General features: G+C 39.4%; 2 protein-coding genes across 3 annotated transcripts; both read left to right on the forward strand.

Moving 5' to 3' along the window:
• The first annotated feature begins 24,650 nt into the window (after positions 1-24,650).
• Positions 24,651-31,376, forward strand: LOC103453835 (adagio protein 1). The gene is made up of 2 exons (XM_008393415.4): positions 24,651-25,309; positions 28,898-31,376. The coding sequence occupies exons 1-2, from the start codon at positions 25,050-25,052 to the stop codon at positions 30,507-30,509; spliced, it is 1,872 nt and encodes a 623-aa protein (XP_008391637.1). The 5' UTR covers positions 24,651-25,049; the 3' UTR covers positions 30,510-31,376.
• Positions 31,377-36,811: 5,435 nt separating this feature from the next.
• On the forward strand, positions 36,812-41,389 carry LOC103453836 (uncharacterized). Of its 2 annotated transcripts, none has more exons than XM_008393416.4 (4): positions 36,812-38,506; positions 39,207-39,304; positions 40,853-40,922; positions 41,012-41,389. In XM_008393416.4, the coding sequence occupies exons 1-3, from the start codon at positions 38,224-38,226 to the stop codon at positions 40,904-40,906; spliced, it is 435 nt and encodes a 144-aa protein (XP_008391638.2). In that variant the 5' UTR covers positions 36,812-38,223; the 3' UTR covers positions 40,907-40,922; positions 41,012-41,389. The 2 variants fall into 2 exon arrangements, with proteins under 2 accessions (XP_008391638.2, XP_008391639.2); XM_008393417.4 differs by having other exon boundaries at positions 38,042-38,506; positions 41,079-41,389.
• The last annotated feature ends 30,700 nt before the right edge of the window (positions 41,390-72,089 follow it).

Consider the following 72,089-nt stretch of genomic DNA (forward strand, 5'->3'; position numbering starts at 1 on the left):
ATACATAAATTTAGAAATTAAAATCCAAAGAAAAAAAACACCTAGAACGCTCCAACTTGGCAGCAAGCTCATCAACGAATTCTCCTTCCTCCTTGCTGCGGCAGAGAACTTTAGAACAGGTTTTTGGGGTTATTTGTGGTGTAGAATGGATGGGGAATGGTATGGAAAGGTTTAGGGTTGATGGGGGTACGGCTAGGGATGATTTTGGGCAGAATTTTGGGACTTTGGTGATGGAAAGGTGCGGCAGAAATCAAGGGCAGATTTCTGGCGTGAATGATTGTGTATGGGAGATTATATCTGATCTAGGGGTTATAATGAGTATATATAGGCATCCAAAACCCTAGGGTAATCAGATTAGGGTTTCTAGAAGCCCAAATCCACCAGAAATTAGGTTAAAACAATAAGATTTTTAGTGGGAATAAGGCCTAAGGTGCGGCTAGCGTTAGGGTTTAGAGATGGGCCTTCTAGAATGCCTTGCAAGGCAAGGAAATTAGATATTCTAGAGGCCTAGGTGCGGCTAGGGTTAGGGTCCACAAGGAATTAGGGTTTAGGTCATCTAAAAGCCCAAAGCCAAGAATAGAAACTCTCGAAAATGGAAACCTCCAAGAATAGAAACTTCCAACATTAGAAACTTTGGTTTCCAAATCTGAATTCTTTGTTCTTCACTTTCATTTCTTCATTTCTTAAGCTCCTTTGACCTTCAAACTCGTCCATTCCTTGTGCTCCATTAGCATACACTCCATTCCAGCTCAATTTTGCTCTAAAATGCTCCATTTTGCACTTCTTTGCATACTTCGTCTCTAAACCTGAAATTGCACGAAAATGACTTTAAACACTAAAATAACTAAAGAAAAACAACATAAATGCTTAAGAACAAGCCAACTAAGTCGCATAAATATGCTCCTATCACAATGCCAGGTAAGTAATCAGGCAAGGGGTTCCAAGCAGTCAGTTTCTGACTGGAAGTTTAATTCCAAGTGCTGACTGATTGCTCTCTTTCTCTTTGTCTTGCAGGTAAGAACAAGGCCAAAGGAAAAGACAGGGAAAAAGCATGATATGTGATACTCTTGCTTTTAACCCTGATGATATGAGATTCTTTTGCTCTGGTGTGGCTTGTTTACAGAGGTATTATTAGAAGGAAAAGAAATTGAGTATTTCGAGAGGTTCTGCTGAGAGTGCTCTCTCGGATGTGAAGAAACGTTGAGCATTTTTTTTTATTTGCAGGTTTGCCTGGTTGTGGGGGATAAAGGTCGACATATATAGGAGTCTCCCTAACAACAAGTAGTAGTGTTATTCCTTTACCCTTCTTGGTCATAGCAATGTAGTGGGAGCTGCAAGCTTCACGTGTTTTAACTTTGTCAGAACACTTTGAAAAAATGGTATGTGGTATCTGGAAAGCTGATGTTGCAGACAAGCTTTATCCAAGGAAATTTGGCTCTTGAAGTTCGAAGAGCGGTGCCTCTTCGGTTTTCGAACAAGCAATCCTATCGGGGATCTGGCTCTCGAGATTCAGAGAATGGTGCCTCTTCGATTTTTGAGAAAGCAATCCTATTGGGAGTCTGACTCTTGAGATCCGGAGAGCGGTGCCTCTTCAATTTTTGAGAAAGCAATCTTGTTGGGAGTCTGACTCTTGAGATTCGGAAAGCAGTGTCTCTTCAATTTTTGAGAAAGTAATCCTGTTGGGAGTCCGGCTCTCGAGATTCAGAGGCGGTGCCTTTTCGATTTTTAAGCATGTAATCTTGTTGGGAGTCTGGCTCTCGAGATTCGGAGAGCAGTGTCTCTTCGATTTTTGAGCAAGCAATCTTGTTAGGAGTGTTTTCTCGAATATGAGTAAAGGTTAGACATTTTTGCCAGTTTGCCTTGCCACGGAGCACGGAGCACGGAGGTTGACACACATAGGGACTTTCTAGTTATCAAGCAGTGGTGTTGTTCCTTTACCCTTGTAGGTAATAGTAAGGTAGCTGGACCTTCAAAATTTATGTGTCTCAACTTTGTCAGAGATCTTTGGCAAAGTTATCTGTGGTGCCTGATGAACTGATGTTGCGTGTGGAAAGTGGTGCCTTTTCGGAATCCGAAGAGTGGTGCCTCTTCAATTTTTGAACCAACGACCCTGTTGCCCTTTCTTTTATAAGGGCACCAATTGTGTGCAAGAAGTACATTCAGAGAGTTATTGCTTGTAGGAATTTTCCCCTTACTTTAGAGATTTATTGCACCTCATTTCTCTTTCATCATTTCTGAGAATGTTTGGCCCATCCGACTGTCGTTTTGACTTGAACTTTGGTGAAGAGGCAGCCATGCCTTCTCAAGACAACATATGGCACTCATCCTTCTTATCCCCTACTGGTCATCTTACCATTTGGGACTCTGTGATAAAGAATGATATGACCGCTGCGGTGGTGGCCAGGAACCTTTTCACTCCTAAAGATAACAGACTACTTTCCAAACGGTCTGATGAGTTGGCTATTAAGGATTCTCTGGCTCTCAGTGTTTAGTGTGCAAGTTCTGTGTCTAATATGGCCCAACGCTTATTTGCTCGAACCAGCCAAGTTGAATCATTGGTGGCTGAAGTGATAAGTCTCAAACAAGAGATCAAAGGGCTCAAGCATGAGAATAAACAGTTGCACAGACTCGCACATGACTATGCTACAAACATGAAGAGGAAGCTCGACTAGCTGCAGGAATCAGATGGTCAGATTTTACTTGATTATTAGAGGTTTGTGGGTTTGTTCCAAAGGCATTTATTGCATTCGTCTTCTAGGGCTGTACTGTGTATTGAAGCTCCAAATGATCAATTTTCGGTGCCTCCTCCTTCTGGGGTTCTGCCTAGTAAATAGGCTCCGAATAATCACCCTCCGTTGCCTCATCTTTCTGGGGCTCTACCGACTGCTGAGACTTCTCCTAAGCAACCTTTGTGAAGGCTCCCTCTTATTTGTTTATTTTGATTCATGTATATGTACATATTTGTAACTTATCAGAGATATCAATAAACAAGCTTTGCTTCATTTCAACGTATTGTGTTAAATACACCAAGGCCTTCTTCACTAAGTTCTTTGAATGTTTTCTTTTGTTGAAGCTTGTATGTTAAAGCTTTGTGAGTGAAGCACGTATGTTGAGGTAGTGCTCCCTTAATTTCCCGAGTGAGGAAACTTCTCGGTTGGAGACTTGAAAAATCCAAGTCACTAAGTGGTCGTGAGACTTGATGCGAAAATTAACTTAACACACAAATTTAACCCTCTTTTGACAACTGTAGTATAAGTATATGTAGGGATCGTTCTGGACCGGGGATTAGGAGGGCTTGCTAATAACCTCTAAACTGACTCAAAAACATAAAACTAAACCTAAAAATACTTAACAAGACTCACAAGACTCAAAGCAAACTTAAAATACTCAAAACAGCTTAAAACAACTAAATAAACTTAAACTAGACACTAGGAATGACTTTGGACGAAAATTGACTTTTACTTGAATCAAAACATTTAAAAACACAAATTAAAACAGATTCTAACTAATTAGATACTCTAAAGTAAAGGGGGATTGAGTTTTGGACGAAGTTGAAACAAACAAACAAGTATGAAAAACTAGACAGATTGTAATACAAATTTGAGAAATAAGATTTCGACCTTAATTTTTCTCCCAATCTTGTCTTCCACCGCTGAGGCGAGGTGAGCCAAAGCATCTGCATGACTGTTTGCCGCTCGAGGAATTTGGATGATCTGGTAGTGGAAGTGCTTGAGCAACAATTGTGTTTGTGCCAGATATGTTGCCATGGAGTTATCCTTAGCGTCAAAATTGTTGGTGACCTGGTTAACCACAAATTGGGAGTCACTGAAGATATCAATTCGTTCAACCCCAAGGTGTTTGGCCAAACGTAAGCCTGCTAGGAGGGCTTCATATTCAGCCTCATTGTTCGAGGCCTTGAATTTGAAACGAAGAGCATACTCCATAGCCACTTTGTCAGGGGTCGTAAGGACTAGTCTTGCTCCACAACCCTGTTGGTTGGACGAGCCATCAACATATAAACTCCATGCTGGGGCTGTTGGTTATATTTTCTGAGCTTCCGAGTTTAATGAAACAACTTCTTTAGGCATAGAAACAATGTCAACATGATATGTGAAGTCAGCGATGAAGTCTGCCACTGCTTGGCCCTTCTCAACTGGCTTTGGTTGGTAGGAGATGTCAAACTCACCCAATGCTATCGTCCATTTGATCATTTGCCCAGAAGTGTCAGGACTTTGGAGTATCTGTCGAAAAGGATGATTGGTAAGCACGATGATGGAGTGTGCTTGGAAGTCAAGGCGAAGTTTTCGAGCAGACATGACCAATGCTAAAGCAAATTTCTCAATGTTGGAGTATCGTGTCTCTGCATCTTGTAAGGCCTTGCTAGCGTAGTAGACAAGCCGTTCGACATTACCATCATTTCGAATGAGAACGGAACTTACTGCTGAAGCCGATATCGACAGATAGATAATGAGAGTGTCACCAACCTTAGGTTTGGAGAACAGATGGGCTTTACTCATGTAGTCTTTGAGGTTCTTGAATGCCTCAGCACATTCATCAGTCCATGTAATGTACTTCTTACTTCCCTCAAGTGATTTGAAAAAAGGAGCACATCTGTCTGTGGCCTTAGAGATGAACCTAGTTAAGGCTGCCACATTGCCAGTAAGGCTTTGGATGTCTTTTGAAGTTACCGGTTCCTTCATGTCGAGGATTGCATTGATCTTCTCGGGATTAGCCTCAATGCCTCGTTGGCTTATCATGAAGCCTAAGAATTTTCCAGAGCCTACGCCGAAGGCACATTTATTGGGGTTCAACCTCATTTGATACCTCTTCAGAATGGTATAAGTTTCAGATAGGTTGGTGATGTGTTGGTCAACATGTTTGCTCTTGACTAGCATATCATCAACATAAACTTCCATGCTCTTCCCAATCTGTTCGGTGAACATTGAATTGACCAGTCTCTGATAAGTCACTCCTGCATTCTTTAGGCCGAAGGGCATGACTTTATAGCAATATAGTCCCCTGTCAGTAGTGAAGGCTGTGTGTTCTTGGTCCAGAGGGTTCATAAGGATTTGGTTGTATCCTGAGTAAGCATCCATGAAACTCAGGAGTCACACCCTGCCGTAGAGTCTATAAGTTTGTCTATGAGAGGAAGAGGAAAGTTATCCTTCGGGCATCATTTGTTTAGGTCGGTGTAATCGACACATATTCTCCACAAGACCTTTTGGAGCAGGAGACTTTCCTTGGTCGAATTCATTTTAACAAGGACAACATTTGCTACCCATGTTGGATAATTGACTTCACGGACGAAGCCTATGCCTTTGAGTTTTTCAACTTCTGCCTTCATTACCTCATACCATTCAGCGTCATAAGATCTTCGCTTCTGTCTCACTGATTTGGTCTTGGGGTCAATACTTAATCGATGACAGATGATATCGGGAGAGATGCCTGACATGTACTCGTATGACCAGGCGAAGACCTTAGTGTTCTCTTACAAAAAAGAGATCAATGCCAACCGAATGGGTGGTGACAAGGTGGTGCCAATCTTCACCATGCGATCCGGATAATCTTTTGAGATAGAGACATTCTCCAACTCTTCAACGAGTTGTGCTTACTGGGTGAAAGAGTCATCTCGAGGATCGTCGGGTTGACTGTTGCCACTATGAAGATCCAAGTTGGCTTCATCTGGGCTGGTCTTTATGACTCGTCATGTATAGAAAGGGTTTCCTTGGGCACTGGCAGGTGTTGTTGCTTGACCGAAGTGTTGTAACATGATCGTGCACTAAGTTGATCTCCTCTGATGTAACCATTGCCATAAGGGGTTGAAAATTTCATCAACAACATATGTGTGGATACCATGGCCTTGAGATCATTGATACCTGTGCATCCCAAGATGACATTGTATGCCGTTGGGCAATCAACCACCAGGAAGTTAGTGGTAATGGTAGCTGTGTAAGGGCCTGTACCAATGGTGAAAGGTAAGTGTATGCTCCCCAAAGATTGCACAATATCACCGGAGAAGCTTATCAAAGGGGAAATCAAGTGATCGAGCAAGTGTTCAGCTACATTAAGTGCCCTGAAAGCTTTAGCAAACATGATATTGATCGAAACCCATGTGTCTACCAGGATTCATCGTACTTCAAAGTTGGCTATGTGAGCTTCCACGATCAATGAGTCGTTGTGAGGGTAGATGATACCTCTTTCTTCTTCAGGGTAGAAACATATTGGATCCCAGTTAGGCTTTTGATACTTACCTCTCCTGATGTCTTGCACGTGAAACACTTGGTGGCCAGACCTTAAAACTCGTTCACTATTTTTCATGACCCTGTTGGAAGATTTAGATATGGGTGTGCCACCACTTATGGAATATATCATATTCACTTGTCATTGATTACGGTTACCCTTTGGAGGGTGAAGGAGGAATTGATCAATTTTTCCTTCACGTGCCAAAGCTTCAATATGATAACAAAGGGTGATACACTTCTGGCCGTTATGGCCGTTATGATCGTGGTAATAGCAAAACGTGCCCGTGTTCTTCATGGGCTTGTAATCCGGGTGCCTCGGCTTTGGCTTCGGTATCAAGTGTGCTATGCTGGGGTGAATGGCCATGCATGTGGTGTTCAAAGGTAAGTATGCCTCATACCTCGGGGTAGGGGCTGTCTTGACACGTGTTTGACCCACTGTGTTGACTGCCTAGGGTCGAGGATTATCATGGCGATACCCTTGGTTATCGCGGTAATGTCCCTTACTCTTTTTACTAAAATGAGACTGGTGAGGATGAAAATCTTTCCTTTTACCATAAGATTGATATGTCTGTTGACTTGGCAAAGTATTAAGTAAGGCAGGGGGAGGCACCGCTACTGTTTGGAAGGTCAAGGTCTTCTCATTTGGTTGGATCTGGCTTCCACTCCCTACTTGCTGATAAGAGGTGGCTGTGGGGGGTTTCCCTTGATATGTCCTTACCTCGACAGAGGCATGGTTGTAAGCCTGTGCCATCACCTCAGAGTAAGTTTTCCAAGTGTTGGTATTGATCATGTACTTAAAGAAACAGTCACGTAGGCCTACCGTGAAGGCTTTGAGAGCAGTCTTGTCGTCTGCCTCAGCACAACAGGAATACTCTTGGCTAAAGCGGCCAGCATACATACATAATGACTCGTATGGCTTCTGGCGAATAGTGTACAAGTCATCTGCAGAGTGCAAGCGATCGGTCTAGAAAATGTGTTGAGAAACAAACAGTTTCCTCAATTCCTCAAATGAGTCTACCGTCTCAGGTGGAAGACGATAATACCAATTTAGAGCTCCGCCAGAGAGGGTAGAGGGGAAAAGAAGACATCGCTCTTCGTCGATGTGCATCCGGTATGCCATGGTGGACTAAAAAAGGTTAAGGTGTTCAATCGGGTCCTCCTTTCTAGTATAGAGTTGTAAGCCAAGCTTCTGCTTTGTCTTTGCTTAGAGGGGGTGTCGAAGATCCTCCTTATAAGAGGGTCAGGCCTAGGTTGGTTCCAATCAGGTATCTCAGCTTGTCGTTCGGCCTTTAACTTGTTTACTTCCTTAAGAATTTGTAGGACAAGAGGGTCCTGAGTGGAGTCATATACCACTGGAGCTTTCTTTCGTAAATCTCCATCTCCTCTTGGAAGTATGAAGGTTTGATAAAGAGCATGTGATTTTTCCCTGGACTCCCCGTACTGACTTCCAAGGTATGTCTGTCGGAACATCTCTGAGTCCCCTATACCTTTGTGTTTATCTAGAACTTGTTGCCCCTTCCCCAAATTGGTAGCCGGCTTGGGACATGGGAGGGGATCGAGTCTTTGAGAGACCCTTGGGCCATTGATCTTCGAGCTTCCATGGATGGGATTGTCTCGACGTTGCTTTAGAAAATCTCGACCGTCGTGAAAGACGGCTTTCGATCCTTCCACTCCTTTGGTAAAGTGTCTTCCTCTATTTCTGCTACTTTGGGTCGAAGCAGCTGGGTTGAGAGAAGTCTCATGTTGATCAATGTTTTAATGATTAGCTCACTCCTCATCAGGGATACCCATGTCGAAGGCAAGTGACCCTCCGTGTTGGGGGCACCCAGATGATGGTTGATGTCAACAAGGGTAACGAGCTCGCATGTTTGAGTATGCCTAGTTTCATGGAGCGTCTCAAAGAGCTTCTCATACTGCTCTTGGAGGACCTCATTCTTCATTGCTATTTTGTTGTTCTGAGCTTCTAGCTCATCGACTTTAGCTTGAAGAACAACCTTATTTCCTTCATTTTTTCGTTGCTTCGCAGCAGGTGCGAGGGGGGTGTCATTCTGTGTGTTGTGGCTTCTTCACTCCCCATGTTAGAGAGGGATGCCTGGTCAAAAGAAAGTGTACGAATGGTGGAAACCAGTTTGACAAAGCTGAAGAGAGTGGGAATAAGTGTCGTTCCCACAGACGATGCCAAATGTTGATGCACAAAATCGGCGAGGACTTTGGTACAATAGAAATTTTTAAGTTTGTGACCTTCGCTAGATTGCTCCGGTCACTAGTGTGGATAAGTATGTAAATGGATAGAGACAGGGAAGCAAACACAAGATGTACGTGGTTCACCCAAATTGGCTACGTCCACGTAGTAGAGGAGTTCTCATTAATTGTGATGGGGTTTACACAAGTATATAGGTTTAAGCTCTTCTTTTGTGAGTACTAGTGAATGATTTAGTACAAATGACATTAGGAAATATTGTGATAGAATGATCTCTATTTATAGAAGAGAGTTTCTAGTTTCATTCTGACATTGACACGTGTCGTATTATGATTGGCTTCTGATGTTGACACGTGTCACGCTATGATTGGCTTCTGATGTCGACATGTGTCGCGCTGTGATTGGCCACCTGGTTGGAGGGAAACTCTTCTGGGTCCTTGACGGTATAACGTTGACCGGTGCTTAGTAGTTTCGGGATTGATCAAGTATGGTACAAACATATATATATATATATATCTGAAATCATAACAATTCAATTCATGCTTCACATAATCATATTCATATGTATGCCATGCCAAAATATAACAAAGTAAACAATCTAGGTAAGAATGATTTTATAGAAATATGATATGTTAATCGGAACCCCTGTGGTAGTCTGTATGGCTGAATTCATAGCTCAAAAGTCAATCTAGCCGGAGTCACTGCACTAGCTGGAGTCACTGCACTAACCTATACGGAAATATACTGCACAAAAGTCGGAACCACTAAAAAGGGTCTGTACGACAAGATTAGGTGAAATATAATTATGCTCAATTCTATTCTCTCATAATAGCTGGGTGATAAATCGCTAGTCACCTACGAGTTGGAACCATGAATAAGGTCTGTACGACAAGACTGTGCACTTAAGTTGGATCCAATATGAGCATATAAAGCAGGAGGTAACGTAAATAAACAGGCTTGTACTTCATATCTCTGGCTAAATCATAATCATCCTAGGTGCAGTTTTATGAGCTCAACATTATTTAGTCACATATCATATCATCTATGATTCATATAACCAAATATAATTTACCTGAACTTACCTGTACCTCCACAACACCATATTTATATATATGTAACCATGAAATGCATATTCAGAATATAAAAGCATTTGACATATTATTTCAAAGCATACTTTCCTTAAAAATGCATTTTTGGGAAATATATCAAATATATAAGTATATACTGAAAACAAAAGCCTACTCACTGGTATGTCGATGGGTTGTAACCCCCGAGTCTCCCGTGGATACGCTCGTCCTCGAAATAAGTCTCACCTATATGCGAATTAACTATAAAAACGTTATTTTAAAGCATATAGGCAAAACTAGCTAATAACTTATCATACATTGCTCAATTTGGGTATATGAATATTGTTTGTACCATACTTGACCAATCCCGAAACTACTGAGCACCGATCAATATTATACCGTCAAGGACCCAGAAGAGTTTCCCTCCAACCAGGAGGCCAATCACAGCGCGACACGTGTCGACATCAGAAGCCAATCATAGTGCAACACGTGTCAACATCAGAAGTCGATCACAACACGACACATGTCAATGTCAGAACGAAACTAGAAACTCTCTTCTATAAATAGATATCATTCTCTCACAATATTTCCTAATGTCATTTGTACTACATCATTCACTAGTACTCACTAAAGGAGAGCTTGAACCTATGTACTTGTGTAACCCTTCACAATTAATGAGAACTCCTTTACTCCGTGGACGTAGCCAATCTGGGTGAACCACGTACATCTTGTGTTTGCTTCCCTATTCCTATCCATTTACTTACTTATCGACACTAGTGACCGGAGCAATCTAGTGAAGGTCACAAACTTAACACTTTCTGTTGTACCAAAGTCCTTACTGATTTTGTGTATCAACATTTGGCGCCATTTATGGGAACGACACTTATTCCCACTCTTTTCAGCTTTGTCAAGCTGGTTTCCACCATTCGTACACTCTCTTTTGACCGAGCATCCCTTTCCAACATGGGGAGCAAAGGAAGCCACAACACACAGAATGACACCCATCTTGCACCTAGTGCGAAGCAATGAAATAAGGAAGGAAAGAGGGTTGCTCTTCAAGCTAAAGTCGATGAGCTAGAAGTTTAGAACAACAAGATAGCAATGAAGAATTAGGTCATCCAAGAGCAGTATGAGAAGCTTTTTGAGACGTTCCACGAATCTAGGCGTACTCAAACATGCGAGCTCATTACCCCTGTGGACATCAATCATCACCTGGATGCCCCCCAACACGGAGGGTCACCTTCATTCGACATGGGTATCCCTGAAGAGGAACGAGCTAATCATCAAAACATTGATCAACATGAGAATTCTCTCAACCCAGCTACTTCGACCCGAAGCAGGAGAAGTGGAGGAAGACACCTCCTTGCAGAAGGGTTGGAAGGATCGAAAGCCGTTTATCGTGACTGCTGAGACTTCCTAAAGCAACGTCGAGAGAATCCCTTCCACATATGCTTGAAGATTAATGACCCAAGGGTTTCTGAACGACTCGGTCCCTTCCCACGACCCAGGCCAGCTGCTAATCTAGGGAAGTAACGACAGGTCCCAGAAGAACATGAAGGTACATGGGACTCTGATGTATTCCGACAGACTCACCCTAGAAGTTAGTACGGCGAATCCAAGCAAAAATCACACGCCCTTACTTAAACTTTCCTACTTCCAAGAGGCGATGGAGGCTTAAGAAAGAGAATCCCAGTGGTACATGACTCCACTCAGGACCCCCTTGTCCTACAGCTCATTGAGAAAGTAAACAAGTTGAAGGCCGAATGTCAGGCCGAGATACCTGACTGGAACCAACCCAGGCCTGGCCCTCTCACAAGAAAGATCTTCGACACCTCCTTCAAGCAAAGACAAAACAAAAGCTTGGTTTACAACTCTATATTGGAAGGGAGGACCTAATTGAACACCTTAACCTCTTTGAGTCCACCATGGCATATCGGATGCACACCGATGAAGAGCGATGTCTTCTCTTCCCCTCCACCCTCTCTGGCAAAGCTCTAAACTGGTATTACCGTCTTCCACCTTAGACATTAGACTCATTTGAGGAACTAAGGAAATTGTTTGTCTCTCAACACATCTTCTAGACCGATCGCTTGCATTCTGCAGATGACTTGTACACTATTCGTCAGAAGTTAGACGAGTTATTACGTATGTATGCTGGCCGCTTCAGCCATGAGTATTCCTGTTGTGCCGAGGTAGACGACAAGACTGCCCTCAAAGCCTTCACGGCAGGCCTACGTGACTGTTTCTTCAAGTACATAATCAATGCCAACACTTGGAAGACTTACTCTGAAGTGATGGCACAAGCTTACAACCATGCCTCCGTCGAAGTAATGACATATCAAGGGAAACCCCTCACAACCACCCCTTATCAGCAAGTAGGGAGTGGAAGCCAGATCCAACCAAATGAGAAGACATCGACCTTCTAAACGGTAGCTGTGCCTCCTCCTGCCTTACTTAATGCTTTGCCAAGTCAAGAAACATATCAATCTCAGGGCAAAATGAAAGATTTCCATCCTTACCAGTCTCATTTTAGTAAAAGGAGTAAGGGACATTACCGCGATAACCAAAGGTATCGCCATGATAATCCCCAACCCCAGGCAGTCAACACAGTGGGTCAAGCACGTGTCAGGACAGCCCCTACCCTGAGGTATGAGGCATACACACCCTTGAACGCCACATGCGTGGCCATTTACCCCAGCATAGCATACTTGATATCGAAGCCAAAGCCGAGGCACCCAAATTACAAGCCTACGAAGAACACATGCACGTTTTGCTGCTACCATGAGCATAACAGCCATGACGGCGAGAAGTGTATCACCCTTCGTGATCATGTTGAAGCTTTGGCACGTGAAGGAAAAATTGATCAATTCTCCCTTCACCCTCTAAGGGGTAACCGTAACCAACGCCAGGTGAATGTGATATATTCCATAAGTGGTGGCACACCCATATCTAAATCTTCCAACAGGGCCATGAAAAATAATGAACGAGCTTTAAGGTCTGGCCACCAAGTGTTTCACGTGGAAGACATCAGAGGAGGTAAGTATCAAAAGCCTAACTGGGATTCAATATGTATCTACCCTGAGGAAGAAAGAGGTATCATCTACCCTCACAACGATCCATTGATCGTGGAAGCTCACATAGCCAACTTTGAAGTACGACGAATCCTGGTAGACACGGGGGCTTCGGTCAAGATCATGTTAGCTGAAGCTTTCAGGGCACTTAATGTAGCTGAACACTTGCTCGATCGCTCGATTTCCCCTCTGATAAGCTTCTCCGGTGATATCGTGCAACCTTTGGGTAGCATACACTTACCTTTCACCATTGGTACAGGCCTTTGCACAGCTACCATTACCACTAATTTCCTGGTGGTTGATTGCCCAACGGCATACAATGTCATCTTGGGACGCACAGGCATCAATGATCTCAAGGCCATGGTATCCACACATATGTTGTTGATGAAATTTCCAACCCCTTATGGCAAGGGTTACATCAAAGGAGATCAATTTAGTGCACGATCATGTTACAACACTTCGGTCAAGCAACAACACATGCGTGTGCCCAAGGAAACCTTTTCTATACATGACCAAGTCATAAAGACCAGCCCAGACAAAGCCAACTTGGATCTTCATGGTGGCAACAGTCAACCCGACGATCCTCGAGATGACTCTTTCACCCAGCAAGCACAACCCGTTGAAGAGTTGGAGAAGGTCTCTATCTCAAAAGTTTATCCGGATCGCATGGTGAAGATTGGCACCACCTTGTCACCACCCATTCGGTTGGCATTGATCTCTTTTTTGCAAGAGAACACTGAGGTCTTCGCTTGGTCATACGAGGACATGCTAGGCATCTCTCTTGATATCATCTGTCATCGTTTAAGTATTGACCCCAAGACCAAGCCAGTGAGGCAGAAGTGAAGATCTTATAACACTGAACGGTACGAGGCAATGAAGGCAGAAGTTGAAAAACTCAAAGGCATAGGCTTTGTCCGTGAAGTCAATTATCCAACGTGGGTAGCAAATGTTGTCCTTGTTAAGAAGAATCTGACCAAAGAAAGTCTCATGCTCTAAAAGGTCATATGGAGAATGTGTGTCGATTACACCGATCTAAACAAAGGATGCCTGAATGATAGCTTTCTTCTTCCTTTCATAGACAGACTTATAGACTCTACGGCACGGTGTGAACTTCTGAGCTTCATAGATGCTTACTCAGGATACAACCAAATCCTCATGAACCCTCCGGACCAAGAATACACAGCCTTCACTACTGACAGGGGACTATATTGCTATAAAGTTATGCCCTTCGACCTAAAGAATGCAGTAGCAACTTATCAGAGACTAGTCAATTCAATGTTCGCCGAACAAATTGGGAAGAGCATGGAAGTTTACGATGATGATATGCTAGTCAAAAGAAAACATGCTGACCAATATATCACCAACCTATCTGAAACTTTCACCATTCTGAAAAGGTATCGAATGAGGTTGAACCCCAACAAATGTGACTTTGGCATAGGCTATGGCAAATTCTTAGGCTTCATGATAAGCCAACGAGGCATTGAGGCTAATCCCGAGAAGATCCAAGCAATCCTCGACACGAAGGAACCGGTAACTTCAAAAGACATCCAGAGCCTTACTGGCAAGGTGGCAGCTTTAACTAGGTTCATCTCTAAGGCCACAGACAGATGTGCTATTTTCTTCAAGGCACTTAAAAGAAGTAAGAAGTACATTACATGGACTGATGAATATGCTGAGGCATTCATGAACCTTAACGACTACATGAGTAAAGCCCATTTGCTCTCCAAACCTGAGGTTGGTGACACTCTCATTATCTATTTGTCGGTATCGACTTCAGCAGTAAGTTCTGTTCTCATTCAAAATGATGGTAATGTCGAACGACCTGTCTACTACGCTAGCAAGGCCTTACAAGATGCGGAGACACGATACTCTAACATTGAGAAATTGGCTCTAGCATTGGTCATGTCTGCTCGAAAACTTCGCCCTTACTTCCAAGCACACTTCATCATCGTGCTTACCAATCATCCTCTTCGACAGATACTCCAAAGTCTTGACACTTCTGGGCAAATGATCAAATAGGCGATAGCATTGGGTGAGTTTGACATCTCCTACCAACCAAAGCCAGCTGAGAAGGGCCAAGCAGTGGCAGACTTCATCGCCGAATTCACATATCCTGTTGACATTGTTTATACACCTAAAAAAATGGTTTCATTACCCTCGGGAGCTCAGAAAATAGACCCAACAGCCTCAGCATGGAGTCTATATGTTGATGGCTCGTCCAACCAACAGGGTTGTGGAGCAGGACTAGTCCTTACGACCTCTGACAAAGTGGCGATGGAGTATGCTCTTCGTTTCAAATTCAAGGCATCGAACAATGAGGCCGAATATGAAGCCCTCTTAGCAGGCTTATGTTTGTCCAAACACCTTGGGGTTAAACGAATTGATATTTTCAGTAACTCTCAATTGGTGGTTAACTAGGTCACCAATAACTTTGACGCTAAGGATAGCTCCATGGCTGCATATCTGGCACAAACACAATTGTTGCTTAAGCACTTCCACTACCAGATCACCCAAATTCCTCGAGCAGCAAACAGTCATGTAGATGCTTTGGCTCGCTTCGCCTCAGCGGTGGAATACAAGACTGGGAGAAAAATTCAGGTCGAATTGTTGGCAGCACCAAGCACCATGGTTGCGGAAGTGTGCAACTTACAATAGGGGGATAATTGAATTACCCCGATTTATAAATTCCTTACTCATGGCACCCTTCCAAATGACAAAGTCCAAGCTAAGAAGATTCGATACAAGGCTACTCGTTACTTGATCATTGATGACCAACTCTACAAGCGAGGTTTTAACCTACCATACCTAAGATGCCTTACGCCCGCAGAGGCGGAAACTGTCCTTCGGGAAATACATGAAGAAGTCTGCGGAGATCATGCTGGATCTTGATCCCTAGCACACAAGGCTTTTTGCCAAGGATATTACTGGTCGACACTCCACCAAGATGCCATCAGAATATCCCGCTTATGTGATAAGTGTCAACGCTACGCAACTATTCCTCACTCCCCTTCCGAGCCGCTCACTTCTATGATCAACCCTTAGCCCTTCGCCCAATGGGGACTTGATTTGATCGGCCCAATGCTTGCAGGGAAGGGCAAGGTTTGCTATGTAATTGTTGCAGTTGACTACTTCACAAAGTGGGCCGAAGTAGAACCTTTGGCAACCATTACTGAGGCAAAAATAGAAGACTTTGTATGGAAGAACATCATTTGCAGATTCGATATTCCCAATGCGATAGTCACTGACAACGGGCGACAGTTCGACAACAACAAGTTCAGGATGTTATGCTCTAAGTTCAACCTCAACTTATGTTTTGCCTCCCCAGCTCATCCCCAATCTAATGGACAAGTTGAAGCCATCAACAAAATAATCAAGCGAACTTTGAAAACTAGCTTGGACAAGGCTAAAGGTTGTTGGCCAGAATTTGTACCCCAAGTTCTTTGGTTATACCGCACTTCGTATCGGACATCAACAGGAGAAACCCCATTCTCACTTGCTTTTGGTACAGAGGCAGTTGTCCCAGTTGAGCTTGAGCAAGCAATGTTCAGAGTCCAGAACTATATGCAAAGGGAAAATGACAAACAACTTACCCTCAACTTAGGTCTAGTCGAGGAACACAGAAACCAGACTTACTTGAGGAATGTCGCCTACAAGCAGCGCATCTCCAACTACTATGACTCAGGAGTCAAACCTCGTTCTTTCAAAGTGGGGGATTGGGTATTGAAGAAAAGATTACTCTGCAATAGAGTCTCGAGTGAAGGAACAGTTAGTTCAAATTGGGATGGACCGTTTGAAGTTAGTTCACATTGTACAAGTGTTAAGCTTCAGCCGTTCGGCATTCTATGTAACGAAGACTATTACGCATGAATTCAATAAAGAGGTGATTTAGACAACTCGGTCCTAATCCTCTTACATTCCTAGCAATGAAACATTTGGGTTTAAAGCTTCAACATAAATGCTTCCAACATGAAACAAATTCTAAGTATATGTCAACAAGACTATATAAATAAACGAACAACTTCACAGTATATTCGTTTAATCATACATTTCAACACATTCGTACATAAGCCAACTGTGCTTTGAAAGGGTTCAACATACTTTGTGTCATTCGACACTTGCTACAATGTGCCTAGACACCTTGCCCTTATTCTCACCAACCAGGTGATGAAATGTGAAGAAGGAACTCATTTTCATGCCACTAACCAGGTGATGAAATGTACAACCTATACTTTCCTTCATGCCACCAACCAGGTGAAGAAGGAACTCATCTTCATGCCACCAACCAGGTGATGAAATGTACAACCCGTACTCTCCTTCATGCCACCAACTAGGTGATGAAATGTACAACTTGTACTATAATATCATTTGGCAACTTGCCACTCATACCACAAACCAGGTGATGAAATGTACAGCCTATACTCTAATATCATTTGGCAACTTGCCATTCATGCCACCAACCAGGTGATGAAATGTACAACCCGTACTCTCCTTCATGCCACCAATCAGGTGATGAAATGTATAACCCGTACTCTAATATCATTTGGCAACTTGCCATTCATGCCACCAACCAGGTGAAGAAAGAACTCATCTTCATGACACCAACCAGGTGATGAAATGTACAACCCGTACTCTAATATCATTTGACAACTTGCCACTCATGCCACGAACCAGGTGATGAAATGTACAACATGTACTCTCCCTCATGCCACCAACCAGGTGATGAAATGTATAACTCGTACTCTAATATCATTTGGCAACTTGCCATTCATGCCACCAACCAGGGGAAGAAGGAACTCATCCTCGTGCCACCAACCAAGTGATGAAATGTGATGAAAGGTGATGAAGGAACTCACCTTCGTACCGCCAACCAAGTGATGAAAGCAACTCACCATTCATTCCACCTACTAGAAGATGAGTGGTACAACTTGTACATGTGAACTCCTAGCATTCACAAATAATAAAAAATCCTCAAGCTTGACAACTCAACTAGGGGAGCACTTATGCCCAACAAGAGTTATAGTAACCAACAAAGCCTTATTGCAAGCCAACAACAACTTCAGTGCATGGCATACGAAGATCAAGCTATTCAGCCCTCTTGCATCTGCTTCAAACATTTCCCCACTGTAACAATGTAAACACTACAACTCGTATAAAGCTTCACACACTCTTGATCAAGACAGTGTGAAGCAAAATCAATTTATGGTGCCAACAAGAGCTTCATTAATGGAGGGCAACCACAATTCTCAAAAGCTTCACACTCTTGATCAAGACAGTGTGAAGCAAAACCAATTTATGGTGCCAATAAGAGCTTCATCAAAAGAGGCCAACCACAATTCTCAAAAGCTTCACACACTCTTGATCAAGACAGTGTGAAGCAAAATCAATTTATGGTGCCAACAAAAGCTTCGTCAATAGAGGGCAACCACAATTCTCAAAAGCTTCACACACTCTTGATCAAGACAGTGTGAAGCAAAATCAATTTATGGTGCCAACAAGAGCTTCATCAATGGAGGGCAACCATAATTCTCAAAAGCTTCACACACTCTTGATCAAGATAGTGTGAAGCAAAACCAATTTATGGTGCCAACAAGAGCTTCATCAATGAAGGGCAACCACAATTCTCAAAAGCTTCACACTCTTGATCAAGACAGTGTGAAGCAAAACCAATTTATGGTGCCAACAAAAGCTTCATCAATGGAGGGCAACCACAATTCTCAAAAGCTTCACACACTCTTGATCAAGACAGTGTGAAGTAAAACCAATTTATGGTGCCAACAAAAGCTTCATCAATGGAGGGTAACCACAATTCTCAAAAGCTTTACACACTCTTGATCAAGACAGTGTGAAGCAAAACCAATTTATGGTGCCAACAAAAGCTTCATCAAAGGAGTTCAACCACAAATTCTCAAAAGTTTCACACTATCTTGATCAAGATAGTGTGAAGCAAAATCAATTCATGGTACCCAACAAAATCTTCAACTCCAAAGCTTTACTTACAAAGCTTCAACACAAAAGCTTCACCCACAAAAGCTTCATCAATGGAGGACAACTACAAATTCTCAAAAGCTTCACACTATCTTGATCAAGATAGTGTGAAGCAAAATCAATTCATGGTACCCAACAAAAGCTTCAACTCCAAAGCTTCACTTACAAAGCTTCAACTCCAAAGCTTGACCTATAAAAGCTTGACCCACAAAAGCTTCACCTACAAAAGCTTGACCCACAAAACTTCACCCACAAAAGCTTCACCTACAAAACTTCAACACAAAAGCTTCACCTACAAAAGCTTCACACTATCTTGATCAAGATAGTGTGAAGCAAAATCAATTCATGGTGCCCAACAAAGCTTGACCTACAAAAGCTTCACCCACAAAAGCTTGACCCATAAAAGCTTGACCCACAAAAGCTTCACCTACAAAAGCTTGACCCACTAAAGCTTCACCTACAAAAGCTTCACCTACAACACTTCAACACAAAAGCTTCACCTACAAAAGCTTCACACTATCTTGATCAAGATAGTGTGAACCAAAATCAATTCATAGTGCCCAACAAAGCTTCAACCTCAAAGCTTCACCTACAAAGCTTTAACACCAAAGCTTTAAAAAAAAATATATATATATATATATATAAATTTTTTTTCCGAAATTCAAAAATTCGAAAATTCGAAAAAAAAAAATTCGAAAAAAAAAAATTGCCTAGGCCTCCTCTTCTTTGGGCCTAACAACTTTCATAACAAATATATATGAAGAAGGAGTTTTGGGCTACCACTTAGAAATGAAATGCCTCATTTGTCAACTCCCTTGACCGGAGACTTGGGGGACTCGTACGATATGTTACTGCACCTTGATACTCGGAAGTCTCACGACCACTCAGTGACTTGGATTATTCAAGTCTCCAAATGAGAAGTTTTCCTCACTCGGGAAATTAAGGGAGCACTACCTCAACCTATATACTTCACTCACAAAGCTTCAACATACAAGCTTTAACAAAAGGAAAAATTCAAAAAACTTAGTGAAGAAGGCCTTGGTGTATTTAACACAATACGTTGAAATGAAGCAAAGCTTGTTTATTGATATCTCCGATAAGTTACAAATATGTACATATACATGAATCAAAATAAACAAACAAGAGGGAACCTTCACAAAGGTTGCTCAAGAGAAGTCTCAGCAGTCGACAGAGCCCCAGAAAGAGGAGGCACCAGAGGGTGATTATTCGGAGCCTCAGTACTAGGCAAAACCCCAGAAGGAGGAGGCACCGAAGGTTGATCATTTGGAGCTTCATTACGCGGTACAGCCCCAGAAGACGAAAGCAATAAATGCCTTCGGAACAAACCCACAAACCTCTGATGATCAAGTAAAATATGACCATCAGATTCCTGCAGCTGGTCGAGCTTCCTCTTCATGTTTGTAGCATAGTCATGTGCGAGCCTATGCAACTGTTTATTCTCATGCTTGAGCCCTCTGATCTCCTGTTTGAGACTTATCACTTCAGCCGCTAATGATTCAACTTGGCGGGTTCGAGCAAATAAGCGTTGGGCCATATTAGACACAGAACCTGCACACTGAATATTAAGAGCTAGAAAATCCTTAACTGCCAACTTATCAGACCGTTTGGAAAGTAGTCTGTTATCTTTGGGAGTGAGAATGTTCCTGGCCACCACCGCAGCGGTCATATCATTCTTCATCACAGAGTCCCCAACGGTAAGAGGACCAGTAGGGGATAAGAATGATGGGTGCCATATGTTGTCTTGAGAAGGCATGGCTGCCTCTTCACCAAAGTTCAAGTCAAAACGACGATCGAATGGGCCAGACATTCTCAGAAATGATGAAGGAGAAATGAGGTGCAATAAATCTCTTAAGTAAGGGGAAAATTCCTACAAGCAATAACTCTCTGAATGTACTACTTGCACACAATTGGTGCCCTTATAAAAGAAAAGGCAACATGGCCGTTGGTTCAAAAATCGAAGAGGCACCACTCTCCGGATTTCGAAGAAGCACCATTTTCCACACGCAACATTAGCTCCTCAAGTACCACAGATAACTTTGCCAAGGATCTCTGACAAAGTTTAGACACATAAATTTTGAAGACCCAGCTACCCTACTAATACCCACAAGGGTAAAAGAACAGCACCACTGCTTGATAACTAGAAAGTCCCAACGTGTGTCAACCTCCGTGCTCCGTGGCAAGGCAAACTGGTAAAAATGCCTAACCTTTACTCACATTCGAGAAAACACTCCCAACATGATTGATTTCTCAAAAATCGAAGAGGCACCGTTCTCTGAATCTCGAGAGCCAGACTCCCAACATGATTAGTTTCTCAAAAATCGAAAAGACACTGCTCTCCGAATCTCAAGAGTCAGACTCCCAACATGATTGCTTTCTCAAAAATCGAAGAGGCACCGTTCTCTAAATCTCGAGAGCCAGATCCCCGACAGGATTGCTTGTTCGAAAATCGAAGAGGCACCGCTCTCCGAACTTCGAGAGCCAAATTTCCTTGGATAAAGCTTGTCTGCAATCTTCACACGCAACATCAGCTTTCCAGATACCACATACCACTTTTTCAAAGCGTTATGACAAAGTTAAAACATGTGAGGCTTGCAGCTTCCACTACATTGCTATGACCAAGAAGAGTAAATGAATAGCATTATTACTTGCTCAAAATTCGAAGAGGCACCGCCCTCCAAATCTTGAGAGCCAAACTCCCAACAAGATTACTTTCTCAAAAATCGAAGAGGCACTGCTCTCTGAATCTCAAGAGCCAGACTCCCAACAGGATTGCTTTCTCAAAAATCGAAGAGGCACCGTTCTCCGAATCTCGAGAGCCAGATCCCCGACCGGATTGCTTGTTTGAAAACCGAAGAGGCATTGCTCTCTGAACTTCGAGAGCCAGATTTCCTTGGATAAAGCTTGTCTGCAATCTTCACACGCAACATCAGCTTTCTAGATACCACATACCACTTTTTCAAAGTGCTCTGACAAAGTTAAAACACATGAAGCTTGCAGCTCCCACTACATTGCTACGACCAAGAAGGGTAAAGGAATAGCATTACTACTTGTTGTTAGGGAGACTCCTATATATGTCGACATCCATCCTCCACGGACAGGCAGACCTGTAAAAATGCTCAACCATTCCTCATATCTGAGAGGGCACTCCTAACGAAGCCTCTCGAAATACTCAGCTTTCTTCCCCCCCCCAATAATACCTATGCAAACTAGCCACACCAGAGCAAGAGTATCTCATATCATCAGGGTCAAAAGCAAGAGTATCCCATATCATGCTTTTTCCCTATCTTTTCCTTTGCCCTTGTTCTTACCTGCAAGACAAGGAGAAAGAGAACAATCAGTCAGCACTTGGAATCAAGCTTCTAGTCAGGAACTGACTGCCTGGAACCCCTTGCCTGACTACTTACCTGGCATTGCTCTCGAGTACTCATCTTCAACATCTTATGCTTCCAGAAAAGATACCACATCTGCTTGAGGAACAGATAGGGCAAGTGAGAAGGATACAAGAAAGCATGTAGAGACAAGCGCAACAGAACACATGCCGATTCATCCACTACTTTGTCAACAGCAAAGTATCCCATATCATCAAGATCGAACGCACTCTTAATTTGATGACTTGTTTTGACCCTCAAATTCTTGAGTCGGCCTTATACTCTGGAAGAAACCAGAAAACCCTCAAGCCCAGTTCAAGAATAAGCCTGTGGAAAGTTACTTCTTCAAGAGCAAAAGTATCTCATATCATCTCTTCTCCATTTGCTTCTCCTTATCCTTGTTGCTGTTTACGACACAAAGAGAATGAGAACAATCAACCGGAAGCCGAAGTCGAACCTCCGATCCAGGTTGCTTGCTTGGAAGTCTGATTGCTTACCTTGTCTGTGACCTCTTTCGGTAAATCTCCTAGCTCGGCGACTTGGGGGACTCCTACTATAGGGTTTTGTATCGCACTTGACCAAGCCCGAAACTACAAGTAAGCTTCAAGTGAAATTGATACATTACCTTATGCATCTTCATCGGCTAAAGGTACCACCCCTGGATGGAGGAAAATTACTTCCAGAGAAGATGGCACATCTACGTATGAGACAGATAAGGCAAGTGAAAATGATGCCACACTTCGGTACTTAGAAGTTTCGTGATTACTCAATGGCTTAGATCTTGCAAGTCCCCAACTGAGGAGCTTCCCTCACTCGGGAGCTTAGGGGAGCACTGTTTGTACCATACTTGACCAATCCCGAAACTACTGAGCACCGGTCAACATTATACCATCAAGGACCCAGAAGAGTTTCCCTCAAACCAGGAAGCCAATCACAGCGCGACACGTGTCGACATTAGCGCGACATGTGTCAACATTAGAAGCCAATCACAACACGACACGTGTCAACATCAGAACCCAATCACAACACGACACGTGTCAATGTCAGAATGAAACTAGAAATTCTCTTATATAAATAAAGATCATTCTCTCACAATATTTCCTAATGTCATTTGTACTACATCACTCACTAGTACTCATTAAAGGAGAGCTTGAACCTATGTACTTGTGTAACCCTTCACAATTAATGAGAACTCCTCTACTCTGTGGACGTAGCCAATCTGGGTGAACCACGTACATTTTGTGTTTGCTTCCTTGTCCCTATCTAATTACTTACTTATCCACACTAGTGACCAAAGCAATCTAGCGAATGTCACAAACTTAACACTTTATGTTGTACCAAAGTCCTTACTGATTTTGTACATCAACAAATATACCACAGTGATCTACATAACCTCACGAACATCGTGATATTTTTAGATAAATTTTTCTGTGGCTCACGCGCCCTCACGCGCTAGGGAGGGCACGGCCTCACGCGCATCACCTTCAACCTCCAGACGCCAAAACTGTGTCACCGGCGTCGGATTCTGGGCAAACCTACAACTGCCTATTTCTCACTCGTTTCTTAACCATTTTTCATGAAATTTGTACCAAAATGAAGCTAGGGACATCTACAATCACATTATAGTAGTTTTAAGACCTAAAAACTGCTACATTTTCCTAGGGAAAGCTCGATAGATCGGCTTACCTAGGATAACTTCGATCTCGGCCCTCCGACGTCCATTTCCTTCCAACGAAGTACCCCGAGACTCGTGAGGACCTCCTTAAGCTTTTTATAGGCTTGAAATTTCCAAAAACACAAGATTTAACGTTTGCCTGAACAGTACCCCAAATCGGGGTTACAGTTTCGACATGAAAACAAAGTTGTCCTTACCTGAAAATGGTCTAGATGTGTTCCTGAGCTTGCAAGGAACACGATGGTACCTTCAATGTCCTCAATCTACAAAGTTTGAATGGGTTTTAGTGTTTGTCCGTACACAATGCCGAGAGGGAGAGGGAGAAAGTATGAGAGATAGAGAGGTAGCACGGGAGAGAAGAGATAGAAAAGGGTATGGATGTGTGTGTGGTCCAAAAATACACACCAAACACATTTGTATAATCCTTTTGTTCTAATTGGATCCAATTAGTTAGGAATAGAACTAATTGACCCAATTCCTTAACCCAAACACAGACACTTCCAACGCTCAAGGGTAAATCCGTCTTTTTACAATCACGATAATTAATTCTCGGGACGGGTTATGATACATGTATACAATTATTAAATTTAATTAATTATATATATTTACGGTTCGGTTCGGTTCTACTAACATGAAAGCCACCGGAACCGTTATGAATGGTTCTTTCGGTTCTTGTACCTGCGTTGATTTTTTTTGTCAACATAGTTTTTTAAGGTTTACTTTGTCGCAGTTCGATTTGGTTATGCGGTTCCACAATTTTTATGCCCACCCCTACCAAAGCCATCATGATCCATGGTAATTTTATTTTACTTAGAAGTCAGCTTAAGCCATATCTGAACTTAATCCTTTCACAATCCACTTCCATGAGAACTCGATCTAATCAACAATTTCTTGGGCTGAAAGCCCATATTGGCTTAAATGATCATTACTGGTCTGCTCGACCCAAACTGTTATTTAAGGCCCAAACAACCTCTTATAAGGGTTTACAACTTACAAACATCAACAATGTTTGCACCTGTTGAATGGTACCTATTAGTTGTCTGCTTAACCACGCGTGCGAGTATTAAGACGCTGGTCTGCTCGTTTCTTCTGATTCGTATCAAACGGCGCCCACTGGTGGAAAGCCCGACCCGGCTCCTTAGATTTTTCCCCAGCGAACTCCAGCCGGTCCACAGAGTTTCCATTTTTACTCCACATATTTATACTATGTATAATATTTTGGGTGCGAAAATACGATCAAAGCAGTTAAAAAGTTTAGCCGACCACCCGTTGGGCTTTTAGCTAAATTCCCCAAACACTTCCAACCACTAGTATCTCTCAACCTTTACACACACCTCCCACCTCCCACCTCCTCCGTTCGCCTTCGATCAAGGAGGACGGCGACGATTCAAATTCTTCCGGGCGATTGAAAGCAGTATTAATGGAGTGGGATAGCAATTCGGATCTGAGCACCGAGGAGGAGGAGGACGAGGAAGGGAGCTTGATTTTCCCCGACGACGATGACGTTTCGGGCCCCGGACCTGGTCCGCTTCCGTTCCCAGTCGAGAATTTGCTCCAAACGGCCCCGTGTGGTTTCGTTGTCACGGACGCTCTTGACCCTGACCACCCTATCATCTACGTGAACACTGTGTTTGAACTGGTCTCGGGGTACCGTGCCGAGGAGGTTCTTGGTCGCAATTGGTCAGTTTCCTTTCGTCGGATTTTGATATTAGGGTTTTGAATTGGGGGTTTTAGGGTTGCGTGTTTGGTTTTCGGTGGGGGATTGAATTGGGTTTTTTTGGAAATGTTTAATTTTGGTTGCGGAAACCGTGGGGAAATTGTATTTTGCTTTGTTAGAGGTGCTGCGTAATGAGTGTTTTGGATTGAATTGTTTTTCTCTGTGGTGATTGTGGTTGGTATTGGGCTGCTGGGGTTTGTGAGCTGTCTAGGGTTTTGTTTGGGCTCGGGAATTGGATGAAAATTAAGCAAATTGGAGCTGCAAATGGTTGTTTTGTTGATTCTTTGTGGTCTTGAACGCTCAGGCATGTTGTGTCGAGTGTTACTTCTTGTAGGAGCAATACAAATTTCTCATTCTGTAGTTGTCAAAGCAAATTAGGATACAATTACTATGAAATTTGATGCGAAAGGTTTCTATAGGTTTGGGTGTTGCCTTGTCATCCTATCGCTCTATTCTTGTCAAAGTTTTAATTTTAATTTTTTTTAAGAAGTGAAAATTTTGAGGAAGAAAATAATGGAAAATGGGATGGACAAGTGGTCCTTCTAGGTATCCCAATTAGAAAACACTACATAAAAGGAATAAAACAAGCCACACTCGATATCGAACTCCACTGTAGTTGATGAATCACACTAATTAGAACATCTCTAGAGTGTTCAAGGGGGCCAAAACTCTATGGATGTCCCAAATGAAAACTCTAATTGCCTTCTGTATCTTCAAAATTTTGTTTTAGACCTTGAATTTATGTATTTTAAAATTTATTTTAACACAAAGTCTTCTCCACATCTAATCTGGGGTATAAGCTTGGTGAATTTGATAGTTGCTACTATAATGCTTGAAATCCATTAGTAGGTTCATTAACACGAGTTGTATCATAGCTTTGTTTAGCTAAAATCTATAATACTATTGAAATCAATGCTTTTATTTTCTTTCTATTAGTCATAATATTAAAGATTACATTGTAGGTAATTTTTTGGGTGCTTTACGTAATAGTTGAAATATTTTATGTAAGGGGTTCATGTTTTTTATGGTTTTGTCTCCTGGTTGTAGCATCATGAGTAAATGTCATAAAATGAATACATCTGATTGCAAGCATCAAGTTATTTTTTTAAGATTCATATGCTAGATGGTACCTAATATGGTCCATCTATTTTTCTATCATTGTCCTATCTAGTTGAGTAGCTAAATGCCTAAGGTCGCACAAAAGTGTTTAGATTTTTCGTGATTAGAAGCAAATAAAGAAGAAAGAGCATGAGTCTCTTATGAAATTATAGATACCATAATTGGTCACTTTAAAGTAGGATAAAGCTTAAATGTTCGCCGCCTTCTTGTATAATATTATGATGTCCCCTCCAATTGGCGAGATGTTTGTGCTCAATATTCTCCCTCTAATTAATTGTCATTTGATAAACCTGTTTGAGCGTAGAGATGGTGTCAGTAGGAAGGATTACTTAAACTCTACACCAAAGTTTAAGTTTTGAAGTAAAGTTTCCCTCAGGGTTTTAACAAAGTAGATATACTAGAAACAGTTGTTTTACAAAAAAACAATTTGCATAACCATGTGATCTTTTTTGATTGGTTTTATTCATTTTACATACCTTAGAATAGTGCAATCTTATACATATCATAAGGTGTTAGTCACTGAAGCTGAGCTGTTTATGCCCAGCTTCTTAGTAGTCAACACTTATATTTTGTGACTTACACGAGCCAATACTATGATGCAATCGTTTAGAGCAACACTCTTTAGTTTTTCTTATACTTTACAGACAATTATTTGAATCTTCATTCTGAAATTTGCTAATGTTTCTGTTTGTGAGATTCTTGGTGTTTGTGGCTTAACTGAGTTATGAAGATATTGAACAAGCTCAAGAAATGATCTAATCCAGTCTTAGAATTTTTGATCATCAGATTTAAGTGTAACGAAGCTACCAGGATCATAATCAAGAATGGGTTGGTGTGTATTGGACCCTTACAAGTATAAAAAACCTGATGTAAAAGGGATGGTATTTTTGGGTCCCATTTTACACTACGGTCCAATGATGCAAAGTGTCTAATTTGGATTTCCATTTAAGAATTATCCATGCAAAAAATCAGCAAAATAATTTAAATGGGAAACTTATAAAGAGATCTAAAAATTACTCAATTTGGATGATTGAGCCGCATTGCTGGGTGGTCCTTCCAATGCAATCCCTTTTGGTTCTTATCGAAAGGGATCCCTCTTAGGAAGGGAACTATATGTATGTATATGTATGTATGTATGTATGTACACGTGTGTGTGTATTTTGTAATAAAGGAAAATTGTGTACTAGGGTTATTGTTTGGTTATTTGTAACATTTGTTGAGGATGGTGTTTCAAGTTTTATTGCTAAATGCGTGTTTATTTTTCCTATTTTGGTCTCTTTACTAGGATCTAACGGAAGACTTGGCACAAAAACGAGCGCAGGGGCATTGTAGGATTCATACTTCTGACCCCACTTAGTGGGATACGGCTTTGTTGTTGTTGTAATTAGTAGTACTAGACATGTATAATTGTTTATCTACTAGCTATTTTATAAGGTTGTCCATCTACAGTGAACCAAACTTGGATATGTGAAAAGAACAACCAAAATCAAGAAACCAACTACTAGAACATTCAATAGATTCTGAGTTGAATATTTTGACATTATGGGCACTGTATCAATGACCTGAGTTGAATCAATGCGCATATGTCATGTGACATTATGGCCATATGACAGGCACTGGATGCAACTAGCATTCAGTTGAATCTGAGTTGAATCATTGAAATTATGGTCACTGTATCAATGACCTTACCTAGCTTTTGCCCTTAGCTTAGGATAAGTAATATTGATTGGCCATGTGTCATGACAACAATAACATTATTTGCCCTTGTGATTCCTAGTCTTGATCCATCATGGGCCTTAAGAATCAGATGGAGTGTGTGCTCCAAAGTTTCAACCATGGGAGAAAAGATTGATTTCATTATCTGAGTAGCTACCTTGAGGGGAAGCAAAAGATTGAAGTTTCATAACTTTTAGTACTTTTGACAGCTTTAAACTTTTGTTATTATTTATATATCTCATAAAATTGTTCCTTTTCAATATATAGTATTGGAAAATTGAGATTAAGTTAACAATGACAGTAATTGAGTCAAAATTACAATAGCAAAGCTGCTACATGCAAATTATTACAAAGTTTAAGGGGACTGCTATAAGATTTCCTGATTTGTTGGGGAGGTCAGTATAAACTTTGCTACATCTTTGACATTTGGTTTTATTGTGATTAAAATTGACCTTATTCAAGGCAAAGCATTAATAAAAATTCGATATTTTACTGCTATATAATACAGTGTGTGTGTATATATATATATATTATTATTATTATTATTTTTAATTTTTTTTAATGTTGGGACGTTGGAGACAAATCAAATAGTTTTTGTGTTTCTTTTTATTTGAGGGCTCTCTTTTGTTGGAATTGGATGTTAGCATAAAGAAATAATGCATCTTTCTTTCTGTTCCCTTCTCTGTTTTGTTCTGATGTTGGTGCTTTTTTCACAGCCGGTTTTTGCAATATAGAGGGCCATTTGCAAAAAGAAGGCATCCACTAGTTGACTCTGCAGTAGTTGCAGAAATTAAAAGATGTCTGGAGGAGGGTATTGAATTCCAAGGCGAGTTATTAAACTTTAGGAAGGATGGATCTCCAATGATGAATAGATTGCGCCTGACACCGATATATGGGGATGATGATATCATAACCCACGTCATCGGGATTCAGTTCTTCACAGAGGCAGAAATTGATCTAGGTCCAGTGCCTGGCACTTCAATCAAGGAGTCTGTGAAATCTTCTGATCGGTTTCGTTCTTGTCTTTCTGCTTTCCGTCCTTCTGTCCTCCTGGGGGAGCGAAATATATGTCGTGGGGTTTGTGGGATGTTGCAATTGAGTGATGAGGTACTTGCTCTCAAGATTCTATCAAAATTGGCACCTAGAGACATTGCATCTATTGGTTCAGTCTGTAGGCGGCTGTATGAGCTTTCGAAGAATGAAGACCTTTGGAGAATGGTCTGCCAAAATGCATGGGGTAGTGAAACAACTCGGGTTTTAGAGGCTGTGCCTGGTGCAAAGAGGCTTGGTTGGGGTAGGTTGGCACGGGAACTGACTACTCTTGAAGCAGCGACATGGAGAAAGGTGACCGTTGGAGGTTCTGTTGAACCCTCGCGCTGTAATTTTAGTGCTTGTGCAGTTGGAAATCGTGTTGTCCTTTTTGGTGGTGAAGGGGTTAATATGCAACCGATGAATGACACCTTCGTATTGGATCTAAACGCCAGTAACCCAGAGTGGCAGCATGTCCAAGTCAGCTCTCCTCCTCCTGGTCGTTGGGGCCATACACTATCTTGTGTGAATGGGTCCCATTTGGTGGTATTTGGAGGCTGTGGAAGGCAGGGCTTGCTGAATGATGTTTTTGTACTGGATTTGGATGCAAAGCCTCCAACTTGGCGTGAAATATCTGGGTTGGCTCCTCCGCTACCAAGATCATGGCACAGTTCCTGCACTCTTGATGGCACCAAGTTGATAGTTTCAGGTGGTTGTGCAGATTCTGGAGTACTCCTGAGTGATACTTTCTTGCTTGATCTCTCAATGGAGAAACCTGTCTGGAGAGAGATACCAGTAGCATGGAAGCCCCCTTCAAGATTGGGCCACACCCTGTCCGTATATGGTGGTAGAAAAATTTTGATGTTTGGGGGCCTGGCCAAAAGTGGTCCACTTCGTTTTCGTTCCAGCGATGTGTTCACAATGGATCTGAGTGAGGATGAACCGTGTTGGAGGTGTGTTACGGGGAGTGGAATGCCAGGTTCTGGAAATCCAGGGGGTATGGCTCCTCCTCCTAGACTTGATCACGTAGCTGTGAGCCTTCCAGGTGGGAGAATACTGATCTTTGGTGGTTCTGTTGCTGGTCTTCACTCTGCATCACAACTTTATCTCTTGGATCCAACAGATGAAAAACCTACATGGAGGATATTGAATGTACCTGGGCAGCCCCCAAGATTCGCCTGGGGACATAGTACTTGTGTTGTAGGAGGGACAAGGGCAATTGTCCTTGGTGGTCAAACTGGAGAAGAGTGGATGTTAAGTGAACTCCATGAGCTTTCGTTGGCAAACTCTGTAATCTGATTGAGTGTGTATATGGGAACATGCTGTAACCACATTAGCCTTCAAGTGCAAGATTGGGGATCATTCTGATTCTGAATCAGCTAGGCAGAGATTGCTGCTTCAGTCACTAATAGCTCTTGACAAAAGTTACTTTAGTCGGGACATGTTTTGGGTGTTAGTGATAGTGCACATTTCTTATATGGAATTCTCCTGGCTCGAGATGAAGTTTCAATAATTTCACGAGCGACTTGAACCATGTTTGTTTTTTGTGAGGTTTGTTTGAGACTGCCCTTCAGTATGGACAATGAATAATTCTTCCTTTGGCAGGTTAGGAGTACATAGTGGATAGGTAGGTTTTATATATGTAGGCTTAGTCTTATAATGCCTATGTGTTTTAATTTTACGTTCTGTAATTTGAGCAAAACGTGAAAATGATGCTATGTTTATAGTAACGTATTGCTGGTCCTCTCCTCTATATGTAATGAATCCTTGTTCAGCTATCCTTCTTTCGTTTAAAACTTGTCATCCAGCTTAAAAGATATACAAGATAAGATTGTGTGGCAGATTTTCTGTAGAAGCCAGCATTCAACTCTGCAGAGCAAGGATGTGCCATTTTTGGGTGCAGATCAAGTTTTGTGATCAAGATTCAAGAATTTTCAGTCTCAAAGGAATGTGGCTTCTTCGGTTTGCTGCCCTGAATCTGCTCTTTAGTTCTCTTTGATTCCGTGTAGTCTTTCATTTTCCTCCTTACCTTTGGCCAGATATCTTTGTTATGTAAATTTGACTGCGGCTGTGTAACTGTTGCTCTCGTTTGTACACACTTGCTCAGTTTGTGTAATGGTAAAGGATTGATTGGAAGGAATAGGAATATGGCATCTGTTTGTTTCATTGAGTTGGCATATCACTACTTGTGTTTTGTGAGCTAAAAAGGGAAGAGAATATAGAAGAGGACAAGGACGATTTGATTCCTTTAGAATAATCTTCTTTCATTTGATTGCTTTTTCCCCTTGGGCCTTTATGTTTCGCATATTTTACCATCAAAGTTACTCGTGTATGTTTGATGATCATTGATGGTATGGAAGGAAAACTATAATCTTGGCTTCTTCATGAAGCAGTAGATCCATCCGAGTACTGGGAAATTATAACGCTGCAAAATGTAACTGATCCTATGATAAGTTATACGAAAGTCGTTGATGTTTGGGGTACAACATCCAATATCCAGGGACTTGGAACTAATCTTTAGGTTTAGGGTGTGATTTCTAAAGGACTACCTATGTACTAGATGGTCTTTGGTTCTTGAACGTGCTGACCCTAAAAATTACCAAGCCTACGTGACGTGCATGCCGAATAACTAAGAGCTAACTACATCCTTTTGGTGAATGCGGCATGCCAGCTCGCATTCGAGCTTGGTCGGCAAGTAAGGTAAATGTGGTGGTAGTGTCGAATGCGTTGCTAACTCCTGTATTCGAGCGATTAATGCCAAGGAAGGAAAACGTCTTGGCCTTGGGTTCTAGAACTTAAAGACAAGGTTGCTAGTCACTGCAAAGTTCAATAAAGGTTTGGCTTTCAATGTCTTGAACACTACGTAACCTGGTAGCATCTCACTTCGCCAACAAGGCTAATGAGAACACCTCTTTCAGTGAGAGAGTCAAAGACTCCTAGCTGTTAGAGACTTGGATGGATAACCAGCCGAACATGTAGTAGTGTTGTTAGTCCAAAATGAAGATACTTGTCTAATGCCTAATTCTATAGCTCCAGTGTTATTAATCCAAATTGAAGATGTTGTCGGCTGTCAACACAGTGCCATTGATGGAGCGGTTGGAATAAATAGTAATCTCTCAGAGTGTGAGAAAGATTCACGTAAAACGAGGTTTTGTGCAGAGCATTCGCGTGTTGAGTTGGAGGTCCTCTTCTCCACTTCTATTTTTAGGGGTGAGTTTCTTGATGGCCAAGCATGCCACAGTAGACTCCTGATAGAACTATACTTCTTCGGTGCTTTTCAGAATATCCACGACATTATCCTTTCACTAATCCGCACATGGTTTTGGTCACTTTGATCTGGACTAGGATTATGAACCTAGTCCTTTTATGTGTTTAATTAACTTCTTATTTGACCAATCGCAAGTCTCAATTCTTAGAATAATTTGAATCTTATCAAATCTTATTGTGATTCTTGGTAATTTCAATTTAATCAGGACTCGGCCGAGTCATTACTCAATCTGACCCCTTAAGAATCCTAGTTCTATTACGACTCAACCGAATTCTTTTATGGGATGAATATCATCTAACCAAAGGAATCATTACTGGGCCGAGAATCAACCCAAACCATCCACCTTCGGCCCAGATCTAGTAGTTTAGGCCCAAACAGAATGATGACATCAAAGTTATGGCTAAGGCTATGTTTGGATGAGAGATTTTCAAGCTCCTTAGAAGTTGTCCTTTGCAAATACCTCTTTATATGCCCTTGTAATGCTCCATGGTGCACATTTTTCCTATCCAACATTTTCATCTTCCTTATATATGGCTTCCAATCCCATAATTTTGAAATGTCTCACTTAAACATAGCCCAATGAATCTTTCATTGACATCGAACTGTTTCTAAAGAACGACTCGATTTTACATAACTGGTTTGAAGGAAATAATCCAAAACTCAATTTCAAGAGGCATAACTGGTTGAAGTTTGGAGCAGTGTATTGAGAGGGACTTGGATTTGGAAGTGAAGAGCTGTTGTCTTTCATTTCCAATAAACTCTCGTGCTTCCAAAGAACACGTTAAACTAAATTTTAATTCCTTGGAGATTGATTTTGACTATTTCAAACTCAACATAATAACGACAATTGCATTAATGTTTACTTTCAGGGGAGCAATTCATCTATGGAGATTTTCGTCAAGGAGTGTTTGACAATATGCTATTCCAGATATAAGTGCACCACGCTGTTCCTTCATTTTTTTTTTTTTTTTTTCTCAACCAGTCTTTTATCCCATTAGGTTTTTCCTAGCGAGATTTTAGTGAGACATTATTGATTGCGTCCAACCCCTTATCAAGAATTCACAAATGGTTGTACTATATTTCATTTTCTTTAGTTTTATCTCATTAGGTTTTCAAGTAAGATTTTTATGGTGCAACTACCATTGATCGGTGGACATTCATGTGGAAGCGTTGTAAATATTGTCAGTTATGTAGCTGTCCACTTTGGCATGTAAGTAGGGGAACTTGCTCTGTGTCCAACTCCAAGTAAACCCTAAGCCTATAAATAGGCATTATAAAGAGAATAATACACACTCTCATTCCTCCTACTTTCTAGAGAGAGCATAGCTTGGTAAACTACATTGTAGTGCCTCTCTAACAGAGGTATAGTACACCAATACAAGTAGATCTCATATTTATTAGAGATGTGATACAATGTGGTATGCCGTAACATTTTCCTTCATATTTTAGTTTAAAAAACGAAATAGTATCAAATGTAAAATACTCGGAATATTACATTTTTAAACCACATTCGGTATATCTAATGTGGTAAATTATGTGTAAATTTCATGTCAATAAATAAATTGACCACATTAAATATTTAAGAGTGATAAAATCAATACAAAGTTACCATATTGACAATAGATCAACAATATTTATGTTAATTATAAATAGGTTAATCATGTATTGTGATACTTAAATGCATTTAAAATAACAAAAATTACAGAATCCGCTATTACAGCTGGCACCTACTTCAACTGACACCTCTTTTCTCATATTTTTCATATTTTGGAATAGTTCAATACGGATCAGACATTGCAACACAGTGTCTGTTTTCATTCTTCGAGCAACTATTTATTTTTATGTTTAGATTCAGACACTGAAATGCAGTGTCCGTTTCCCTGTTTTGTTTTTCTTTTTTACATTTTGATTCAAAAACTACAATGCAGTGTCTGTTACCTGGTTCTGTTTTTTCTTTTTTCTTTTTTACATTTTGATTCAGACCCTGCAATATAGTGTCCGTTTCCTAGTTCTGTTTTTTTTTTTTTTTTTTTTGCTCTTTTGCATTTTGATTCAAACACTGTAATGCAATGTTTGTTTCTTGTTCTGTTTTTACATTTCTATTTAGACGCTGCGTCTATTTCTTGGTTCTCTTCTTCTTCCCGTCATCATTTCCACATTTCATAGAGTCTCTCTCGACCCATAAAATTACTTCTTAAAAAAAAACTATAAACTTCATATCATAGAATAGAAGGAAATAGAACCTATCAAATTAATCAAAATGCAAAAAGATTTCAAACCCAAAAGAAGAAAATATCAAAACCCATAAAATTCAACCCTAAATTCATCCCTGCAGATCCTCATCATGGCTTTACCCGTTTTGGGCTAAACGAAAAGGCTTTGCTGGTGAAAGATGGCAGCAAATAGGCATGTGTATTGAAATTAGAGCTTTTTGGGTCTGGTTTTGAGTCTTTTTTCTCCTGCGGGTGGTGGTAGTGTGGCATTGTCGATGAGTTCTGCTAAGAACAGGTTGCTGGATTGGGAGTGGGAGAAGGCTGAGAGAGATCGATGTGGTGTCCTTGCAGGGGAAGAAGGAGCGCATGTGGACGACTTGACTGCATATTTCGTAGATCAAGTTGGCGATTGGTTGTGGGGTGGAAGAAAAAGGTTGGGTAGCATGTAATTGCAATTTTTTTTTTTTAAATGAGAGAGAAGGAGAGACGGGTAAAATTCTAACTATTGATAATACCTTAAAGCCCATGTAGCATTTATCATTGACCTATACCTAATTAATAAAAATATATCATTGATTAAGTCCACAACAAAAATATGTCACTCATTATGGTTAAATAGTCAAATTTTTATTGATCTTTGGCTAAATTACCTTATTTTTTATACGTGTTATTTGTCACATGCAAGGGCTAAACTCATATATATTAAGAACTCCGAGGTACTCTGATTAATGTCAAACATTTGTATAACAAACATTCAACTATAAAAGAGTGCTCAAACACACAAAAAGAAAAGAGAGAGCACTTACTTAAGCTTGAATATGTACACTTGAACTTTACTAATATACAAGAGTTTACATAGAAAGTGTTTACAAGAGAGATATTTTCCGTGTTCATGTTGTTTTCGTGGCATACCCGATATCTTAATGGGTCGTGTCGTGTAACACCAATTAAAGTAAACGAGTAATATGACCCGACACAAAATCGACCCATTAATATTATTAGGTAATATGACCCGATCCGTTACCTGTTAAAGAAAATATGTTTTAAATCAATAAATAATGAAAATGAAAAACATAATTGGACCCAAAAAATGGAAAACATAATACTAAATTAGTATATGCATACCACATTGTCACATAAATATTACTTCAAAACATAGAAAAAACATTTGTCTTTCAAGTATTACAAAATACCAAATATTCAAGGATATGCAAAATACCAAATTTTATTTATTTTGAACTCCCTTAAAAATACTATTCGTGAGAGTTTATGTGGTTTTATAAACTAAAACGATGATGTGCCAATCCTCAAAGCGTAGAGTATGCGCGATCACGAGTATTTGCATATTTTTTTCTCACATTTTTTGCACTTGTAAATTAATTATTATAATTATTTAATGTGTTTGGTATTTTTAAATTACTTGATATTTTTATATTTAATGTGTTTTATAATTTTTTAGTCTCACTCTTTGCCTATAGCATACTATAAAAATAAATAAATTAATTAATTAAAATTTTAAATTTTAGATTTATATAGAATAAAAATACAATAATACATATTTAATATTTAATATACAATATATACATATACACTATGACTATTGTATTTCTTAGTAAGTTTTTTTAGTAGTTTAAAAAAAATTAAAATCATCAAAATAACTTTTTTTCTTAATGTGTCGAAACGTGTTATTTGCGTGTTACCCTTGTGTAAACATGTTAAGCACTTGTTATTAACGGGTTCTTATCATGTAACTTGATAACGATCCGATTAGTTATCATGTTGACCCGAAATTGCCAGGTCTAATTGAGTTTGTCTTCAAGACAAAAATGCTTTAGTGAAAAAGACTTAAAATTATCCACACATGCCACTTTTAGTAGTGGTAGTATTGTTTTTGCAAAAAAGAAACTGTTGCGGTAGAATTTACTTTTTCTTTTGTTAGGTGTTGAGTTGGAAAAGTTGGAACATCTTAACCAATAACCATTGTCCAGAAGCTTTTGGAAGCTTTCTTAGGAATAGTTTTGGTATGTGGAAAAGTTGTTGTCCCTCAGTGAAATGTAGCCCAAAAGTTGTCTCTAAGCAATTTTGCATAAATCCTAAGCATATAATTTTTTTCTCTCTTTGTGTGAGAGTCTTTCTCTACATGTGAGAGGTCTTCTCACTTTCTGTGAGTTAGTGCTTCCAATTCCGATGAATCGATCAGCCACCGGGGCTAGCAGTGGTTAGGGTTGATGGCAACCTCTTTTCTTTTTCTTCTTCTTGTCTGCTATTCTTTGTTATTCCAACCCGTTTCGATCTCTCCTTTCTTATCCTCCCAATAATCTTTCCACTCTATACATTTACTCAACCCATTTTCTTTCTCTCCCGTTTGGCTTCGTCCGATCTTCATTCCGCAATCGTTTGGATCTGTAACCTTTTCGTACTATTGTGTTTCATGGCTTTCAAGGAATATGTGTAGAGCTTCGGCTCGGGTGGTCACACCACCACCCTTCGTTTGTGTGTCGGTTTTGGCACTGTTGCCTGTGGGAGTTTCTTTCCCACTGGCTTCTTTCTCTTGGTGGCTGCAGACTCGATCAGTGGGGTATTGTTTATGGATGATGCAATTTGTTTCTGGTTTCATCCTGTGGGCATGGCTAGGATTGATCTTCGGCATTTGTAAGGGGCCTGGTTTGTGGTCGGCGAAGTGTGCTTCTGCGGAAAAAGTTTACGTCATTTAGGTTCATGTGTGTATTTTTCTATTTTGGGCTCAACTTTCGAGTTGGGCTCTTCTTTTGTTGGTGTCTTGGAGGTTTGTTATGTGGTTTCTGTAAATTTAGGCATCCAGTTGTGTATTGGTAATAAAATTTACCTTATGGCCAAAAAAAAAAAACCTAAGATTATAAATAAACATTGTAATTAGAAGAATATAGTCTCATTTTTCCTCCTACTGTCCATACCATTTTTGGTAGACTATATTATACTACATTATAAACATGAAGATTTATGAATTTGAAACTAAATTTTTTGAATAAAAACTCACACTCATCATTTGAGTAGCCAAATATTATTCTTCCGCAACTATGATACTAGCTACCACCAACTAGCAACTAGAAAAAAGATTTGGATCCTCTTCGAGGCAATTGGTCGGGATCTTCTTGATCGGTGTCTGTGGGTCATTGAATTTTTATCCAACGGCTACAATTATTATAACTTTTAGAGAGTCCCTTGTTTGTAATCGTTGAATAAAATCTAACGGTCCACATACACCGGTCAGGAAGATCCTGACCAATTGCCCCGGAGAAGATCCAAATCTCTAGAAAAATTACTATTATTAAAGAATAAAAAATAAAAAATAAAAAAATAAACAAACTCACAAAGACAGAGATCTGATCAGTTGGGTTTGCGTGTAGTCGACAGGACTACTTCTTCTATCCACCTACTCACAAGTTTCACTCTCTCTCTCTCACTTAAAGCAACTCCACTCCCCTCCTCACCCAAAACCCACAAAGATCCCTCACTTTCTCTCTCATTTTCCTCCAAACCAAACACAACCCAGATGGCCATCAACAGGGACTCCACTCCCCCTCCAATGATCGGCAAGATTGGGCCCTACACTGTGTTCATGACTCCGCCCTCCACCCCTAAGCCGCCTGAACCGGTCTTTGAATCTCCCCGGAAGGTGGCCGCGCCGGTCTTTGAGTCCCCCAAGAAGGTGGCCCCGCCTCCGGTTCAGCCGCCGCCTCAGCAATTGGTGAAGCCCATTGCCGTATCATCGGATTCCTCGGCCGATGGGTCGGTGTTGGGTATTTTTAAGAATGCTGTCACCAAAGTGCAGAAGGGTAAATGCATGTTTTTGTTTACTTATGATTTTGACATGAAATTAATGAAAAGAAAGAAAGCCCAGATGAAATTTTGTTGTGAATTGTTGAGTAAATGGTGTAAATAATTTTTATTTGTTAGGAAGATTAAATTACCATTAGATTTGATGTTTTAATATTTTTTTTTTCAATTTATTTTTTTATGCTTGATGGAATGTAAGCAGAGTTGATTGGTGATTTTGTAACCCCTGCTTGGTTTTCGGAGAGAATAGATAGTAGATTACACGGTGTTATGGTTTCTGTGCTTTCCTCGTTTGGTGGGGTGAATGAGATAGGTTGTGATCAATTAAAATGAAGTTGAGTCCAGTCCGTTGTATGTTGTGCCAAAATGTGAGATAGACTGGACAAAACATGATGGGTTGTGAATTCGCAATAAAGTGGGTTATCTAACCTATCCTTATACATGGGTTACAAGTTCATGCCAGTCCAATCCTATCTCGAGGCGCAATCTCATCTAGCCCACCAAAGGGGCCCTTAAGGTTTTGGGGTGCAGAAACTTGAAAGCGAATACTCGGCAATCTGAATTTTCATTTTTTAGTTTCACCAGTCCTACACTTGTTAAATGTTTGAGGCGGAGGTTTGGTGAATAGTGAATACTTTTGTTGATATTTTCATTGCAAGTGAACCACAACTAAGGGATGCCTCTTTGGTTATGTTGCAGCTCATTCAAGTTTGGACGACCATTTGGCACGTTGGTTTGGGTTAAATCAGTCAAAATATCAATGGGCACTAGATGATTATTACCAGAGCAAGGGGGTGGTAAGCATTTGAATGCTTGCATACATGTTACTTGTTTGCTTTCGTTGCATTTTTATGTTGTAATGTTTAGTAGCTTAAGCTTGATGTCTTGATAAATGAGCATTGGATAAATTCAAGTGTGCAGGTGTTGATTGATACAGATATAAGCAATTGAATAAAATCATCGGTTTAGTTTCCTTGTCAGTGTCTCATCATGCGCCGTCATACAATCAGTACTAATGCATTTGTAATTTGTATTGATTAAGATCTTGTGCGAAGTCCTGTTTTGTATATAAAAATGTCTTCCTAAGACCAGTATTATGAAAGTCAAGGGTTTTTAATCCTTGGCCAGTGAATGCTCTTGTTTTGTTTTTTAAAACGTTTTTTTTGTTTTCAGTTAGAAAGTTGCATTATAACAGGCCCTGAACAGAAAGAGAGATCGATGTCTCTTTAAAGTTTACAGTATGTGTGTTGACCTACTCCAACTTACAACTCCTTTTGAAATATGGATCAAACTTCAGCAATAGTCACTATATTTGATATCACATCGTAGTGCAAGGGTGAAGGAATATTGGTAGAATGTTGAAAGAAAGGACATAAAATTGGTATCTAAACACTTGTTTTGATGTTAAAATAGTTCTCAAGTAGAATGGCCGAGTACACAACTTAAACCCAACCTTATCCAATAAATGATTCAAATTTATGATATAGAAAATCAAAGATCCATTGTAATGTAGTATTACTTCCCCATACTTCTGGTGTGTTAAGGTAAACTTGATACTTAATTGTAATATATTTTACAAGAACAACCCCTGCGTCACCATTTGTTTTGTGATGTAAAATTTAAGTAGGGTTACTTGTAAGAACATGTTTGAGAAGTAAAACAAGTATTGAGTTGTGTACCCAATAAGGATAAACTTGTGTGGAATAAGATATACAGCCTTATAGCAGCTGGTCCTTGAGACTGTGCTTATAAACTTGTGTTACATTAGTATTATTATTATTAATTTATTATTTATTATTATTACCATCTCATCCCTGCATCTTTTTCTCAACTTATTCTGATATAAGCCCTGAGCACCATTCTTGGCATCTAGTACAAAATACATCAGACTGTTGTCCATCGCACAATAACCCCACATTTGGTTTTCACATACCTGGCCCCGTTAACTATTGATATATGCTCCCACCTTGTATTGCCATTATTTACCTATGAAGTGAGATGGGAACCACAACAGATACTTCTCCATGATTGAATCCCTAGCCTCCGTATAACCCCTTGAACGCAGCTTGTCAATGTAAGGGAGACTAGCCTACCAACCATAACCCCTTTAACCCTTAACTTGTTTGAAATAAGCATGTCTAAGCCAACTATTCACGTATCTCCAAGGATTCTGTGTGTGTGTTTTACATTTTTGGATGATGTTTTGCTAACTTGAGTGTAATGATAACATTTAGCTTACTTGATTACAAATGAGCTTTGTTACTACTTTAACTTGCCTTTATTACTGTCTAACCGTTGTTGCTGTTTTCTGTAACCAATAACTTGATGCTTTTACTTGATTACAGGAAAAGGACGGTGCAAAACCAAAAGAGATATCTAGCAAAATGCAGACTGTGTAACATGGTTTCTGGACAGGTAAGGATAACATGATGTTTAAATACCAATTTACGTCAGGTTTCAGAAACGTTTTTTAGCTTTTCCACTGAATTTACATTGGTTTGCAGAATTAATTGCAAGAGAGAGCCTTGTGCAGAAATCTTTTGTGTATACTATAATTATATGCATATGTAGGGAGTAGAAGAAGTGCATCTGAATCTGTAGAATCCAACCAACATCTGGGTTTCTGGTTAATTCAGTTCTCCGCCTGCTGCAACTGCTGAATTTGGTTGTCTAACAGTTTATAAGCCATCCAAGTCTATAGTTTTCAACCAAAGTTTTGTTCATGTACTCCTTTAAGCTGCCAGCTGATTGTATTTGTTGTTGTCGTACGTGTGGGTTCTGTACTTTTGGCTTATTGGTGTAGTTGTATTTTTCGTGAAAGCCGTAATTTGTGGCTTATGATTGTAGGAGATGCTTTTTCGGCATGTATTTGTTGTTCCTCATCGTTGATTCACTGCTGAATTTCGGTCACATAATAACTGGGTCAATCCCGGGACATCGCGCTTTAATCAACTAAATCAGTTGAATCTAGGTTTCGCCAACTCAAGATCATAACCATGCACTGTGTCTGTGTTTTAATCTTTTAGGAGGGCGGGGGGTTTTGTTCTAAGCCATTCTTTGAACCCATTAAATCAGAGTAGCGGAGTTGCATTTTGCGTGTGAGACAAGATTGTCTAATTTACTAATAACATGAGCTACATATGGATGAGGTAACTCACAGCATGAGAAAATGGTGAAGGTGATAAAAATATTCCAATGTATCACTTTCCAAGAACTCGGGACCTATTCCAACATCGGAAAGAGGAATATCACTAGATTAATGGATAAAGGTAGTTTTTCAATTGCAGTACTTGTTATTTCTATTTCCCTTAAGATATCAACTTTAGTGAGCACACTGACGTTCTAGGATTCCTATAGCCGGTCTTACTTAGATGGGATAATGCATTGTTATTGCTGTATATCAACCTTAGGTTGAACAATCATGGCTCGTTAACTAAGTCATTTTACAACATCCATCTTGGTGCGTGACAGTCTTCATATGACGTTCAGACAATTCGTGTGCTTCCTGAAACTTCTATCACGCAATTTATCTTCTAGAATCTGAGGAAGTTGGTACTAATTGATGAAGAACATAGTTGGTACTAATTGTGGAGGTCACCATCTTTGTTGTAGTATACAAGAAAAGAAGAAAGAAAAGTAGAAGGTCCGTTAGTCTGGAATTTCACAACTTCCTAAATGATATGGAAAGAGAGAAACCCATCAGGTCTAGTGTTCAACAACTGCAGACTGCAACAGATAATTTGACCAACTTGTTAGGTACGGGAGGTTTTGGTGCAGTTTATAAAGGGATATTTGGTAATGGAGTCCTTGTCACTGTAAAGGTTCTAAATCGGAGCTCAGTCAAGAGAATTGAGGAACAACTCAAGGCGGATTTGGTTATAACAATTGGAAGAATTCATGGTTTCAATCTGGTCCCGCTTTATGGTTACTGCTTTCTTTGAGAGAAACCTTAGAGCACTGAGTTATGAGTATAGGGAAAATGGCTGGCTTGACAAGCTCTCATTCAATAGCAACGAGGCTCTAACACAAATTTGACTTTACAGCTTTGGGATGCTATTGTCTGAGATCATAGGTAGGAGAAAGAATCTTAACATCAATCTTTCGGATGTTGAAATTTAAATTTGTACACTGATTTAGTTTTAATACAAGTGTCCTTTTTGTATTGGAGAGTGGGTTAGAATAAGTCTTAGATGAGCCATGTGTCTTTGACTCAGGCTAGGATAGTAAAAGGCTGAGATTGATTTCAACTTCTAATGGTTATTTTGTACTAGCACATATGCTTTGCGTGTGAATGAATGAATATAGCAACTCAGAGTCACATTCTCTGAGTTAGATTTCCTTGCATTTTTCAGCTCCCTCTTTGATCCAAATTCTCTATTGCTTCCATAGTTTCTGTGTTTTGTTTATACCTCTGCATTCCAAAAGCTAATATGGCCTCAGAGCCAGGTTGGGTCTAATTTATGGGCGTTAGAGTTTGTAAAATTCGGCGAGTTGAATCGGAGCTGTTTCTTGCTTCGACGAGCTTCGATATCTCAAGATTCAAGTTTAACATGGCTGGGTCTGGCGGAGGAGAGCTACAAGCTCCGATTTTCAATGGTGATAGCTTCAACTTTTGGAAAATTAGAATGAAGACCATTTTCCGATCCCACAAGTTGTGGATTCTAGTTGACAAGGGCTTCGCTACTCCAGCGAAGAAGGAGGAAGTGTTCGTATTTTGATTATGGGTAAATGGGTTCAATGAAATGAATGTAGGAAATCAGAAAATTGCAGAAGATGAAGATCAGAGAATCCTGAATGTATCAGAGCTTGAAAATTCTTCATTGGATTCCATCTCACATTGAAAATGTGGAGAGAATATGTTACTGTTAGGAGCCAACTCACTCTTTATCCTCATTACAAAATCATCTCAACCATGCAATCTTAAGTCATCATATAAGATGCTTACACCTGTCATGAGCTATGACTCAATAATATCTAGTCTAATATGCCATATGGAATATGATCCAATGGCTCACATTAAATCATACAACTTGCATTAAAAAACAAACACAACAAATACATTTACACATCAACACTCCCTTCTAAATGTTTTGTTGATTTCACTCTAAGTGCAGCTCTCAATTATTCAAATCGATCTTTAGTTAGAACCTTGGTGAAAATGTCTGCTAACCGCTCTTCTGTTTTGCAGTATTTCAATTCAATTGTGCCATCTTGAATTGCATCACTTACAAAATGATATCTTCTGTTTATATGTCTGGTTTTCTAGTGAAAAATTGAATTCTTGGACATTACTATAGTAGATGTATTGTCACATAATAAAGGTGTAGCTTCCATTTGTTCCTCTCCAAAATCAGCTAGCACAAACCTTAACCAGATTGCTTGTGCTGTGGTTTCTGCAGCACTCACATATTCAGCTTCTACAGTGGATAAAGCCACACTGCATTGCTTGATAGAAGCCCAAGAGAACATCCTTGAGCCAAAACTGAATGCATAGCCTGATGTAATTTTCATATCATCTTCACTCCCTGCCCAATCACTGCCACAACAACCTATTGACATAACTGCTTTACACTTCACAAAATTAATCCCAAAATCCAGTGTTCCCTGCACATATCTTAGAACTCTTTTAGCTGTCCCCATGTGTTTTCTGGTAGGTTTATGCATAAATCTTGCTAGCAAACAAGATGCATACATCAAATTTGGTCTAATAACTGTTAGATAAAATAGACTACCAACAATCTTCCTATATAGACTTTCATCAGCATCCTCACTGTCGTCAGCCTTAGACAATTTTTCATTGATTGCTAGTGGTGTTCCCACAGCCTTATAGTCTTTTAGACCAAACTTCTCAAGCAATGACTTGGCATATTTCTTCTAGTGAATAAATATGCTCTTCTCAATTTGAATTATACCCAAACCGATGTAGCAATCCCATGTCTGACAACTCATATTGTTTCATCATTTCATTTTGAATTCTTGAATCATTGTATCAGAACTCCCTATGTAGATGATACAGAGATACAATAAGAATACATGCATCACTGGATTTGATATATAGGGTGGCTTCACTTGGGCTTTTCTCAAATCTAGACTTGTTGAAATAGGTATCTATCTCATCATACCAAGATCTGGGAGTTTGCTTCAGACTATATAAGGCCTTTTTTCAGTATGTAGACCTTGTCTTTTTGTCCCTTCACTTCAAATCCCAATGGTTGATCAACATACACCTCCTCATGTAGTGTACCATTCAGAAATGCAGACTTAATGACACACCCTGACCCATAATGCCTACTTAGGCTCCGAAATCGAACTGTGCTGGCTGACACCAGGAGGGTGACGAAGCCATAAAGTGTAGTGATGTGGAAAATGTGAGTAAATTTAAACCTAAAAGTGCCTAAGTATAAGAGTGCGTTAGTGAGCGGGAATGAACTCATTTCACACGTGATATCAGAGTATAAGTAAAGTACAATAGAGTAGATTGAGAATTATACCATTGGACGTAGTTTTTGATATCAGCGCTTTCCGAAAATCTTCGTTGACACTAACACTGCCACTAAATCCTGGAGGGGCGAAAAATAAGGGTGAGTGGGACTAAAAATAAACTTTTATAAAATTCTTTTTGAAAACATTATAACCCCTTGCTGTAAAACAAGTATAGTTTCCAAAATATACATACTACATATAGTATGAAAGTACTTACCGTAGCCTACAATATCTCAAGAATTCAATACGTCACAAAATTCATAAATATGCATATAACTTCTAGTAATCACATCTCACAGAAATGAACATATCTCATCTAGTGCTCATCGACATATGTTGACATATGAGTTCATGCAGATGTATTCTGACATGAACATGACTGGGTGTAATAATGATTTACGCTCTAGTACTACAATCACATGAAGATTAACGCTATGCGCATCACATACGAGTCCTAATTGCCTATAGCAATCTAGGATAAGATTGGCACCTACAATGGATCCAAAATAAGCGTACGGTGCGATGTGCACATACACGTGAATCCTGGCCTTGACCCAGGTGAGTACTGACATCAGTGTAGCACACAATGAGCAAATAACGTACATACGATCATGCAACAATAAATTGATAATTCACATCGACAAAATACTATTCAATAAATATTAATCATGGCCAATCGCATAAAAGTATGCATACCTGTGCATCCTGTAGGATTTAGGATAATTTCGTAAATTCTATCATTTCGCTCATTCTTATAAACATTAGTCTAACCTAGGCATACGTAGGAAATTCTTTTTCAAATATATAAATGGAAACTAATTAAATATATAATATTTAAAAGCAAATACCCACTCACTGATACTTGTGAGATCATAGCGGTTCGAATTAGGAAAACCAGAGTCTTCGATAGTAATTGCACCTAAGCATAATAGTGGGACCCATTAGTAAAACTTAACTAAAACGATCAAATTTGAGAAAATGAAGTGCAGATTCGGAATTAGTGCGTCGAAATACGCTAAGAATGGTCCTGGGCAAATTTTGTAAAAAGTCAACGAAAAGTCAACGGTCAACCCTAAAAAATCAACCGAGCCGCCCCAGCGGTCAACTCCGTTAAAACTTTGGAATTTTACTAAATAGATGTAAAAAACAAACTCGGGGCGTTGAAATTAGCCAAGAAGGGTTTCCAAGAAAATTTCGAAAAAGTCAACTAATGGTCAATAGTTAACTTTAATGGAATATTCTAACTCTCAGATGGAATATTCTGTTAAAGTTAACTTAAAGGTTAGCGGAATATTGAAGGGAATATTCCATTTTAAATCTTAAATGGATCTAGATCAGTCTCGTAGATCCGAGTTATGGGTTTGGGCCTTTGTTTTAAACGAATCGGGTTGACCCGGTCCCAGTTGTGGGCCCGGTCGTCGATTTTTGGAAAAATATGGCCGGAAAACTTCCACGGCTTCAAAACTCAACCAAAATTCACCATTTAAAAAGAAAAATGAAGCTAGGAGGGTAAGGATTCGAGTTATACCATTTTGGTCCTCAGTCATGGCCAGAAAAAGTCCTCTAACACATCGGTCTGCCGAAAAGTCTAAGGAATTTTCCCCCATGCCATTTATGAACCAAAACCTCCACCAAAGGCCTTAGAAAAGATAGAAACATAAATCAAAACACGATCCAAGACGTTTTGGGTGGTTTTTGGAACTTACCATCGTCGGAACTCGATATCTTGCCAGAGACAAAAAATATATACAATGATGGTGTCACTGTGCAGAGAGAGAAGGAAGGAGAAAAAGGTTTATGCCGGTTAGAGATCGCGGTTGAGGGAGTCTGGGGGTTTCGGTGCTTGCAGAAAATGTGATGGTATAGTGATGGTGGTGCTCTGGTCTCATTTCTGGTGGTTGTAGAGGTGGGACGAGAGGGATGAGAGAGCGAGAGAGATGAGAGCGGAAGTAGGGTGAGGTGGCAGCAATTGAATGGTGGTTTAGGAGAAATGGGAACACGGAAGAATGGGCGTGGGCCCCGTTGACATAAAAAAAATCTCAACAGAAATTAATAAAATAATGAGGGACAATTCATAAAAAAATAGTGAATTTACTAAATTACCTTTCACCTTCGTACATCCATGAAATATTCGTCGTAACTCCGAATTCGATTCTGTTTACGTCTACACGCTAGTATTGTTGAGAGCTTCAAGAATATGGTAAAATAGTAGCTTGTATGCATTAATTGACAGTCAACGAAAGTCAACAATCCCGCCTTTAGGGGTATTTTTATTGATTCACTCTTTTAAATTTATAAAATCATAAAATTAGGGATGGGTTGTTACACTTAAACATCCAATTGAAACAATTTCCATTCCTTTTGGGCTGCCAATGCAATTAAAGTCCTAATGGTATTAAGCCTTGCCACTGGTGCAAAGGTCTCATTAAAATCAACCCCAGGCTTTTGAGAATAGCCTTTTTGCCACTAATCTTGCTTTGTTCTTCTGCATAGAGCCATCAAGGTTTAGTTTTGTCTTATAAACCCATTTGAAACCAATAACTGGTTTATCAAATGGTCTATTAACCAACTCCCAAGTATCATTATTTTCTATCATCTCAATCTTCGTGGATATAACTTTTCTCCAATCTTCATCTCCTGATGCCTCTTCAAAGCATTCAGGTTCCACAACACAAAAATTACAACTTTTATATATATCATTCAAGCGTTTAAACCTGAGAGGAGTATGATAAAACTTTTGTGGACCTGTGTACACCATTTGTTCTTCTTGACTTGGAGAAGAAGCAACAACTTGATCATGTTGATTCTGCAATGATTATGTGCACTCCACATCTCCATTATTCTCTTCAATCTCAACAGTACTTCCTTCCTCTCCATGTGTTCCTTTAGTGAATGCAACAGTCATGACCTTCTTAGTACAATATTTCCAAGCCTAGCTAGCATTTTCATTTAAAATTAGATCTCTAGAGATAACCATTTTCTTGGTTTCTAGATTGTACAGTTTGTAACCTTTCTCATAGGTTCCATAACCAAGAAATACACACTTGGAACTTGTTGCATCAAATTTCTGTCTCATCTGAATTGGAACTTGAGCATAGCATAGGGATCCAAACAATCTTAGGTGTTTAACTCCATGTTTTCTTCCACTATAGGCTTCAATGGAGTCTTTTTATTCAAAGCCTTAGTAGGACATCTATTGAGGATATAAACTGCAGTGTTAACTGCCACTACCCAGAATTCAAGTGGAACGCCCTTCTCCAACATCATTTTTACAATGGTCCTATTTCTCCTTTCTGCAACATCATTCTGTTAAGGGGAATATGCCACTATAAGTTGTCTTTCCAGACCAAGATCTTCACAAAACTGAGAAAACTCAAGAGAAGTGTATTCACTCACCTCCTATAGATTCATAAAACTTTGTGAATTTCTCAGAAAGTAGACCCATCTCATTCTGGTACAATCATCTATAAAAATAATGAAATACTTGTTTCCAGCTTTTGTAGATGTTTGCATAGGTCCACAAATGTCAGTGTGAACTAACTTCTGTGGTAGAGCAACCATTCAATTTGTTTCCTAGGGAAATGCATCTCTACAGTGTTTGCTAAGTGCACATCCTTTATATACTGTAGCACTCACTTTCAACTCAGGCAATCCAATCACCATTTCTTGTTCTTGTAGTTGCATCAGAGCACTTATGTTCAAATGCCCCAATCTTCTATGCCATATCTCAGCAGCTTGCCCAACACTAGCTCTCATGGTTATTTGAATTCCTAGTTGCAATTTCAGAGGAAAACTTCTATTTCCTTTCATAGGGATCTTAACAATTAAGTTAGAACATGTGAAACCATCATAAATGCTGACTTCTATTCCCCCAAATACAAGGTAGTACCCAAGCTCCATCATTTGTCCTACACTCAACATATTTTCCTTCAAACCAGGTACTAACATTACTTCTTTTATGCACCTTTTGCCTTGCTTAGTTTCAACCACTAGATGACCTTTTCCAACTACATCAACTAGTTTTCTTGTGCCCATTTCAACTTTGGCAATGACACTTCTTTCAAAATTCACCAAGAGATATTCTCTCCCTATCATGTGGTTACTACAACCACTGTTAACATACCAAATATCTTCACACTTCTTCATAATAGCTGCCTTACATGCATAGAACATTGTTGGAGTGTTCTCCACTTGGCCTGCATAGTTTACATGCTAAGTGGCTTTCTTAGACCTGCAATCTTTGGCAATGTGACCTAGCTTATCACAGTTGTGACATTTGGGCTTTCCCTTGAACCAACATTCGCCAAAGTGCAATTTGTCACAATAGTTGCAAGGATTCTTAGCACCATCAGAAGTTCCAACAGGTTTCCCTTACTGGTAGACATATTTGTTATCCCATTTCTTGCTCTTTGTCTTTCAATTCTTCGTTGGTTTGAAGTTTTGATTGGCATTGTAATTGTTGTTCTTGGGAGCTATACTCAAACTAGCAAATGCCTTCTCACTGCTATTTTCATAATGTTTCTCAATTCGTTGTTCATACCTTTTTAGATTAGCCACAACATCTTGAACATCAACAGTCCCTAAATCTTTAGTATTCTTAATTACAGACACAATACTATCGTAAGATTTAGGAAGACCAATCAATAACTTCTGCACAATTATTAGGTTTCCAAGATCCTCACCATAACTCTTTATTTGTTTAACAAGCTCAAGTAATCGAACAAGATACAAAAAAAATGTCTCATGCTCAGCCATTCAAGTATATTCAAAATCACGCCTTAAACCTTGAAGTTTCACAGATTTTACCTATTTATCTCCCACAAACTCTTGCTTCAATACATCCCAGGCTTCTTTTGCCGTCTTTAGTGTGGTGATCCTTGGGAAGATTTGATCAGACACAACCCCTTAAATGATGCCGAGAGCCTTAGCGTCCTTGCAGTGAGCTCTTTCTCATTCTTCACTGGAGAACTGAAATCCTTTTCAACCATATCCCAAAGCTCATGGGATTTGAATATGGTCTTCATTCTTATCTGCCAGAAATCAAAGTTTTCTCCATTGAAAACTAGTGCTCGAAGATTAGCATCACTCGATCCAGCCATGTTAGACTTGTTATCGAGTAACCCAGAAACTTTCAGGATTTTCTTCTATTGCAGCGAGGCTTGATTTTTCTTTGAGTTTCTTCGCTACCAAAACGTCACAGATTCATGCCTAAATTACGAAGGAACCTGGCTTTGAGGCCATGTTAGTATTTTGATTATGGGAAATGGGTTCAATGAAATGAATGTATGAAATCAAAAAATTGTAGAAGATGAAGATTAGAGAATCATGAATGTATTAGAGCTTGAAAATTCTTCATTGGATTCTATCACTGAAAGTGTGGAGAGAATATGTTACCGTTAGAGGAGGAGCCAACTTACTTTCTCCTCATTACAAAATCATCTGAACCATTTAATCTTAAGTCATCATATAAGATGCTTACACATGTCATGAGCTATGACTCAATAGTATCTAGTCTAAGATTCCATATGGAATATGATCCAATGACTCACATTAAATCCTACAACTTTCATTAAAAAACAAACACAGCAAATGCATTTACAGATTAGCAGGAAGAGCTCATAGAAATTGAGTGTAAGCTCTTGCAAGAGAATCTGATGAAGGATGCCAGAGCACTTGGCATCATCTAAGGTGTTGTTTCAGATTAAATATTCCTGAGAAATTCTACTCAGGAAACTGCAAATGCGGCTTGAGATATTCTGAAGCAAGAATTTGTTGGTAATAAACAAGTAAGATCTGTGCCACTTCTAAGTCTTAGACGAGATTTTTGAATATTCTAGGATGAATGATGATGATTTACTGTCTGTGTATTTGGCTAAACTGTTTGATTTGATTAACCAAATGAGAAGCTATGGTGAAGATTTAAGTAACCTACAGATTGTTTAGAAGTTATTGATTAGTTTACCTAAAACCTATGATGGTATTGTCTTTGTGATTGAAAACACAAGGAACCTACAGACTATAGATGCACAAGATGTTGCAATTTTGAAGGGATATGAACAAAGATTGAGTAGACATAATGAGGGTAGTGCATAGAACGCATTTGCTAGCTTAGAGATATCGAAACCAACTAATAAGTCTGTAGGGCAATCTAGCAATATTAAGTTTCAAAAGAGTTCGAAATTCAAAGGGAAACAATGCCTAACAAGACCACAACATTGTGAAGGAATGGCAATGTGGCAGTAGATTTAAGGTTCCTTACAAAATATGTGATAAATCGCATTACGGAGATGTTAGAATAAAGGGAAGTCTAAGTGTCGTAAGTGTAGTAAATTTGGTGACATTGCTAAGGATAGTAATGTCAACAAATCTTTGTAACAAGTGTATGCTACTCAATTCAAAGAGACTGGAAATTTGTTCTATGCTAGTCACTCCAACAGTATGAAGAAAATCAGTGATGTACGGTACATTGATAGTGGGTGTAGCAACCATATGACCTCATGAGAAGATCTACTTGTGGATATCAGCCGAAATGTCAAGGCAAAAGTACAAGTTGGTACATGAATATTGGTTGATGTAGTTGGAAATTGTACACTTGTGATTGATAGCATGAGGGGCAAAAGATACACAAGAGAGGTAATGTTGGTGCCAAGACTTGCAGAAAATCTCTTAAGTGTTGGACAAAGGATTGAACATGGTTTCTTCTTGCTATTCGGAGAATATATGGTTGATATATTTTATGGTAGATCTCTGAATAACTTGGTGGTGAGTGTCAAGCAAAGAGGAAATAATGTTTCCCTCATGTATTCAAGTATGGAAACCACATTGCATTGAGTGCTAATATGGCACATAATTAAAGGTTTCGTTACTTGAATTACAAAAGCTTAAATTAGCTACAGGAACAAGTAACGATGTTAGGACTGCCTGAAATTCAGGTGGTTGAAAAATGTATGCCAAGGTTGTACTATGGGCAAACATCATAGGGATGCATTTCCAAAGAATCAAGCATGGAGAGCAAATGAGCCACTAGAGTTGGTTCACTCATATTTGTGTGGCCCTATGCAAACTCTAACTCTAAGTGGAAATAAATATGTCCTCACATTCATTGATGGCTATTCAAGAAGGTGTAGGATATATTTCTTGAGAAACAAGTCAAGGGTTTTCTTTATTTTCAAGAAATTCAAGGCAATGGTGGAGCTTCAAAATGGTTATTCACTAAAGAAATTGAGAACAAATAGAGTATGAGAGTGCACTTCAAAGAAATTCAGAGTTTTATGAATCTATAGGTATGGATAGGTAACTCACTATGGCTTACACTCCACAACAAAATGGAGTTGCAGAGAGAAAGAACAAAACAGTGGTTGAAATGGCAAAGTGTACGTTGAATGAAAAGGAACTTCCATATAGCCTTTGGGGAGAAGCAGTTCATACTACAGTCTACTTATTGAATAGATGTCCGACAAGGCCTATAGATAATGCCACACCATTTGAGATGTTTAGTGGGAGAATGCTAGGAGTAAAACACCTCAAAGTGTTTGGTTTAGTGTGCTATTCACACATACCAAGAAACTTAAGAAACAAGCTAGAGGAAACAAGTGTTAAGGCCATTTTTATTGGCTATGGTACATGTGAAAAGGGCTACAAAATCTTTAATCCTGCTACACAGAAGGTGATAGTTTCTAGAGATGTGATCTCTGATGAAAATGGAAAATGGGACTAGGAGAAAAACAAAGTGAAAGAAATATGTGTGCCATTCATTTCCAATGTTTTTTTGGACTTTAGTGAGAATGATGAAGTCATTGAATCTGGGCAACAAAATCAAGCAACTACTAAGACCTTTCCATCTTAGTTCAGTCCTAGTGAAGCTTCAAGTTCATTGACCATTGCTTATAGTCCTTAGACTAGTCATTTACATTCAGAAGTATATGATTCGATCCAATTGAGTAGAGAAACTAGAGTGAAGTATATGAGCACTGCAATATCTATATTATTAAGCTTGAGAGCTATGATGATGCCTCTTTGGATGAATCCTAGTAGAAAGTGATAGAAAATGAGATCTCCATGATTGAGAAGAACAATACTTGGGAGCCTGTGGATAGACTAACAGATAAACATGTGATTGGAGTTAAATGGGTTTGCAAAACTAAGTTGAATCTTGATGGTTTTGTGCAAAAGAATAAGACAAGGCTTGTGGCAAAAGGTTATGCACAGAAACTAGAAGTTGACTACAATAAAACATGTGCTCCAATTGCAAGACTCGACACAATTCGAACACTCATTGCTCTTGCTGCATAGAAGAAGTGGAAGTTATTTAAGCTTGACATAAAATCTACCTTTTTGAATGGTGTGCTGGAAGAAGAAGTGTTTGTAGATTTACCTAAGGGTTTTGTTGTTCAATGACAAGCGTATAAGGTCTATAAGCTTCTCAAAGCTTTGTATAGGTTTAAGCAAGCCCTAATGGCATGGTATGGAGAGATAGATTCCTACTTTGCTCAGTGTGGGTTTCATAAAGTACCAGTGAAGTAACACTTTATACAAAGAGTAAGGAGAATTGAGAAATATTGATTGTTTCCATTTATATGGATGACATTGTGGTTACTGATAGTTATGAGCTATTGTAGAATTTAAAAGCTGATATGATGGGCAAGTATGAAATGATAGACCTTGGACTTTTGCACCATTTTCTTGGCATAAGGATTATGCAAATTGAGACAAGCATCTTCATTCATTAGAAGAAGTATTTTTCATCTCTGCTCAAGAAATTTGGTTTGCAAGACTACAAAGCAGTGAGCATACCACTTGTCCCCAGTGACAAACTAAAAAAGGAAGATGGAAGTGGTTCAACTGATGAGGCTGAGCATAGAAAGATTGTTGGTAGTCTTTTATATCTCACTGCAACAAGACCTAACATCATGTATGCAACAAGCTTATTGGCAAGGTCCATGCATTATCCATCTAACTAGCATTTTGGAACTGCCAAAAGAATTCTAAGGTATATCCAAGGAACATTGGATTTTGGTTTGGAGTATGTGAAAGGAAAATGAGTTGTGTTGGTTGGCTTCTGTGATGGTGATTGGAGTGGATCTGAGAATGGTATAAGGAGCACCTCAGGCTATGCTTTCACATTTGGAAGTGGGGTATTTTCTTGGGCCTCTGTGAAGTAACATTGTGTAGCTTTATTGATGCGTAAAATAAGTTAACACACAAAATTAAACCCTCTTTTTATCAAATGTAGTAAAGTATGTAAGTAGGGATCGTTCTAGGCCGGGGATTAGGAGGGATTGCTAAACACTTGAAAACTGACTTAAAAACATAAAAACAAAATTTAAAACACTAAACTAGACTCAAAGAATGCAAAACTATACTTTAAAATACTTAAACAAACATAAAACTCAAAACAGCAACCTAATGACTCAAAACTGCCTAAAAACCACTTTCTGGGCAGTTTTGAGAACCTAACAAGAACTTGGACGAAGTTGGATGAAAACTTGAATCAAAACACTTAGAAACACAAATCAAAACACTTTCTAACTAATCTAAGACTTCAAAATAAAGGGGGATTTGTTTTGGACGAAAATTGAAAACAAAACAGAAACTTTAAAACAAAACAGATTGTAAAACGTTTTTGGATGAAAAGGATGGATAAAAGGCTAGTTAGGAGGTTCTTCTCCACACATGACACATTTGCAAACAAAATGATTTTCAGTTGTTCTTTCAATAAATTATGAAACTCAACACCCCAAGTTAATTAGATACGCTTAAATTAACCTTCAAGTTCTCCTTAAGTTAATGAATTGGATGGGAAAGCGCATACAACAATTCAAAGCATTCCTCGAAGGTTCCTTACGTGATGAGCACAATAAAGATACAATCAAGAATCATGGAGCACAATGAGAACTATAAGTGTTGACGAGGCATTCGTTACTATGATGAGCATGAAACTAGTGCCAAGAATTCATTCAACGCGATCGTTTTCAAGCGACCTTCACTACTTGTGATTATAAGATTGTAACTATTAGGTGAAACTCCCTCATAATCTAGCATTATATTCATGCATGAAAACTAAGCGTGCACTCTCAATCAACATACACAAATAAGTTATCAATCAAGTAGATGAACGAATTGAATCCGCAACTTATGAAATAACAACTGAATGTAATCAAATCATATTGCAAGCATGTACATGGTTTCGAATCACCCCCCAACTAAGGGGGTTTAGTTCCTCATTCTTGCAATACAAAGATACATAAAATTAGACATTAAAATCAAAGGAAAGAAAACACCTAAAATGCTCCAACTTGGTAGCAAGTGCATCCAAGATTCCTCCTTTCCCTTGCTTGCGGCATGAAGCTTGTGGACAGATTTTTGGGTGGATTTATGGTGTAGAATGGATGGGGAATTTTGTGGAAGGGTTTAGGGTGAGAGTGGAAGAGTGTTTGATGGTTGGGGAGTGGTAGAGAACTAGGCAAAGAGGGTGGAAGAAGGTGGAGTGGCTGTTATGTTTTCTAGGCACTAGAATGGTGTTTTTGGGGTGTTTTGCTTCCTAGGGTGTGTATGGACGAATTTCTGTGATAAAATGATGAATATGGGGGATTGTTCTTTGGCCAAGGGGTGTAAACATGTATTTATAGGCCCCAAAAACCTTAGAAAATCAGGTTAGGTTAAGGATGAAATGCATGGTAATTTGTGTGTGTGGTGTGCAATGGTCCAAGGGTGAAAATGAAGTGATGATGCAAAGTGTGAAGGGTAAAATGGAGTGGTCTTGAAGCTAGGGAGCATGAATGATTGTGTACATTGCATAGAGATGGAAATGGAGGTGAAAATGTGTCAATAAATGGGTCAAAGGTGCAGCAACATGTGGTACACAAGGCATGGGATTCCAAATGTGAATGATGGAGCATCAATTGGTGCATGTAATGGATGTAAATGTTGTCTAAAATCTAATAAGTGAAGGGAACAAGAGGTATCAAGCAATTGAGTGTAATAATTAAATGAATTGAAGCATGAAATTAGAAATTATGTAGGGGACAAGAGTGATCAAGCATGGCATGGAATCCAAAGGGAATTCTATGTGGTTTGCATGGCAAGGAATGCAAGTTGGGGTGACAGATTTTTGGGCTATTTTCTTCATCTTTTGGACCATAATTCTTCATATTCTTGGCCTCTTTAGTTCTCAAATTCGTCCATCCACTTGGCCCATGCATTTGCTATCCATTCCAAGCCCGAAACATGCTCCAAAGGCCTCCAAAATGCATCTTCTTGCATACTTTGTACTTAGAGTCTGAAAACACACGAAAATGACTTTAAACATTAAAATAACTAAGGAAACACGACATAAATGCACAAGAACAAGCCAACTAAGTCGCATAAATATGCTCCTATCAAATTCCCCCACACTTAGCTTTTGCTAGTCCTCGAGCAAAACAAAGAGATAAAACGAAACAAAACAAATAAAACACAACCTAAACCTTCCAACATTTGCCTCAGGGATTTCCAATGCACATGACATGTTAAAAATCATTATCCCCACAGATTTGAGTCATCTTTACACTTAAGCACATACTTAATCATAGTCACCACTTACTAGTTCACAATTAATCAATTAAAACAATGTTTTTGATGTAGTAACATGCCTTAGAGAAATCACTCAATTCCTTACAAGATATGAACTCAATTTTCACTCAGATTTTCTAACTACACACCCTATACTAGTTATATGTGAGAAGATTGATGTAGATATGAAAACGAACGCTCACATATATGTATCACAAAGAAAGCAATTTCTGGAGTTAATAAGCATGTTTAGATATGATCTCATGAATGGAATGCTACTACTTAGATGCGAGAACCAGTGACACCATATGCTCATACCAAATTCAAACTCCACATATTGAAACGCATGACACTCAAGATGAAGTTAAGGGTTGTAACGGGGCTTGGGGTGATGGCTAACAAATGAAGGATAAGGATAACAATCGTTCTTAAAGCAATAGCAAGTAAAGTAATGAAATTGAAACTTAGAATTCACTTAGATTGCAGAAATCAGCTTTTAGACACGAAGGGAAAATTCAAGCAATAATTAGGGCCGAATTCTATGTTTTGGACCCTTTCTTCAACAAGCAGCACTTTCAAACTCTTTTTCGCATATTTTTCAACTCCCTTTTTTTTTTTTTCAACTCTTCTTTTCTTTTCAACAAGCATAATAACTCACACTTCCCCCACACTTGTTTTCTGCCATACATTAATCAAAAGAAATTCAATTTGAATCGTGTTTTACTATGCTTCAAGAACAAGGGTATGGATGGTCCTAAACTAGGCTAGGTAAGGATAATGTGGTTTAACAAAGAATGTAGGCTATCAAGGCTCAATGGGGTTAACTTAAACATATAACGATATGGGATACATGGCAGTTTGGCTTTGGTGGTGGTAACTACACAACTTCATCTTGAATATGTTTTATGCAAATCAATAGCATGCTTTGAATGAAATAGGCATGAGTTCTAGCATTTGGAACTAAATGATGAAACGCCTTCTAAGTAATAGCCAAGCAAAGAATAATGAGATCATGCAATGACTTTAGAAAACAAGAATGCACAGATTTTAACTCTCCAAATAAACGTTTAAGCTCAAGTCTCACAAGGTTGTAGCGTTAGTTTGAGTTCTTTCCTTCAAGCATGTTACAAAAACTAATTTTTTTCTTTTATGATTACATGTGATTTCATAAGTTATAACCACAACCACGCATAAATAAAGAGTAAATCAAACTTTCATCCATGTTTATAACTCTCTTTAACAGTCATGCAATTACAAACCGAATCCTCATCATTGTGTTGGAAGGTACCCTAAGACACAAATAAGCGCACAAAAACAACTCTTTTTTTTGGATTTTCAAAAACAATTTTTCAAATTTTTATGAATTTTCGGATTTTTTATGTCAAAACACATTGAAACACTCCAAAACAGCTTAAAAAAATACTTAAAACAACAAGGAACAACACTAGAAGTAATAGGTGATAAATTTCTACGAATTTCATGCAAAACAATGGTTACCCCCCCACACTTAAATCAAACATTGTCCTCAATGTTTCAAGCATATACTCACACCAAAAACAAGCAAATAATAAACGACAAATAAACATGACAAATATGGCAAAGTAAAAACCAGACAGAGTAGAGTTTAAGAACGCAAATCTGGTTTTGGAGATAGTTGATCTTGTTGACTTTCCACAGCTTTACTCTTGAACGAGGTGATGTTGCAGTTCCTTATTTGTTCTCCAAGCAGATGTGGCAGCTTCTCTAGTTCTTCAGCTCGGACTCCTTGTGCTGGGTTGATTGTACGAGCTGCATTCTTCTCTGCTTGTTTCTTCTGTACGTTGTCTCCACATGCTGCTGGTATCATTTTCGCTTGCCTTATCTGTTCTTCAGGTAGATGTGGCAGCTTCTTTGGAAGTACATCAGCAGTGGAAGACGAGTACTCGAGAGCAATTTCTCCATGTCCTGCAGGTTAGAACAAAGACAAGGAAAAGGACATGGAGAATGCATGATATGAGATACTCTTGCTTTCAACCATTATGATATGAAATACTTTTGCTCTGGATGGGTTGTTTGCAGGGGTATCCCAGGGAATGAGAAATACAGAGTGACTTGAGAGGGTGTGTTGGAAATACATTCTCGGAGATGAAGAAGTGCTGAGAGGGTGTGCCTTTGCTGTGGAAGGCGAAGGTAGATACTTATAGGACTTTTCTTCACAACTGGAACTATTCCCTCACTCATTGTCGGCAGCCGGTGGATGGATGAATAGTACAAATTACGCGCTTTCTGACAAAGCTGCCCGTAATTTCCGCAAAGCTACCAGTTGCATGTGACGAGTGACGACACGTCTGGACAATTTGATCTTTTGAAATTCGGTGTTCGGCTCGCGGTTTCTGAGCAAGCCCAGCCTTTAAGAAATGAAACGCCTCTTTTGAGAAAAGAATCCGACTTTTGAGAAAGGAGCCCCGACTCTTCGATTTGCGAGAGGACGCTTCTCTGAGGAGCGCCTCTTTGATTTCTTCTTTTTATAGAGGCGTTAATTTTGTTCCACAACACACTTGAGCTCCCTCCTGTAAACACTCCCTTCTTGCACTTGTTTAATCTTGATCAGTCATCCTCTCTTCTTTCTTCACCACCTCTGAAAATGTCTGGCCCTTCCGATCGTCGTTTTGACTTGAACCTTGGTGAAGAGGCAGCTCCGCCTTCACCAGACAACATATGGCGCCCATCCTTCATATCCCCTACCGGTCCCCTTACCGTGGGGGATTCGGTGATGAAAAATGATATGACAGCTGCGGTGGTGGCCCGGAACCTTGTCACCCCCAGAGATAACAGACTGCTCGCTAGACGGTCTGATGAATTGGCGGTTAAGGAGTCTCTGGCTCTTAGCGTGCAGTGTGCGGGTTCTGTGTCCAACATGGCCCAACGCCTATTTGCTCGAACCCGTCACGTTGAATCGTTGGTGGCTGAAATACAGAGTCTCAAAGAGGAGATTAGAGGACTCAAGCATGAAAATAAACAATTGCATAAGCTTGCACACAGTTATGCCACAAACATGAAGAGGAAAATTGACCAGCTGCAGGAAACTGATGGTCAGATTTTACTTGATCACCGGAGGTTTGTGGGTTTGTTCCAACAGCATCTGCCTTCGTCTTCTGGGGCAGCACCGCGCAGTGAAGCTCCAACTGATCAACCTCTGATACCTCCTCCTTCCGTGGCCCCACCGACTACTGAGATTCCGCCAACTACTGCGACTTCTCCCAAGCAGCCTTTGTGATGGCTCTTCCTCTTGTATTATGTTATGTTTCTTTATTTCCCAGATTCCTGTTCATTTCATGAAGTTTAATGTCAAAAATCCCTTGCATATTTGTTAATATTTCAAAATAGAAAATCATAACCAAAAATAATTAAACAAGTAATAAAATTGACAATCAAGCAGAATAAATGGGTTGCCTCCCTTAAAGCGCTTGCTTTAACGTCTTCCAGCCGGACGATGAACACCTTCAAATCTCTTTGGAACCCACGGCATGCAGTGGGATATCCTCCACAACATGCTCCACAAAGTTCTCGTAGATTACATCCTTGAACGGAAATGGATAGTGATGTTTGTTGATGGGTGCGTTGTGTTGTCTAAGGTTCATGTTCATACGCCCACCATCGGGGATTTGCTTAGGTACCTGCACCAAAGAAGGGAACCACCTATCAACTTTAAATGGCATTGGATTTGGATTAGGTGGCTTACCTATGTGATGTGATGAAGTGGCAGCAATGTGAACATTCTTCCCCATGGTGCTTTCGGCCACTTTGAGCATTTTGAGGGCAGTGGCCGTATGGTCCTTGTACTCCACTCCAATTCCCTCGTCTTGCATGGTTCTTGATGCATCTTTCGTGCTTGGTGCTGAATGGTCCGGTCTTATCTTTTCAATTTTACCAATGGCACAACAAGAATGAACAACATTAGGAGTCTCAATGGATTCAGAAATTTTGAAACTAATCATGTCACCACCAAATGCCATAGTGACTAATCCTTTGGCCACATCAATCTTCGTTTGAGCCGTTTTCATGAATGGCCTTCCAAGGAGGATGGGCAATGAAGGGGCATGGTCCGATTCATCCATTTCGAGGACATAGAAATCTGCCGGGAAGATTAAATGATCAACCTGCACTAAAACGTCTTCCAAAACTCCCTTTGGATAAGCGTTAGATCTATCGGCCAATTGTATGATTACACCATCATTTTTCAATGCTCCTAAGTTCATAGATGCATAAATGGAATATGGCATAACATTTATAGAAGCACCTAAATCAAGCATGGCAGATTTGAAATGGGTATTACCAATGACACACGGAATTGTAAAACTTCCCGGATCTTTACATTTGGGAGGTAGTTTATGTTGCAAGATGGCGGAGACATTCTCACTTACATGTACCACCTCTTTCTCCCGGACACGTTTCTTTGCTGTGCAAAGCTTCTTTAAACACTTGGCATACTTCGGGATTTGCTTTATGGCATCAATGAGGGGAATGTTGACATGCACCTTTCTAAATGTCTCTAGAACATCTTTTTCCTCCTCTTCGTTCTTTGATTGCAAAAATCTGCTAGGAAAGGGGACATTGGGCAGATTAGTGTTCGAAATCACAACATTTGGAACATTCTTACCTGAGGTGGACGGATGGGATGTCTTAGATGGCTGCGGCATGGGTGATGGTACCCTTGTCGTGGGGTAGGTGTTCTCATCTTCTTCGAGTTGTATCTTCTCATCTTCCTTGTTTCTCACCTCTTTTCCACTTCGTAATGTGATAGCCTTTGCAGATTCGAAGCCACCCTTTGGATTGACCACCGTAGTGCTTGGTAACTTACCATTTTCACGTAATTGCCCCAAAAATTCGGCCATTTGGCCCATTTGCTTCTTCAGCTCATTAACCTCCTTTGCTTGGTTCTGCATTCCCTGCGCCATGGTGGTTAGTAACTGATATGTTTTATCATCATTCATAGACGTACCTGGGTTAGTTTGGGAAGATTGTGCCTGAGGAGGTGGTTGTGGTTCCATTGGCCTTGGAAAGAAACTCGGGGGTTGTTGGAATCCACTTTGTTGGCCATATTGTGGTGCATCTCTCCATCTGAAATTGGGGTGATCACGCCATCCCGGGTTGTATGTATTGGAGAAAGGATCATTCCTTGGTTGGTTTTGATTCCCATAACCCACAGCATTGGCCGATTCCCATCCTCCATTCTCAATTAATTTAGGGCATTGATCAGATTGGTGTCCTTGAATGGAGCATACACCACAGATTGTAGTTCCTTGCGTTTTGGGGCCTTCAACCAACTGCGATAACATAGACGTAAGGTTAGCCATTTGGGATTGTAACTCAGAAATAGAACTTACCTCATTGACATGATGTGGCCGTGGGGTGTCTCTTTGCCCAACACCTTCATATTGTTGTGCATTGAGTGCTCGATTCGCAATGAGAGTTTTGGCATCCCTAGGTGTCTTATCCACTAGAGCTCCTCCCGCGGAAGCATCCAACATTTGCCGTTCAAGTGGTAAAAGACCTTCGTAAAAGTATTGAAGAAGTAACTCCTCCTTCATCTGATGCTGTGGACAAGAAGCAACAAGTGATTTAAATCGTTCATAATAAGATGGAAAAGATTCACCTTGGCTTTGCTGAATTCCACTTATTTTTTTACGAAGAAGAATGATGCGAGAAGTTGGGAAAAACTTCTCCAGAAACGCCCTCTTCATACTCTCCAAAGATGTAACTGTACCGGGAGCCAACTCGTATAACCAATCCTTGGCTTTGTCCATTAAAGAGAATGGAAAAGCCTTCATCTTTAAAATACTTCCGTCAACGGTAACTGGAGTCATACTTGAGCATACCACTTCAAATTCCTTCAAATGTTTGTTCGGATCCTCCATGGACAGCCCATGGAACTTTGGAATGTGGTGGAGCAAACTTGACTTTAACTCGAACTCTTCAGTTTTACCTTGAGCAGCCATGGGATATTGGATACACAATGGTGCGGCATTATCCAAACCCGAGGCGGCAAGCTCCTTGAGCGTACGGTTGTCCATGGCTATACCTTACTCTTCTCCACCCACTTGTGTCGTGGCCTTCTCTTCAACCTCAACTTCTTGCTCTTCTAATTCAGGCTCGGGACTAGGAGGATTAGACTCTTGCAATTTCTTTTTCCTTCTCAAAGTCCTCTCAAAATCACCGTCAAAGTCGGAGATATGCTCACGAACAGGTTGTGAGCTACGGGTCATAAACTAGTACCTAAAAACAAAGAAAACAAAACAAATCAGCAACTTAAACAGAAACTTAAACAAAATACAATAATTCGAAAGAAAACAATCCAAGAGATTAGCAAAGTTGCTAATCCCCGGCAACGGCGCCAAAATTTGATGCGTAAAATAAGTTAACACACAAAATTAAACCCTCTTTTTATCAAATGTAGTAAAGTATGTAAGTAGGGATCGTTCTAGGCCGGGGATTAGGAGGGATTGCTAAACACTTGAAAACTGACTTAAAAACATAAAAACAAAATTTAAAACACTAAACTAGACTCAAAGAATGCAAAACTATACTTTAAAATACTTAAACAAACATAAAACTCAAAACAGCAACCTAATGACTCAAAACTGCCTAAAAACCACTTTCTGGGCAGTTTTGAGAACCTAACAAGAACTTGGACGAAGTTGGATGAAAACTTGAATCAAAACACTTAGAAACACAAATCAAAACACTTTCTAACTAATCTAAGACTTCAAAATAAAGGGGGATTTGTTTTGGACGAAAATTGAAAACAAAACAGAAACTTTAAAACAAAACAGATTGTAAAACGTTTTTGGATGAAAAGGATGGATAAAAGGCTAGTTAGGAGGTTCTTCTCCACACATGACACATTTGCAAACAAAATGATTTTCAGTTGTTCTTTCAATAAATTATGAAACTCAACACCCCAAGTTAATTAGATACGCTTAAATTAACCTTCAAGTTCTCCTTAAGTTAATGAATTGGATGGGAAAGCGCATACAACAATTCAAAGCATTCCTCGAAGGTTCCTTACGTGATGAGCACAATAAAGATACAATCAAGAATCATGGAGCACAATGAGAACTATAAGTGTTGACGAGGCATTCGTTACTATGATGAGCATGAAACTAGTGCCAAGAATTCATTCAACGCGATCGTTTTCAAGCGACCTTCACTACTTGTGATTATAAGATTGTAACTATTAGGTGAAACTCCCTCATAATCTAGCATTATATTCATGCATGAAAACTAAGCGTGCACTCTCAATCAACATACACAAATAAGTTATCAATCAAGTAGATGAACGAATTGAATCCGCAACTTATGAAATAACAACTGAATGTAATCAAATCATATTGCAAGCATGTACATGGTTTCGAATCACCCCCCAACTAAGGGGGTTTAGTTCCTCATTCTTGCAATACAAAGATACATAAAATTAGACATTAAAATCAAAGGAAAGAAAACACCTAAAATGCTCCAACTTGGTAGCAAGTGCATCCAAGATTCCTCCTTTCCCTTGCTTGCGGCATGAAGCTTGTGGACAGATTTTTGGGTGGATTTATGGTGTAGAATGGATGGGGAATTTTGTGGAAGGGTTTAGGGTGAGAGTGGAAGAGTGTTTGATGGTTGGGGAGTGGTAGAGAACTAGGCAAAGAGGGTGGAAGAAGGTGGAGTGGCTGTTATGTTTTCTAGGCACTAGAATGGTGTTTTTGGGGTGTTTTGCTTCCTAGGGTGTGTATGGACGAATTTCTGTGATAAAATGATGAATATGGGGGATTGTTCTTTGGCCAAGGGGTGTAAACATGTATTTATAGGCCCCAAAAACCTTAGAAAATCAGGTTAGGTTAAGGATGAAATGCATGGTAATTTGTGTGTGTGGTGTGCAATGGTCCAAGGGTGAAAATGAAGTGATGATGCAAAGTGTGAAGGGTAAAATGGAGTGGTCTTGAAGCTAGGGAGCATGAATGATTGTGTACATTGCATAGAGATGGAAATGGAGGTGAAAATGTGTCAATAAATGGGTCAAAGGTGCAGCAACATGTGGTACACAAGGCATGGGATTCCAAATGTGAATGATGGAGCATCAATTGGTGCATGTAATGGATGTAAATGTTGTCTAAAATCTAATAAGTGAAGGGAACAAGAGGTATCAAGCAATTGAGTGTAATAATTAAATGAATTGAAGCATGAAATTAGAAATTATGTAGGGGACAAGAGTGATCAAGCATGGCATGGAATCCAAAGGGAATTCTATGTGGTTTGCATGGCAAGGAATGCAAGTTGGGGTGACAGATTTTTGGGCTATTTTCTTCATCTTTTGGACCATAATTCTTCATATTCTTGGCCTCTTTAGTTCTCAAATTCGTCCATCCACTTGGCCCATGCATTTGCTATCCATTCCAAGCCCGAAACATGCTCCAAAGGCCTCCAAAATGCATCTTCTTGCATACTTTGTACTTAGAGTCTGAAAACACACGAAAATGACTTTAAACATTAAAATAACTAAGGAAACACGACATAAATGCACAAGAACAAGCCAACTAAGTCGCATAAATATGCTCCTATCATTTATCCACTGTAGAAGCAGAGTACCATAAGTGCATCATAAGCAATGACACAAGCTACTTGGATTCGATTTGGTCTAGAGGATTTTGGTGAACTTTAAACTATAACAACTCCTTGAATTGTGATAATACATCAACAGTTGTGATCACTAGAAATTCTATATTCCACCAGAAGACTAAGCACATTAACAGAAGGTATCACTTCATTAAGGAATCATTGCAAAAGGGTGTCATTGATTTGGCATATTGTCCAACAAAGAAGTAGCTGGCAGACATCTTTATAAAGGCATTGGCCAAGTGCCAATTCTGCTACCTGAGGGAAATTCTTGGAGTGAAATCAATGCACAATTTAAAGGGGAATGTTGATATATAAATTTGTATATTGATTTAGTTTTAATACAAGTGTCCTTATTGTATTGGAGAGTGGGTTAGAATGTCTTACGAGCCTTAGATAAGTCATGTGTCTTTAGCTCATAAGCTAAGATAAGAGAAGGCAGATAGTGATTTCAACTTCTAACGGTTATTTTGTACTGGCATGAACTTATATGCTCTACGTGTGAATGAATGAATATAACAGCTCAGAGTCACATTCTTTGAGCTAGACTTCCTTGCATTTTTCAGCTCCCTGTTTGATCCAAATTCTATGTTGCTTCCACAATTATTGTGTTTTATTTATACCTCTGCATTCCAAAAGCTAACACCGGATAGTAAGAGTGGTTCCCAGGTTTGGAATGGAAGAAGTTTGAATCCAAAGAGCTAAGAGAGTTAATGGTAATGTGCGGAGTGGAGGAGAAAGTTAAAGAGATAGCATACAAAATGGTAAACGTAGCTTTGTGGTGTTCTCAATATAGGCATGAGTCGAGGCCTTCGATAAGCGTTCTGGTGAAAATTTTGGAAGAAGATATTGCGATTCCTAGACTTTCAACTAACCTTTTTCAGCACTTGATGTTAGGCACTCCGTACCCCTAATGTACCCGTCTACGATTCTTCACTTGCAAGAAATGGAACTAGCGCTTTGGATTCAGATTCCTCCCAAACTGTAACTGGATATAACAATGTGCGTGCCACTTCTGTCATGTGGAAATACAATATTGAAATAACGTCTACCTAGGTAAGTTGATTTAAATCCCTCATGCTCTCTCTCTCTCTTGTGAAGTGTCATATATTTGCGATTGCGAGCTTTAATACAAGGGTGCCAACTTTTTGTTTGATTAATATACAGTCACTCTATGTTGCTGCAAGCAGCTGCATAAACTTTTCTGATTAATTTTATGGAAAAGTACCTTCCTTGGCTTATAAATTATATAAGACATAAAAATGGTGTAGCCATGTCGATGTTTAATTACTTCCAATCATGCTCGTAGCATAGTATCTGCCTCATGAGTCGATATTATACTATATATTTTACTTTATTCTTAGTTATAATTTATTGGTTATTTTGGTTGAATTTTGATACTTTGTTATATATTTAACTTGTAGTACATGCGAATCTACTTGGAAAAAAAGAAGTGATCAAATGAAGACATTTTGGAGTAATTTCAATTGGAGTGATTTGAGTCTTTCAAGATGATTGTGTCAAAGTTCTAAAACTTAATTCCAAGTTGTTTGACTGTGGCGAAGAAAAGAAGGCCCATTGTGTAGCTTTTCCAGATTGATGTTTCTGGATGTTTGGGCTTTTTGAAGGTCACATATTTTGAGGAAGGTTCCTTATGAGGATTTGTTGGGGACATCGACCTTTTGAGACCAAATTGAAGCTGATTTGGTCAATCAAAAGTTTGATTTTCTCTACAGTCCAAATTTTACTTTGAATTGGAAACCCTTATTTATTATTTTAATTAGATTTCCAAATATTAGAAGACCTTGTTTATGTTGGATAAGGAATAAAACACTATATTTATAGTGTAGCCGTGTATTAGGGTTCTCTGCACACTCTTTTGGAGGATTCGGCATAGCTTTTCGATTTTGTATTTCGATTATTAGATGTTTTCTGTCCTTTTCTTCTTAATAATATTTTGTTTTCTTACAACCCATACCAATCAAACTTTTCAACCATACAAATCAACTTTTCAACCCATACCTTTCATTTATTCAACACTCTTTAAGATTTTGAATTTTTCAACAATAACCAACCCCCATTCTCACCTACCAAAACCAGCCAACCCTACAAGTAGGATACTTTTGGGGCTTTTATGCAATTACATAAAGTTTTGATACTTTTGTGTATTTGTGCTTTGACCCGAAAGTTTACGTTTTTATGTAAAGGCCCAAAATCACTAAAGGACAAATTGTTTTGCTCCTTTAATGAAGTTTTTGTTTTTGTTGAATTTTTTGGGTTCTAGTTGTAATTGCATGAAGTAGTGGACTTTTGTGTTTTTACAAAGTGACCTCAAAAGTCTGTGTTTTGCAATATAGCCCAATGGTTGAGGTTATTGCTTTTTGGCCCAAATTAGTTGAGAACAAAATAGTTTTGTATCTTTAAATGAGAATTGGATTTTCATTTCATTTAGCTCCATCTAAATCAATTCTATGGAAACAAAAACCAAATGACTGTTGGAAATGTGCCCTAAAACCAATTATATGATGATACTTTACGGATATTTCACATGTTAAACTAATATAGTTTAATTTAAAGGGCAAAGATTATTGTTTGCTGTCTCATATAAATGTTATACGCTTAAACGATAAGTCCAAGGAATATGTAATTGGGAGAATATGATCTAAGGAAGTTAGATTCATGAGACCATTCTTTTTTGTATACATATCCTAAACGTTCCTGATCATAGGATTGCCAATTGGGCATTGACAATCCGTTAAGATCAATACGTGCTATGTCTTCTCTTAGGGAGAGTGATTGGTCTCGAGTCATTGGTGTGACTAACACCAAGACAAGTACGTAGGTGCTCAATAGAGAATGAGTTCACTGAACGCGATTAACAAGGAGTTCTCATACTCATGTCACATGAGAACTCATGGTTGGGTCTTTGATCTTTGAGTATACTCATTTAACCTGAGGCATCATAATTGTCTTGTGGTTAGGTCCTTGATCTTTGACTATGTCAAAGTCACTCCGTCAGAGGGTGTCCACGACATAGTTGGGGTTAAGCCACTTAGCTATGGAGGCAAGTGAATGCGCAACAAGGGATCTCTAACCTTTAAACCGTTTGAGGGAGAATACTCTATGATATGATTAAGAATCTCTGGCCAGAGTATGAATGAGATTTAGGAAATCGTTCCAAATCATATTCAAGGTAATCATACAAGTAAGAGAATCACATTGGAGAGTAGACATGAATAAACTATCAAACCAAACAATGTGGTCAAGAGTATTGTATTAGAGAAAGACCGTATTGCATTGTAATCCTAAACTGAATAGGTTCTCCACCTCTTCTAATTAGCTTGGGTAACCATGACATACTGCTAGGTGTCACTCATGGTTTGTGGAAGCCCTAAACGTGTATAATCACTAAAGGGAGAATTGAAAGTAAGTTTCAATTCACAATCGATTTGAAAGAGTTCTAATCGCCCACTGCCTCGCTAAAAGGAACCTAATGGATCGTACACCGTGTAAGGTAGAGATTGAAGAAACAACGGAGATGAGTAAGGATAATTAAATGGTTTAATTATTTATGGCAATGATTAATTAATATGTTAATTAATCAAACGAATAAAGTTCGTTAAAGACCTCGGGTTAGTTTTGGGCCTCAAGGCTCAATGGGCTTTGAATGTCAAGCCCATTGACTTAAGTTGCATGACAACTTAATGACTAATAATTCACAAAGGCCCAAACATCCCAATAAAACCCTATGGCCGGTCATATTGATAAAGGAGTGGGTTTTGGACTTATTACAAGTTTGCCACTCCAATGAAGGTAAGTATAAATGTGACTTTATAGCCTTTTCTTCATTAGGGTTTCTTTTGGAGAAAAGATGAGAACACAATGTCTCTCCCTTTCTCTCTAGGAGGCCAGCCCCCTTGGAGGAGATTAGCTAGCAATCTTCCCTCCTCCAAGGTCACTCATCTCTTCTTCGAGTCTCTCCTTGGTGTGGAAAAATTAGAGGTTCTCAACTTTGGGAACTTGGAGAATCCTTTCAACCATCCTCATCCAAGAAATCCATGGAGCTAAGAAGCAAGGAATGAAGGCCCTCTCCTTGGGTGATTAGCCTTTGCTTATGCAAAGAGGAATCAACAAAGGTATAAGATTTCTCAACTCACTTTGTTCTTGAGTTGAGTCTTGGTTCACCCTTCTACTAGGCTTTGAATTTCATGGTTAATGTTTTGTTTTTGAGTGCATACAAGCATGATTCCGCCTTTAATTGTTAATTGCATGCCATAGATGTTGCTCAAATGAACATGTTTTTAACAAAATTTCCTTAAATGACAATGTCACATTCAAGTTTAATTAGTTAAAGCGTTAATTAATTAAAGGGTGATTATGAACCTAAGCCTACGATAATTGAGCTATGTGAAAGACTGTCTCTCAAATTTGTTTGAACCATGGGAATGTGTAGATTAGATTTTGGTTGCAATTTGATATGATCAAATGTGTAAAAGAGCATAAGCTCTTCTTTACTTTAAAGTAATTTGTTTTGATCAAATGTTGTAAAAGAGCATAAGCTCTTCTTTACTTTAAAGTACTCTTTTTCTTGTTTTATTTGATATGCATGAAATTGGAGTAACTAAAATCAATCGACATCCCTAGACCGAGATCCAACACTAGGCTTGTGTTGGATCGAATCAAAGGTTCATGGTCATCCTAAGGCCCTAAGGAAACTATATAGTCTATCAATGAATGCAAAGCTTATGTTAGTAGCACCATATACTCTTGCTTTAAAAACCATTTTACAAGCATAGTGGGAGTATCATATACTACTAAATCAATCACAAGGACCAATAGTTGTAATAGGACCAAATTGTTTTAATAAGATTAAAATGCATGCTAATATGTGATGAGACCTAAAGACCCTCAACCAAACAATTATTAAGTTGACAAGAGTGAGAGTGCTTTGAACACTTTTTTGTGGCCTTCCACCGTGGTAGGCTCCAATCGTTTGTGACTCGTACACTGACTTCACCCTATCATGGGGGAGTACAAAGTGCGTGCTTACACTCAGGAGGAGTCCTATACGCATACATGATGTTGTGAAGGTAGGCAACGAGAATGATCAACATCATATCATTGTGAGGTTGATCCCCCTACCTGAACTTGCATGGTGGGAATGACTTAACTAAGTGCAATGGAGCCAACATCATATCATTGTGAGGCATCATTCTCTAGAGGACAAATAAGATGGGTACTTGCAAGAGATGCAAATGAGCAAGCATACTCTCTTATTATTATTGATGTTAGCCAACATTATATCATTGTGAGGTGAGCTTGGTAATAGTGAGCGTCCCATCCCCTACTAAGAGTTTCCTCCAAAAACTCTCGAATTCCGATTAGGGATATGGAATTTGCCAAAAATAGTGGGTGATGCTATTTGATTTAAAGACCGAGATCAAATAGCTTAAAATCAATCAATTTATATTCGTTATGTATTTATTTACCGATATATTTGCAAACGCTATCCAAAACTTGATAAAGAAAAGCCGAAGGCTTTAGTTTCCAGACGTGGTGCCACAATCCCATAGATTGTCTTGAATGGATTGTATATGTACCTCAGTAGTCTTATCCTCACAATCTTCCTATTGATAATGTATCATTGGAAGAACATGTTAGATAAGTCTATCATAAAGAGGACAACACTTTTAGTGTCGTAATTCTTCACTTACAAATCGTTGTATGAAGAAATAAGAATTGCTTTGAACAACCCTTAGTTAACGCAAACACTAGTGCTTGTTACTTTGTTAAATGAACAAGGAACTTGAGAAGTAAGCACAAGGGCATGGACACTTTATGTGCTATGATTCTTCACTTACAAATTGTTGTATGAAGAAATAAGAGTTGCCTTGAACAATTCTTGAAAGTTTGTAATTATGTTTAGAACATAATGGTTGATTGACAAAAAATAGTCCATCAACATGGACTTATGATGATTTTCAATAATTGAGTGTTGAAGTGTTAAACCACTTCAAGAGACGGAAACTAGGCAAGGACTTCACCTTTGTGTCCCTATCCAAATGGTTCACTAAGTTTATTGTAAACTATATAGTGAATATTAATTGCACACTCTCCAAATTGTTTGATGTGTATAACACAATTGAAATAAGTTTCAAGAGAGATAATGGGAGTTTAGGGACCATGACTATTGTAGTCAAAGGAGAAGTCAAATGAAGAAGGCGAAAAACTCTAAGGGAACAAACTTTCTTTATGAAAGGATGGACATTGGAAGGGGTATTTGCAAGAAATGTCTTGTAAGTGTCAAGAACACACCTTTTGAAGGTGTTGAAAATTGTTCTTGAATGAGTTCAAAACAGTTGGTTCTTCTACTTGAATGCTTGTTTCCGTATTAATAACTATGTTTTACAATAGTTGTTATTTGTACCATACTTAGGGCCTCCGTATTTAGACCTCGTATAAATACTCGGGGGACACAAATGTAAGTATGTAATAAATGAAAGGGCAAATATGTAATAAGTGAGGAGCCCTTATTTTATAAAAGGACCCCTCACTCTCCTCATTAGGGGAGCCTCCTCACCCCCAGAGAGGCCAATTTCTTAGGCTTGAGAACTCTCTCACATTTAGAGAAGCTCATCCTCACATAAGGAAGCTCTCTCTCTCTCTCTCTCACAATCCTCTCAGAGAAATACAATATCAGTGTGGACGTAGCCCAAACATTGGGGTGAACCATGATACATCTTATGTTATTTACTTTCTTGCAGATTCACGGTCGGATTTACGTTGTTCCAAAACCCCTCTGGTTTTGTGCATCAACATTTGGCGCCGTCTGTGGGAACCGATACGAAAGGTTGTGTTGGTTCTATTTCATTTTTTCACCTTCGCCATGAATCTGCAAAACCCACCTGAGAA

Source organism: Malus domestica, chromosome 16, assembly GCF_042453785.1.
Source record: "Malus domestica chromosome 16, GDT2T_hap1".
Taxonomy (NCBI): Eukaryota; Viridiplantae; Streptophyta; class Magnoliopsida; order Rosales; family Rosaceae; genus Malus; species Malus domestica.

What these genes read in the sequence shown, in the direction of transcription:
- LOC103453836 (XM_008393416.4), top strand. Translation starts at nt 38,224, where the DNA reads ATGGCCATCAACAGGGACTCCACTCCCCCTCCAATGATCGGCAAGATT. An exon ending in TGTCACCAAAGTGCAGAAGG is followed by an intron (nt 38,507 to 39,206) that starts GTAAATGCATGT and finishes GTTATGTTGCAG; the next exon opens with CTCATTCAAGTTTGGACGAC. An exon ending in ATTACCAGAGCAAGGGGGTG is followed by an intron (nt 39,305 to 40,852) that starts GTAAGCATTTGA and finishes ACTTGATTACAG; the next exon opens with GAAAAGGACGGTGCAAAACC.
- LOC103453835 (XM_008393415.4), top strand. Translation starts at nt 25,050, where the DNA reads ATGGAGTGGGATAGCAATTCGGATCTGAGCACCGAGGAGGAGGAGGAC. An exon ending in GAGGTTCTTGGTCGCAATTG is followed by an intron (nt 25,310 to 28,897) that starts GTCAGTTTCCTT and finishes CTTTTTTCACAG; the next exon opens with CCGGTTTTTGCAATATAGAG.